The sequence below is a fragment of the Microtus pennsylvanicus genome, chromosome 7 (assembly GCF_037038515.1).
Source record: "Microtus pennsylvanicus isolate mMicPen1 chromosome 7, mMicPen1.hap1, whole genome shotgun sequence".
NCBI lineage: Eukaryota > Metazoa > Chordata > Mammalia > Rodentia > Cricetidae > Microtus > Microtus pennsylvanicus.
In genome coordinates this window covers 108,620,320-108,692,408 of record NC_134585.1, presented here as the reverse complement: position 1 = coordinate 108,692,408, position 72,089 = coordinate 108,620,320, and the positions used below count along the sequence as shown (strand labels likewise).

At 38.8% G+C, this 72,089-nt stretch overlaps 2 protein-coding genes and 3 pseudogenes across 2 annotated transcripts; 3 read left to right on the top strand and 2 right to left on the bottom strand.

The window, feature by feature from the left end:
• Window positions 1–18,827: 18,827 nt before the first annotated feature.
• On the bottom strand, window positions 18,828–20,674 carry LOC142855082 (elongation factor 1-alpha 1-like; annotated as a pseudogene).
• Window positions 20,675–20,923: 249 nt separating this feature from the next.
• On the top strand, window positions 20,924–25,446 carry LOC142854051 (acidic mammalian chitinase-like). Its single transcript, XM_075979176.1, has 7 exons — window positions 20,924–20,944; window positions 21,037–21,161; window positions 22,779–22,902; window positions 23,182–23,367; window positions 24,132–24,251; window positions 24,338–24,476; window positions 25,165–25,446. The coding sequence occupies exons 1-7, from the start codon at window positions 20,924–20,926 to the stop codon at window positions 25,422–25,424; spliced, it is 975 nt and encodes a 324-aa protein (XP_075835291.1). The 3' UTR covers window positions 25,425–25,446.
• Window positions 21,342–22,760, bottom strand: LOC142855080 (26S proteasome regulatory subunit 7 pseudogene; annotated as a pseudogene).
• A 4,855-nt stretch (window positions 25,447–30,301) lies between the features above and the next one.
• On the top strand, window positions 30,302–47,487 carry LOC142855079 (acidic mammalian chitinase-like). The gene is made up of 11 exons (XM_075981689.1): window positions 30,302–30,326; window positions 31,498–31,527; window positions 32,413–32,614; window positions 39,222–39,278; window positions 39,966–40,131; window positions 43,982–44,106; window positions 44,286–44,409; window positions 44,694–44,879; window positions 46,132–46,251; window positions 46,339–46,477; window positions 47,171–47,487. The coding sequence occupies exons 1-11, from the start codon at window positions 30,302–30,304 to the stop codon at window positions 47,413–47,415; spliced, it is 1,419 nt and encodes a 472-aa protein (XP_075837804.1). The 3' UTR covers window positions 47,416–47,487.
• A 6,282-nt stretch (window positions 47,488–53,769) lies between these two features.
• On the top strand, window positions 53,770–59,843 carry LOC142854050 (kinesin-like protein KIF20B pseudogene; annotated as a pseudogene).
• Window positions 59,844–72,089: the final 12,246 nt, after the last annotated feature.

The window sequence follows — 72,089 nt, the reverse complement described above, 5'->3', positions numbered from 1 at the left end:
ACACTTTTACTGTAGTCCAAAATCTCTGCTTCTTTCTACCTCCTCTTCTGTGATATTTCCCTGTTTGATTTATGGCCTGGTCCACATGATCAAACTCATAAAGGCATTATTGTCAGGACCAAGACCCTTGGACAGACAGGTTTTTTTTGATTTTGTGTTGATACAAATGGTTTTCAAAATAAGATACAATGCTATGAATTGTAGGTCCTTTGTTGTAGAGATAAGCTCTGAACTCATTCTATCTCACTCAAAGTTTGTATTGCTGACCAACATTTCTTTAATCCTTTCTTCCCCTGCTTAAACATTATAACTTCAGAATCAGTTGTTTCTTCATTTTATTATATTTATTTTGTCATGTGTAGCTATCTTTTAGAAGCCTATTCTTTTCTAATAATAGTCAGAAAGGGAGTGAATACAGAGTGGAGAATAAAGGTGGAGGAGTGGGAGTTGTTGAGGGCAGATAAGAAATAATCAGGGTGTATTGTATGAGAATGAAATATATTTTCAATAAAAGCAAAAAGATAAAATTCTGCCATCTACTTCTATGAGTTCAAATATTTTAGATTCTACTCATAAGTGAGATCTTGTATTATTTGTTAATCTATGCCTTGTTAATTTCAGTTAACATATCTTCAAATTAAAAATTTTGTTACTAATGGCAGATTTTATTCTTTTAAAGACTGAATAACATAATTAATTACATAATTTTAAAAGTTTCATTCTTTTCTAGACATTTGCAGTGATTATGTTCCTTAATTAATGAAGAATAATGTTACAATTAATATTGAAGTGCTATTATTGACAAAATGGCTTATCTACTCTGTTTTTGATAAAATCTACTCTCAATACTGATTTAGTTTGCATTTATCTTATGAGTAATGAGTCAACTATTTTTTAATATATCTTTAGGACATTTATATTATTTTTGAAAACATCTACTCAGGGTCTTCTTCCTTTTACAATTAGGTTGTTTCCTTGGTATTGAGATGAGTTCTTGATATATTTGGGTTAGCATCCTTAGCAAGATAAATGGTTTGTAGATATTTTCTCCAATTTATTAAGCTGAAAATCAGTTTACTTCAAGATCTAGTCCATCACTCATGGGTATATACTCAATGAACTCTGCATCTTACTTTGAGATATTTGCTTATCCATGGCCACGGCTGTACTATTCATAATAGCCAGAAATGGGAAGCAGCCTAGTTGTCCATCAACTGATGAGCACATAATAAAAATATGACACATTTATATTTTATAGTATTATTCAACTGTCAAGAACAATGAAATTTTCAGCTAAATGGATGGAGTTAGAAACCATCATCCTGAGCAAGGTAACCCAGACCCAAAGGATAATCATCACATATTTTCTCTTATATGTGGATCTTTGACTTTAAGCTTTGCATATGTGTGTTTCGTCTGAATAGCCACAGAGGTTGCATAATTAAAAAGGGATCAGGCAGGAGGATACACTCTTCCAAAGAAAGGAAATGGAATATAGTTTTAGTTTTTTTTTTTTTTTTTTTTTTTTTTTTGGTTTTTCGAGACAGGGTTTCTCTGTGGTTTTGGAGCCTGTCCTGGAACTAGCTCTTGTAGACCAGGCTGGTCTCGAACTCACAGAGATCCACCTGCCTCTGCCTCCCGAGTGCTGGGATTAAAGGCGTGCACCACCACCGCCCGGCTGGAATATAGTTTTATAAAGAGATAAAAGGAAAATAGAATAGGAAGATTAACTCTGGGATGGAGTGGTGGGCCCAATAAAGGAGAGAATAAGTGGAGTGACAACCTACACGAAAGGCTTTTTGACAAATCATATGGAAACCTACTACTATAGAAATTATATATATTAATATATATTTAAAGATATTTTTCTTTTATTGAAAATAGATTCTTATTTTACAATATATCAGGATTACAGTTTCCCCTTCCTTTTCTCCTCCCATTTTCCCTACTTCCCTTCCCTGAAAAACCTACTCCCTTTTTGTCCTTATCAGAAAAGGAAAGGCTTCTAAGAGATTATAACTAAACATGACAAGAATAAGATATAATAAGGTAAAGGAAAGACTACCATATTGAAGTTGGACATAGAAAACCAACAGTACGAAAAGAGTATGAAACACAGTTTCAAGAATCACAGTTCCACTTGCTTTCACAGTGAGGAGCACCACAATATATTAAACTAATAGTCATATATGAAGAGGATGTATTTTAGGCCACTGTAGGCATGTGATTGTTGTTTCAGTCTCTATGAGCTTATATGTACTTGTTTAGTTGATTCAGAAGTCCTTGGTCACCTGGTGTCCTCTATCTCCTTTACATATTATAGTACTACTCAGCGGTAAAAAAACAATAACATCTTGAATTTTGCATGCAAATGGATGGAAATAGAAAACACTATCCTGAGTGAGGTAACTCACACCCAAAAAGATTAACATGGAATGTACTCACTCATAAGTGGTTTCTAGTCATAAATAAAGGACATTGAGCCTATAATTTGTGATCCTAGAGAAGCTAAATAAGAAGGTGAACCCAAAGAAAAACATATAGTTATCTTCCTAGATATTGGAAGTAGACAAGATTGCCGGGCAAAAGTAGGATCTTGGGGGTGGGGTTGGATGGGGGTAAGGGGAGATGGGGAGAGAAAAGTTAGAAGGGGAGAATGGAGGGAACTTGGGTAAATGGGATGGTTGGGATGTAGGAAGGGTGAATATGGGAGCAGGGAAGTAGATCTCTTAATTAAGGGAGCCATTTTAGGGTTGTGAGAGTCTTGGCTTTAGAGGGGTTCCCAGGTGTCCGAGGAGATGTCCCCACTTTGTTTCTTCGGCAGGGGAGCAGAGGGCGCCTGAACAGGCCTTATCTTATAGCCACACTGATGAATATCTTGCATATCACCATAGAACCTTCATCTGGCAATGGATGGAGATAGAGACAGAGACCCACATTGGAGCACTGGACTGAGCTCCCAAGGTCCAAATGAGGAGCAGAAGGAGGGAGAACATGAGCAAGGAAGTCAGGACCACGAGGGGTGCACCCACTCACTGAGACAGTGGGGCTGATCTATTGGGAGCTCACCAAGGCCAGCTGGACTGGGACTTAAAAAGCATGGGTTAAAACTGGACTCTCTGAACATGGCGAACAATGAGTGCTGATGAGAAACCAAGGACAATGGCACTGGGTTTTGATCCTACTGCGTGTACTGGCTTTGTGGGAGCCTAGCCAGTTTGGATGCTCACCTTCCTAGACCTGGATGGAGGGGGGAGGACCTTGGACTTCCCACAGGGCAGGGAACCCTGACTGCTCTTTAGACTGGAGAGGGAGGGGGAGAGGAGTCGGGGGAGAGGGAGAGGAGTTGGCGAAGCGGGAGGAAAATGGGAGGCTGGGAGGAGGCGGAAATTTTTTTCAATTAAAAAAAATAAAATAGGGCTGGAGAGATGGCTCAGTGGTTAAGAGCATTGCCTGCTCTTCCAAAGGTCCTGAGTTCAATTCCCAGCAACCACATGGTGGCTCACAGCCATCTGTAGTGAAGTCTGGTGCCCTCTTCTGGCCTTCAGGCATACACACAGACAGAACATTGTATGCATAATAAATAAATAAATATTAAAAAATAAAATAAAATAAAAACCTTTTTGCTGGTCTTGGAGGTGGTGGCACATGCCTTTAATCCCAGGCATCAGGAGGCATATTCAGGCAGATCTCTGTGAGTTTAAGACCAACTTTGTCTACAGAATGAGTTACAGGATAGCCAAAGCTACACAGAAAAATTCTGTTTTAAAAAACAAAACAATACAAAACAAAAAGAATCTGCCTCTTATTTGGAAGGATTTTCTGAGCTCATAAGGGAGGACTTGATGGAGACCTCTCAGTTTCACTCTCTCAATGTATAATGTCTGACTGTGTGTCTCTGACTCTGTTCCCATCTGCTGCCAGGAGAAGTCTTTTTGATAATGATTAGATAAGGCACTGGTCTATGACTATAGCAGAATACTATTAGGATTCATTTTATTTGTACTTATTTCTTTATAGATCAGCAGTGTTTTGTTTTACTCTAGTTTTTTGGGCTATCCAGTCGCTTGTTCTTGGGCACCCTAGAAGTGTCAGGCATGAGTTCCTTTTGTGGAGTAGGCCTTAGGTCAAATCAGACATTGGTTGGCTTCTTGCAGAAGTTCTGTGCCACCATTGTAGTAGCGTATTTTGTAGCAGGACAGATTGTAGGTTGAAGATTTTGTGCCTGGGTTGGTGTCCATGTTTGTGTTTTAGTAGCCTGCAAAGTACTTTCCCACACCAAAGAGACTAGGACACAGGGTTGAAGGCCAAATGTGGCCACCAGCTCAACTTCTTCATGTTCAATGAGATGTGTTGATGTTTTCCTTGGCAATGGGTCCCCATTGTCAGTTTGTGGAGAGTGGCCCTTTGTTTTAGTTACATCCTGGGGGTATTTGGGGACTTCCATGGGATACCCTTGGCCAACAACTCAATTGAATGTAACCAGTCCTACAGCTGAATAACTTACCTGGCTAAAAGTGGTGAATAGTTGAGATATCATATCCCCCTAATTGATAATCCCCATGAGGGTCACCTTTGTAGATTTGAAGAAATTTCCATTTTATTAGGTTCCACTCAACAACCCAAACCTACCCTCCCCATTCTAAATGTGTAGTTGGGACTTGAGCTAGATTATTTCCTTATTTTCTGAGAAATTGCCATACTGTTTTGCAAAGTGGTTGTACAAGTTTGCACTCCCATCATCAATGAAGGAGAAGTCTTGAGACAATTAGAAATATCAGATATTTTCATTACAGTTTATAATAGCAATATTACAGCTAAGAAGTAGCTATGAAATAATTTTATGATTGGGCATCACCACAACAAGGGGAACTGTTTTAAAGGGTCACAGCATTAGGAAGGTTGAGAACCATTGCCTTAAAGTAATATTGTCAGACTCTTAGGGGAAAGGAAAAGAAAGCTAGAGTTTTCATGTCCTCTCACAATCCTTGCACTTAATCTTATGATTCAGATATTTCATAATCACCATTCCCATCTAAGTCTGTATAGTCAAGTCAGTTAATTTATATTAATTATTATAGTCTATACTAAAGTAATTACACTTAGCCTTATTCAACATTTTCTCTGACGAAACAGCAAGGAAGTAATTATGCTTTTAAGTTATATGTAGTACAAGTACTGCTAGTACAAGACAATAACACTAACGAGTTGTATAATTCTGATTTCTCTGAGTAAATCTAACCTTATTTATGGTGGTAATAAAGTTTCAGTAGTGGAAGAAAATACCTCAAATAACTCTACAGCAGATCGTACGACACCACCCCTCCTCTGAAAAGTTTTAGCAGACCCAATACTATAAACAGCAATGCTATTTTAAATGGATTAAATAGATCCATGAATTTAAAAATTTTTCTGTCTTGTTTTGCTTTAAAGGAATAGCAAATTAAAAACCCTCTTGGCTGTTGGAGGCTGGAACTTTGGATCTGTCCCGTAAGTGCTCTTTAGATAAACAACTGTTCATTAAAAGCAATGTAGTTCAAGCATGTTCCTTGTCTTTTTTTCCAAGTTTCATTAAAAGCAATGTAGTTCAAGCATGTTCCTTGTCTTTTTTTCCAAGTGCAAGTAAATTCTTTTAAGTATTTCCCACCAACTAATCCCTGTAACATCTGTAAATAAGTCATTTAAATTTACCCATAGATGATTTATCCCATCTCTTCACAAACCATCATTTCATATGAAAGCGTCATATGACTATTATTTCACATCTTATCTATTTTCAACTCATCGTGTTCTTTTTTTTTATTTTTAAGGCTCATTTTCTTATTCATGTGAATCGTGTGTGTGTGTGTGTGTGTGTGTGTGTGTGTGTGTTTGTGTATCTAAGTGCAGATGTTGTATAGACAAGCAGATTATGTCAGATCTGAAGTTATGGGTGATTGTAAGCTTCTTGATGTGGGTGCTGGGAAATGAACTCCAGTCTTCCACAAGAAAGCAAGAGTTCCTTTTCTTCTTCTTTTTTCTAACTAGGAAAAATATTATTTATTTATTTTTACTTTTTTTTATTAAAAATTTCCACCTCTTTCCCTCCTTCCATTTCCTTCCCTGTCCCCCCAGTTCCCTTCCCATTTCTCTCCAGTCCAAAGAGCAGTTAGAGTTCTCTGCCCTGTGTGAAGTCCAAGGTCCTCCCCGCCTCCATCCTGGTCCAGAAATGTGAGCATCCAAACAGACTAGGCTCCCATGAAGCCAGTGCATGAAGTAGAATCAAAACCCAGTGCCATTGTCCTTGGCTTCTTAGTTGGCCCCAATTGTCATCCATATTCAGAGAGTCCGGTCTCATCACATGCTCCATCAGACCCAGTCCAGTCGGCCTTGGTGAGCTCCCATTAGATCAACCCCACCGTCTCAGTGGGTGGGTGCACCCCTCGTGGTCCTGACTTCCTTGCTCATGTTCTCCCTCCTTCTGCTCCTCATTTGGACCTTGGGAGCTCAGTCCAGTGCTCCAATGTGGGTCTCTGTCTCTATCTCCATCCATTGCCAGATGAAGGTTCTATGGTGATATGCAAGATATTCATCAGTGTGGCTATAGGATACGGCCTGTTCAGGCGCCCTCTCCTCACCTGCCCAAGGAACAAACTGGGGACATCTCCTTGGACACCTGGGAACCCCTTTAGAGCCAAGACTCTCACCAATCCTAAAATGGCTCCCTTAATTAAGATATCTACTTCCCTGCTCCCATATCCACCCTTCCTCCATCCCAACCATCCCATTCCCCCAAGGTCTCCCCATCCTCCCCTTCTCCCTTCCCTATCCCCATCTCCCCTTACCTCCACCCCAACCCAACACCCAATCTCTCAATTTTTGCCTGGCAATCTTGTCTACTTCCAGTATCCAGGAGGATAGCTATATGTTTTTCTTTGGGTTCACCATCTTATTTAGCTTCTCTAGGATCACGAATTATAGGCTCAATGTCCTTTATTTATGGCTAGAATCCACTTATGATGGAGTACATACCATATTCATCTTTTTAGGTCTGGGTTACATCACTCAGGATAGTGTTTTTTTAATTCCATCCATTTGCATGCAAAATTCAAGATGTCATTGTTTTTTACTGCTGAGTAGTACTCTAATGCATATATATTCCACACTTTCTTTATCCATTCTTCCATTGAGGGGCATCTAGGTTGTTTCCAGGTTCTGGCTATTACAAATAATGCTGCTATAAACATAGTTGAACAAATGCTTTTGTAGTATGATCTGGCATCTCTTAGGTATATTCCCAAGAGTGGTATTGCTGGATCCTGGGGTAGGTTGATCCTGAATTTCCTGAGAAACCACCACACTGATTTCCAAAGTGGTATCACAAGGTTACATTCCCACCAGCAATGGATGAGTGTTCCCCTTACTCCACATCCTCTCCAGCAAAGGCTATCATTGGTGTTTTTGATTTTAGCCATTCTGAAAGATGGAAGATGGTATCTCAAATTGTTTTGATTTACATTTCCCTGATCGCTAAGGAGGTTGAGCATGACTTTAAGTGTCTTTTGGTCATTTGAACTTCTTCTGTTGAGAATTCTCTGTTCAGTTCAGCGCCCCATTTTTTAATTGGGTTAATTAGCATTTTAAAGTCTAGTTTCTTGAGTTCTTTATATATTTCGGAGATCAGACCTTTGTCCGATGTGGGGTTGGTGAAGATCTCCCAATCAGTAGGGTGACTTTTTGTCCTAATGACTGTGTCCTTTGCTTTACAGAAGCTTCTCAGTTTTAAAAGGTCCCATTTATTCAATGTTGCCCTTATTGTCTGTGCTACTGGGGTTATACGTAAAAAGTGGTCTCCTGTGCCCATGTGTTGTAGACTACTTCCCACTTTCTCTTCTATCAGGTTCAGTGTGTTCAGATTAATATTGAGGTCTTTAGTCCATGTAAACTGGAGTTTTGTGCATGGTGATAGATATGGATCTATTTTCATTCTTATCCATGTTAACATCCAGTTATGCCAGCACCATTTGTTGAAGATGGTTTCTTTCTTCCCTTGTATACTTTTAGCTCCCTTGTCGAAAATCAGGTGTTCATAGGTTTGTGGGTTAAAAGTCAGGGTCTTCTATTCAATTCAGTTGGTCGACTCTCTGTTTTTATGCCAATACCAAGCTGTTTTCAATACTGTGGCTCTGTAAAAGAGTTTGAAGTCAGGGATGGTAATGCCTCCCGAAGTTCCTTTATTGTATAAGAATGTTTTGGCTATCCTGGTTTGTTTGCTTTTCCATATAAAGTTGATTATTGTTCTCTCAAGTTATGTGAAGAATTTTGTTGGGATTTTAATGGGGATTGTGTTGAATTTATAGATTGCCTTTGATAGAATTGCCATTTTTACCATGTTGATCCTACCCATCCAAGAGCATGGGAAATCCTTCCATTCTCTGGTATCCTTTTCAATTTCTTTCTTCAATGCCTTAAAGTTCTTGTCAAACATATCTTTCACTTCCTTAGTTAGAGTTACCCCAAGATACTTTATGCTGTTTGTGGCTATCGTAAAAGATAAGGTTTCTCTGATTTCCCTCTCTGCTTCTCTATCCTTTGTGTATAGGAGGGATACTGATTTTTTTGAGTTGTTCTTGTATCCTGCCATATCACTGAAGGTATTTGTCAGCTGTAGGAGTTCTTTGGTAGAGTTTTTTGGGTCACTAATGTACACTGTCATATCATCTGCAAATAACAAAAGCTTGACTTCTTCCTCTCCGATTTGAATTCCCTTGATCTCCTTATGTTGTCTTATTGCTATTGCTCTAACTTCAAGAACTATGTTGAAGATATGGTGATAGTGGACAGCCTTGTCTTGTTCCTGATTTTTTGTGGAATGGCTCTGAGTTTCTCTCCATTTAATTTGATATTAGCTGTTGGCATGCTATATATTGCTTTTATTATATTTAGTTATGATCCTTGTATCCCTACCCTCTCCAAAACCTTTATCATAAAGGGGTGTTGAATTTTGTCAAATGCTTTTTCCACATCTAATGAAATGATATGGGTTTTTCTTTCAGTTTATTTATATGATGGATTACATTGATACAGTTTCGTATGTTGAACCAACTCTGCATCTCTAAGATGAAGCCTACTTGATCATAATGGATAATTTTTTAATGTGTTTTTGGATTCTGTTTGCATAATTTTATTGAGAATTATTGCATCGATGTTCATGAACGAGATTGGTCTGTAATTCTCTTTTTTGCCTGGGTCTTTGTGTGGTTTTGGAATCAGGGTGAAACCTAACAGAGAAATTAGAGAATTAATGGAGGTAATGAATCAAATGGACTTAACAGACATCTATAGAATATTCCACCCAAATAGGAAAGAATATACCTTCTTCTCTGCAGCTTACGGAACCTTCTCAAAAATTGACCACATACTCGGTAACAAAGCAAACTTCCACAGTTACAAAAAAATATTAGTAACCACCTGTGTCTTATCAGATCACCATGGATTAAAGTTAGAATTCAACAACAATGCTACCCCCAGAAGGCCTACAAACTCATGGAAACTGAACAGTCAACTTCTGAACCATACCTGGTTCAAGGAAGAAATAAAGAAAGAAATTAAAGTCTTCCTTGAATTCAATGAAAATAAAGAAACAACATACTCAAACTTATGGGACACTATGAAAGCAGTCCTAAGAGGAAAGTTCATAGCACTGAGTGCCCACTTAAAGAAAACAGAGAAAGCACATATTGGAGACTTAACAGCCCACCTGAAAGCTCTGGGAAAAAAAAAGCAGACTCACCTAGGAGGAGTAGAAGACTGGAAATAATCAAACTGAGGGCTGAAATCAACAAAATAGAAACACAGAAAACAATCCAAAGAATCAATGAAACAAAAAGCTGGTTCCTGGAGAAAATCAACAAGATTGATAAACCCCTATCCAAACTAATCAAACGGCAGAGAGAGAATATGCAAATTAATAAGATCAGAAATGAAAAGGGGAACATAACCACAGACACAGAGGAAATTCAGAGAATCATTAGATCTTACTACAAAAGCCTGTATAACACAAAACTGGAAAATGTAAAAGAAATGGACACTTTTTTAGATAAATACCATATACCAAAGTTAAACCAGGACCAGGTGAATAATCTAAATAGACCTGTTAGTCGTGAAGAATTAGAAGCTGTTATCAAAAACCTCCCTACCACAAAAAGCCCAGGACCAGATGGTTTCAATGCAGAATTCTACCAGAACTTCCAAGAAGACCTAATACCTATACTCCTTAATGTATTTCACAATATAGAAACAGAAGAGTCATTAACAAATTCCTTTTATGAAGCTACAGTTACTCTGATACCAAAACCACACAAAGACTCAACCAGGAAAGAGAATTACAGGCCAATCTCACTCATGAACATCGACGCAAAAATCCTCAACAAAATACTGGCAAACCGAATCCAAGAACACATTAGAAAAATTATCCATTATGATCAAGTAGGCTTCATCCCAGAGATGCAGGGCTGGTTCAACATACGAAAATCTATCAATGTAATCCATCATATAAATAAACTGAAAGAAAAAAACCATATGATCATTTCATTAGATGCTGAAAAAGCATTTGATAAAATTCAACATCCCTTTATGACAAAAGTATTGGAGAGAGTAGGGATACAAGGGTCATACCTAAATATAATAAAAGCTATATACAGCAAGCCGACAGCTAACATCAAATTAAATGGAGAGAAACTTAAAGCCTTCCCACTAAACTCAGGAACAAGACAAGTTTGTCCAGTCTCGCCATACCTCTTCAGTATAGTGCTTGAAGTTCTAGCAAAAGCAATAAGACAACACAAGGGGATCAAGGGGATTCGAATTGGAAAGGAAGAAGTTAAACTTTCCTTATTTGCAGATGATATGATAGTGTACATAAGCGACCCCCAAAACTCCACCAAAGAACTTTTACAGATGATAAACACCTTTAGTAATGTGGCAGGATACAAGATCAACTCGAAAAAATCAGTTGCCCTCTTATACACAAAGGATATGGAAGCAGAGAGGGAAATCAGAGAAGCTTCACCTTTCACAATAGCCACAAACAGCGTAAAATATCTTGGGGTAACTCTAACCAAGGAAGTGAAAGATCTATTTGACAAGAACTTTAAGGCATTGAAGAAAGAGACTGAGGAGTATACCAGAAAATGGAAGGACCTCCCTTGCTCTTGGATTGGGAGGATCAACATAGTAAAAATGGCAATTCTACCAAAGGCAATTTATAGATTCAATGCAATTCTCATCAAGGTCCCATCAAAATTCTTCACAGATCTTGAGAGGACTGTAGCTTCAGAAAAAGAGTTTGGCAATGACTCTTCTGATTATATAATGTGAAACACATTAAGGAGTATAGGTATCAGCTCTTCTTGGAAGTTCTGATAAAATTCTGCATTAAAACCATCTGGTCCTGGTCTTTTTTTTTTGGTTGGGAGGTTTTTATTACAGCTTCTATTTCCTCACAATTTATAGGGCTATTTAAATTGTTCACCTGGTCTTGATTTAATTTTGGTAAATGGTAATTATCTAAAAACAAGTCCATTTCTTTTACATTTTCCAACTTTGTGGCATATAAGCTTTTGTAGTAAGACCTAATTATTCTCTGAATTTCCTCAATGTCTGTTGTTATATCCCCCTTTTCATTTCTGATCTTGTTAATTTGCATGTTCTCTCTCTGCCTTTTGATTAGTTTGGATAGGGGTTTGTCAATCTTGTTGACTTTCACAAAGAACCAGCTCTTTGTTTCATTGATTCTTTGGATTGTTTTCTGTGTTTCTATTTTGTTGATTTCAGCCCTCAGTTTGATTATTTCCAGTCTTCTACTCCTCCTAGGTGAGTCTGCTTTGTTTTTTTTTTCTAGAGCTTTCAGGTGTGCTGTTAAGTCTCTAATGTGAGCTTTCTCCGTTTTCTTTATGTGGGCACTTATTGCTACGAACTTTCCTCTAGCACTGCTTTCATTGTGTCCCATAGGTTTGGGTATGTTGTGTCTTTATTTTTGTTGCATTCAAGGAAGACTTTTATTTCTTTCTTTATTTCTTCCCTGATCCAGGGGTGGTTCAGTAGTTGACTGTTCAGTTTCCATGAGTTTGTAGGCTTTCTGGGTGTAGAATTGTTGTTGAATTCTAACTTTATTCCATGGTGATCTGATAAGACACAGGTGGTTACTACAATTTTTCTGTACCTGTGGATGTTTGCTTTGTTACCAATTATGTGATCAATTTTTGAGAAGGTTCCATGAGATGCTGAGAAGTAGGTATATTCTTTTCTGTTTGGGTGGAATGTTGTATAGATGTCTGTTAAGTCCATTTGATTCATTACATCTGTTAATTCTCTTATTTCTCTGTTAAGTTTCTGTCTGTTTGACATGTCCATTGGTGAGAGAGGAGTGTTGAAATCTCCTACTATTAGAGTGTGGGTTTTGATGTATGCTTTGAGTTCTTGTAATGTTTCTTTTATATATGTGGATCCTTTTATATTTGGGGCATAGATATTCAGGATTGAGACTTCCTCCTGATGAATTATTCCTGTTCTCAATATATAGTGTCCTTTACATCTCTTCTGATTGATCTTAGTTTGAAACCAATTTTGTTGGATATTAGTATAGCCACACCTGATTGTTTCTTAGGTTCATTTGATTGGAAAATCTTTTCCCAACCCTTTACTTTGAGGTAGTGTTGTCTTTGAGGTTGAGGTGTGTTTCTTGTAAACAGCAGAATGTTTGGATCCTGTTTTCGTATCTATTCTTTTAACCTGTGCCTTTTTATAGATGAATTGAGTCCATTGATATTAAGTGATATTAATGACCTGTGGTTGTTAACTCTATTTTTTTTGTGGTAGCGTTTGTGTGGTTCCCTTCTTTGAGTTGTGCTGGGGAAGGGTTATCAGATGTCTGTGCTATTGTGGGTGGTGTTGGCTTCCTTGGGGCTGGAGAGATGCCTCAGCAATTCAGAGCATTGCCTGCTCTTCCAAAGGTCCTGAGTTCAAGTCCCAACAAACACATGGTAGCTCACAGCCATCTATAATGAGGTCTGGTGCCCTCTTCTCGCCTGTAGGCATACATGTACACAGTCTCACTCTGTTTCAATACTTGTCTTTCTCTTTCCTGTCCCATCCAGTCATTTTTTCACACTTATCTTCCTGCACGACCTGTTTAAATGATATTATGTTCATTTATTTCTTTGTGACTGGGATCTAACTCCTTTGGAGATAAAAATAACATGATCCACATAGAGCCAAGCAAAGTTGTCTTTGCTCTGCTTTTTTTCAGGATTATTTCTTATCTATCCTTTATAGTCCTGGTTAAGTGATGATGACATACATGTCCCTCTGAGACATTCAATCCAAGTGGTGGATTACGTAGTTGTTAAGGCCCAGTTCACATCTAAAGCTTGCTATCTGCTTTAAATTTGTGCTTTAGAAACTTTATTCTTCTTCAAAGACTTTTCAAAGGGATACTGAAACCCAATGTATAAAAGAAGCAGTGGCCCACTTCTCTTGACAGTGTTTAAGCTCGTGGTTCCAGTACTCAGGTGACACAGGCAGGAGGTTCTCCATGTCAAGGCCAGATTGTACTGTAGAGTGAGATGATGCCTAAAAGAAAGTGCTCTATTGAAGCCAAGCAGCAGCTTCTGGAGGCTTCCGTCATACATTCTCTAGGGAAACTTCTCTGAAGATGCTTCTAACATATTCCTGCTGCTCGACTCACTGCTTTGGAGGATGTCTTATCTTTTGAAGTCCTGAGCTCATGTTAGCTCTGGAAATGAGACACATCTGATGCACAGTCATTGAGTGCAGTGAATTTGGAGCAATTTCAGTCAGCCCTGTTTTGTAAATAGTAGACTTCATACTTACAAAAGTTATGACCCAGAATGGAGAAAAAGGTACAGGGTATATTTGTCAACTGGTAAAGTGTAGATCAAAGAATATTTACTGAAAAGATCACCTTTTTACACAAGTCACAACACATGGCAAGCGGGATGAACCATAAGGCTCTAGAGTTATATCTGAGAGGATTCAGGCAGCTGGTTCAGAATACATATGTATTTTTCTCTCACTCGGTCTGGCCCTTCTGCTGAATGCTCATCTGGGTAAGTCACTAATTCCATGTATTATTGTTGACAAAATGATTAGCTACTGAAAAACTCAACTGCCTGAATTTACATAAAGCAATTGTCTGATTAATATAATTAAAAATATACCCTGGTGAAGTCAGACTTTCTTTCTTATTATTAGTTATGAAAGCCTGGCCTTTAGCTTAGGCTTGTTACCAAATAACTCTATAACTTAAGTGAACCTGTTTATATTAATCTACATTCTACTATGTGGCTTCTGTATGCCTGACCCATTCCTCAGCTCACTGGTGTCACTCTTGCACATAGATTCTAACGCCCTGAGTTTCTCTCTTTGCCCAGAATTCCTGCCTTTCCTTTGCTGTCTAGTTTTAGGCCATTCAGCATTTTTATTAAAACTACCACAGTGACACATCTTCAGACAGTGTACAAATATCCAGCAACAAACAAGTGTTACTCTATTTGGGAAATGAAAGGAGAGATATAACATAATAGAGAGAGATGGGTTTGTTTTGTGTAAGAATAGACTTTTAGCTCACTCGTTATCCTCTATAGCTCGACCACCTAAGGGTTCTTTTTAAAAATATTTATTCATTTATTATGTATACAATATTCTTTCTGTGTTTATGCCTGTAGGCCAGAAGAGGGCACCAGACCTCATTACAGATGGCTGTGAGCCACCATGTGGTTGCTGGGAATTGAACTCAGGACCTTTGGAAGAGCAGGCCATGCTCTTAATCACTGAGCCACCTCTCCAGCTCCCATCTAGGGGTTCTTTATATTTATGGTTGTGAGCCTAGCCTTTAACAGCTGAGCCATCTCTCCAGCCCCTACGGGTTCTTAAATTCTCATTCTCTGAGCTTTATGGGACCACTGGACTCAAAGAACAATGAGTATGCCATCGTAGAAGAAGTCTAAGATTTTCCAAACTCTCAAAGAGAATATATACAATTACTTAACTCATCTGCAGGAGTGCTTAACTAGTCACCTCCAGCTGGATATCAGGCTTATGAGGTAGGTAGGTGGGGGCATAAGCAAAACCCAAACTTTCATCATAGTTAAATTATATCTATAATGGAGCATCATCCTTATTTTTGACCACCACAGGGTCTGCCTACAATCTGGTATTCTACTTCTCCAACTGGGCTCAGTATCAGCCAGGCCCGGGTCGTTTCACCCCTGATAACATCGACCCTTGCCTGTGTACTCACCTGATCTATGCTTTTGCTGGGATGCAGAACAATGAGATCGCCACCATAGAATGGAATGATGTAGAGTTCTACAAAGCTTTCAATGGCCTCAAAAAATGGTAAAAGAAAGGGGTAAATATCTAAATTAGTATCAAATAGACCAGCTGTTGCCAAGTCCCAGTTTCTTTGAAGATATTCCTTAAAACTGACTATAACAAGTCAATGTTTATCATTTATGTATCTCTCTATGTATCTATCTATCTACCACCTTTTAATTATTTCAAAATTAATTTTGAGAATTTGTATAATATATTAAAATCATATCAGTACCTTCTCAGTATTCCGCAGATGCTCTCTTTCTCTACCTATATAACTTTAGTGTCCTCATCTTTGTTTTAAACTTAGTCTAAGTTCATATATTTTTGAGTGTGTGGGAATCCATTGGAAATTTGTTTGCCCATAAGGTTTCCCACAACTCTCCCAGAACCTATCATTTGGCACCAGTGCTTCAGCTAGAGATGCGACCTTATGCCCACCTTCCCTTTCCGTGATGGTATTTAGTCTGGCTTGAGATCTTGGATGTCTTGTGCAGGCTGTTCCACCTGCAGTGAAGTGTATTCATATGTGCAACTTGTCTGTTGTTTCTGGAAAACACTTTTTACTGTAGTCCACCGTCTCTGCTTCTTTCTACCCCCTCTTCTGTGATATTTCCCTGTTTGATTTATGGCCTGGTCCACATGATCAAAGTCATAAAGGCATTATTGTCAGGACCAAGACCCTTGGACACACATGTTTTTTTGATTTCGTGTTGATACAAATGGTTTTCAAAATATGATACAATGCTATGAATTGTAGGTCCTTTGTTGTAGAGATAAGCTCTGAACTCATTCTATCTCACTCAAAGTTTGTATTGCTGACCAACATTTCTTTAATCCTTTCTTCCCCTGCTTAAACATCATAACTTCAGAATCAGTTGTTTCTTCATTTTATTATATTTATTTTGTCATGTTTAGCTATCTTTTAGAAGCCTATTCTTTTCTAATAATAGTCAGAAAGGGAGTGAATACAGAGTGGAGAATAAAGGTGGAGGAGTGGGAGTTGTTGAGGGCGGATAAGCAATCAGGGTGTATTGTATGAGAATGAAATCTATTTTCAATAAAATCAAAAAGATAAAATTCTGCCATCTACTTCTATGAGTTCAAATATTTTAGATTCTACTCATAAGTGAGATCTTGTATTATTTGTTAATCTATGCCTTGTTAATTTCAGTTAACATATCTTCAAATTAAAAATTTTGTTACTAATGGCAGATTTTATTCTTTTAAAGACTGAATAACCTAATTAATTACATAATTTTAAAGTTTCATTTTTTCTAGACATTTGCAGTTATTATGTTTCTTAAATAATCAAGTTAATGTTACAATTAATATTGAAGTGCTATTATTGACAAAATGGCTTATCTACTCTGTTTTTGATAAAATGTACTCTCAATACTGTTTTAGTTTTTTATATTATATATCTCTTTTTATATATATTTAGGACATTTATATTATTTTTTGAAAACATCCGTACTCAGGCTCTTCTCCCTTTTACAATTAGGTTGTTTCCTTGCTATTGAGATGAGTTCTTGATATATTTGGGACAGCATCCTTTGCAAGATATATGGTTTCCAGATATTTTCTCCAATTTTAAGCTGAAAATCAGTTTATTTCAAGATCCAGTCCATCACTCATGGGTATATACTCAATGAACTCTGCATCTTACTTTGAGATATTTGCTTATCCATGATCACTGCTGTTCTATTCATAATAGCCAGAAATGGGAAACAGCTTAGATGTCCATCAACTGATGAGCATATAATAAAAATATGACACATTTATATTTTATAGTATTATTCAACTGTCAAGAACAATGAAATTTTCAGCTAAATGGATGGAGTTAGAAACTATTATCCTGAGCAAGGTAACCCAAACCCAAAGGATAATCATCACGTATTTTCTCTTATATGTGGATCTTTGACTTTAAGCTTTGTATATGTGTGTTTTCTCTGAATAGCCACAGAGGTTGCATAATTAAAAAGGGATCAGGCAGGAGGATACACTCTTCCAAAGAAAGGAAATAGAATATAGTTTTATAAAGAGATAAAACGACAATAGAATAGGAAGATTAAGTCAGGGAGGAGATGGTGGGCCCAATAAAGGAGAGAATAAGGGGAGTGTCAACCTACACTAAAGGCTTTTTGACAAATCATATGGAAACTTACTACTATAGAAATTATATATATGTATATATAAAGATATTTTTTTATTGAAAATATATTCTTTTATTTTACAATATATCAAGATTATAGTGTCCTCTTTCCCTGCTCCTCCCATTTTCCCTACTTCCCTTCCCTGGAAAACCTACTCCCTTTCTGTCCTTATCAGAAAAGGAAAGGCTTCTAAAAGATAATAACTAAACATGACAAGAATAAGATATAATAATGTAAGGGAAAGGCTACCGAATTGAAGTTGGACATGGAAAACTAACAGTAGGAAAAGAGTATGAAGCACAGTCTCAACAATCACAGCTCACTTGCTTTCACAGTGAGGAGTACCACAATATACTAAACTAATAGTCATATATGAAGAGGATGTGTTTTAGAGCACTGTGGGCATGTGATTGTTGTTTCAGTCTCTATGAGCTTATATGTACTTGTTTAGTTGATTCAGAAGTCCTTGGTCACCTGGTGTCCTCTATCTCTTATTGATCTTAGAACCTTTCTGCCAGACTTGAAAGTTGTGGCACATGCCATTAATCCCAGACATCAGGAGGCAGATTCAGGCAGATTTCCATGAGTTTAAGCCCAGCTTGGTCTACAGAATGAGTTACAGGATAGCCAAAGCTACACAGAAAAATTCTGTTTTAAAAAACAAAACAAAGGCCGGGCGATGGTGGCGCACGCCTTTAATCCCAGCACTCGGGAGGCAGAGGCAGGTGGATCTCTGTGAGTTCGAGACCAGCCTGGTCTACAGAGCTAGTTCCAGGACAGGCTCCAAAGCCACAGAGAAACCCTGTCTCGAAAAACAAAAAACAAAACAAAAAAACCAACCAACCAACCAAACAAACAAAAACAAAACAAAACAAAACACAAAAGAATCTGCCTCTTATTTGGCAGGATTCCCTGAGCTCAGAGGGGAGGACTTGATGTAGACTTGTCAGTTACACTCTTTCAATGTATAATGTCTGACTATGGATCTCTGACTCTGTTCCCATCTGCTGCCAGAAGAAGTCTTTTTGATGATGATTAGATAAGGCTGTGGTCTATGACTATAGCAGAATACTATTGGGAGTCATTTTATTTGTATTTTTTTCTTTATTTATAGATCATTAGTGTTTTGTTTTACCCTAGTTCTTCGGGCTATCTATTCTCTGGTTCTTTTCCACCCTAGAAGTGTCAGGTATGAGTTCCCTTTTGTGAAGTGGGCCTTAGGTCAAATCAGACAATGGTTGACTTCTCACAGAATTCTGTGCCATAATTGTCCTAGCATATTTTTTTCCCATTAAACTTGTTTTAATGGGTCTCAAAATTCTGTGACAGATTTTTGGCCAAGTTGTTTCCATTAAAATTTACTGATTTTGAAAACTAATAACTTAAAACTGCCACACACACAAAAAAAAAATGGTCCACAAAACATTCTCCTTTCCTTCTTAAGGTTTTACGATGCATTGTTATCATTAACCGGTCTTTTACTATTAAACTTAAATGGCCAATTGAGACAAACAATTCTGAGGCAGTTCTTCCACCACTGATTAAGACTGGGGTGGCAGGTGTTAGGGGTAATATTCATTTAGCCTTCTGAGCTTTCTGGGCAGACTTGGTGATTTCGCCAGCTCCAGCAGCTTTCTTGTCCACAGCTTTGATGACACCCACAGCAACTGTCTGCCTCATGTCATGAACAGCAAAACGACCCAGTGGAGGATAGTCAGAGAAGCTCTCGACACACATGGGCTTGCCGGGAACCATATCAAAACTGGCTGCATCACCAGGTTCCAAGAATTTTGGGCCATCTTCCAGCTTCTTGCCAGAACGACGATCAATCTTTTCTTTAAGCTCAGCAAACTTGCATGCTATGTGAGCTGTGTGACAGTCTAGTACAGGAGCATAGCCAGCACTAATGGGGCCTGGGTGGTTCAGGATAATCACCTGAACAGTGAAGCCAGCAGCTTCCATTGGTGGGTCATTTTTAAAAAAATATTTATTCATTTATTATGTATACAATATTCTGTCTGCATGAATGCCTGAAGAGGGCACCAGTCCTCATTACAGATGGTTGTGAGCCACCATGTGGTTGCTGGGAATTGAACTCAGGACCTTCAGAACAGCAGGCAATGCTCTTAACCGCTAAGCCATCTCTCCAGCCCCCACTGGTGGGTCATTTTTGCTGTCACCAGCAATGTTGCCACGTCTAACATCTTTGATAGACATGTTCTTCACATTGAAGCCCATGTTGTCCCCAGGAAGAGCTTCACTCAAAGCTTCACGGTGCATTTCAACAGACTTTACTTCTGTTGTCACATTGACTGGAGCACCATGCCAGGTCTTAAAACATCGGTGTCCACTTGGCCCACAGGGACAGTCCCAATACCACCAATTTTATAGACATCCTGGAGGGGCAGTCGCAGAGGCTTGTCAGTTGGACGAGTTGGCGGCAGGATACAATTCAAAGCTTCCAACAGGGTGGAACTACCATCTTTGCAAGTGACTTTCCATCCCTTGAACCAAGGCATATTAGCACTTGGCTCCAGCGTGTTGTCACCATTCCAACCAGAAATCGGCACGAATGCTACTGTGTCAGGGTTGTAGTCAATTTTCTTAATGTAGGCGCTGACTTCCCTAACATTTTCCTCGTATCTCTTCTGGCTGTAGGGTGGCTCGGTGGAATCCATTTTGTTGACACCAACAATTAGCTGTTTCACACCCAGGGTGTAAGCCAGAAGTGCATGCTCACGGGTCTGCCCATTCTTGGAAGTACCAGCTTTGAATTCACCAACACCAGCAGCAATAATCAGGACAGCACAGTCAGCCTGTGATGTGCCTGCAATCATGTTTTTGATGAAGTCTCTGTGTCCTGGGACATCAATGATAGTAACATAGTACTTGCTGGTCTCAAACTTCCACAGGGAGATGTCAATAGTGATACCACGCTCACGCTCAGCTTTCAGTTTGTCCAAGACCCAGGCATACTTGAAGGAGCCTTTTCCCATCTCGGCAGCCTCCTTCTCAAACTTCTCGATGGTTCATTTGTCGATTCCACCACTCTTGTAGATCAGGTGGCCGGTTGTAGTGGACTTGCTGGAATCAACCTGTCCAATGACGATGATGTCGACGTGAGTCTTTTCCTTTCCCATTTTGGCTTTGAATTAGCAGTGGTTTTCACAACACCTGCATTCTGACGGCAAACCTGTTGTGAAAAAATGTCCCAGCATATTTTATAGCAGGACAGAATGTAGTTCGAAGATTTTGTGCCTGGGTTGGTGTCTGTGTTTCTGTTTCAGTAGCCTGCAAAGTACTTTCCCACACTCTCATGCGTATTGCATAGCTGTAACTTTTAAAATTAATATCATCTGTACTATTGACATTATTAAGATATTGATAGAGTAATGTCAGATAAAATAGTTGAAGTACTTTAGAGAAGAAAGACACTGTGAAAATATTCATTTATTATATATACATCTCTGAAACTAACTTCAAATATGCTTGCCTTGTTCTACAGGAGATTCGTGAAGCTTTTGAGAAGGAGGCTAATGAGAACAACAAGCCCAGGTTGGTGATAACTGCGGCTGTAGCTGCTGGCGTTTCCAACACTGAGGCTGGCTATGAGATCCGTGAACTTTCCCAGTGAGTGATGTACTTATTCCAAACGTCTGTAGGAACTGTTAAAGCACTGCGGTGGTCAGTCTAGAGATGTCTTGCACTCAAAAGACATTGCTTGTGTACTTGCTTTGGAAAAGGTGTTATTGTAGGCAAAGATGTGAGAAACAGTTATCAGAAATGATTTTAAATCTTATTACCTGTCAGGAATTTTGAAATTTTTTATTTTTGTGAGGTGGCAACACGTTACCCAATCACAGGAAGTTCTCAAGCCTGTGAGGCTCAGTTGTATGTCATGTAGCGGGGAGTGGCGCTGAACTTGGCGTAAGACTTGATGACCTTATTTACAGCTTCCAAGAAGTCTTTCTCTGTAGCAATTTTTTGCCGGGCTCGGATTGCAAACATACCAGCTTCTGTATACAAGCTCCTAATCTCTGTTCCAGTGCTGTTCGGGCACAGTCGGGCTAGCAGCTCAAACCTAATGTCTCGTTCAACACTCATTGAGCGAGCGTGAATCTTAAAGATGTGAGTCCGACCCTCTAAGTCAGGTAAGCTAAACTCAATTTTTTCTGTCCAATCTCCCCGGCCTCATCAGCGCTGGATCCAAAGTATCAGGTCGGTTGGTAGCCATTAGGACTTTGATGTTGCCTCGAGGAACAAAACCATCCAGCTGGTTGATCAGCTCCAACATTGTTCTCTGCACCTCATTGTCTCCCCCAGTGCCATCATCAAACCGAGCCCCTCCAATGGCGTCAATTTCATCAAAGAAAATAAGGCAGGCTTTTTTGTTTGTTCTGGCCATTTCATAAAGCTCACGAACCATCTGGCCCCCCTCCCCGACGTATTTCTGAAGAGCTCAGACCTGATAACTCGAATGAAGCAGGAGTCAGTCCTGTTGGCGACGGCCCTAGCACAGAGCGTCTTGCCCGTGCCCAGGGGATCAAACAGCAGCACACCTTTTGGAGGCTCAATCCCAAGGTTAACAAATCTCTCTGGGTGGAGCAGAGGGGTTTCAACCACTTCTCGCAGCTTCTCAATCTGCTCCTTACAGCCACCAACATCACTGTATGTGACGTCAGGCTTCTCCTCCACTTGCATCATGGTAACTGTTGGGTCAATCTTAGGAGGTAGTGGAATGTGAATTTGGTATTTATTTCTGTCCACACCAACTCTCATCCCTTCCTTAATGACAGTAGGTGCCACCCGATCACTGAGATCCACCATAAACTTGGCAAACTGCTTCACATTGATGATGTATTTGGGGTCCTCTGAATCAGCATTGATTATCTTCGTAAACCTGGCTACCTGCAGCGGCTACTCGTTCTGAAGTGTCTGTTTATCTGCGGCCAGAAACCAGAGGGCTGGTGGAGCCAGGCCAGTGTCGGACTCTTTAATACCAGTGAGCTTATTGATTTTTTTGAGAAGCTGTTGAATGTCATCTTCAACCTGCTTGATCTGCCTGGAGTATGTGCTCTGGCCGTAAATTTTCAGTAAGGCAATATCCCCCTCGTCCAGAGCTCGGATGGGCTTGTCGTCCTCATCTTCCTTGGTTTTCCGCTGGTCCATACCTAGGTAGTCAGGCATCTTGGGGGCCGCAAGAGCCTCAGCGTTTGGGGGATTACGCAGCACCTTATTACCTGTCAGGTACCTAGATCAAATCCATGTCATGACATATGACCTCCATGGCTCCTGGGATGGCTACACAAGAGAGAACAGTTCCCTCTACAAATATCCTACTGACACTGGCAGCAATGCTTACCTCAATGTGGTAAGACCCTACAAGAATACAGACCGGGGGTAAAGTAATATGGAAAGTAGACCTCCAATTTACGCAAGTTCAGCAACTGTCCAAATTAAACAAAGATATTCTTAAGTTATTGGCCATATCTCATGAACTATAACTTCATCAAAAGTTTTTGAAAAAAAATATCAAGGAATAAATCCATTGGTTATGAACATCATATAATTTGCCTGCTAAAACAGGGAGCTAATATAATTAAATATTGACCACTGACTGTTTGGGTCCTGTACCTAACCTACATTATAGGAGTATGCCATGAATTCCTGGAAGAACAATGGAGCCCCAGCTGAGAAGCTCATTGTTGGATTCCCAGAATATGGACACAATTTCCTCCTGAGCAACCCCTCCAATAATAGAATTGGTGCCCCTACCTCTGGTGCTGGCCCTGCTGGACCCTATACCAGGGAGGCTGGGTTCTGGGCCTACTACGAGGTCAGTAGATTGCTCTGTGAATTTCACACCCAACATTTTACATAGCCTTCAATTTAGGATCTCCTGGATCTGAATGTTTATTTTGCCTATTACCTACCTGTAGTGAGCAGTTCACTCCTGATGCTGTATGTTTGGAAAACATACTTCTATATTTAATCCAAATAATGCTTTTATAAGCAAACATCATGTTACTAAGAACATTACATATAAAGAAACAAAATGAACATATTTATCATTCTACGGTGGATTCCAAAATTGTAGTACTAAAATATGGATAAAAAGAACTTGATAAATAACTCACTCTTCAAATGTACCTCAGTGGTACAGCATTTACCTAGAATGCTAACAGTCCTGGATTTAATCTCTAGTTGCATAGGACAAAATGAAGTAGGATCATGTTGTACAATAGTTTTTGTGAAAGACTTTTCCAGGCTTGGTTGCTCATTCCTTTAATTTGAACATTCAGGAAGCTGAAAGAGGATAATTCTAAGTCCAAATTAAAGCATAGACAGTCTACCTTAAAAGATAAGACTAGGGGTGTGATGTAGCTCAGTGATAGAGTCTGTACTGAGCAAGTGCATATCCCGGGTCCTATCACCATCATTGCAATGATGAAAACAACTCAATACTTTTTTTTACTACAAATAAAACTGAATCATAAAATTGAGGTAGCCCCAACTGAAGATAAGAAAGGAAAGAAATCAATGTTTTCTCTCTTTCATGGAATTAATATGTGAAGGGTTTAAATCTCTTGATGTTTAAAGATTTGCACCTTCTTGAAAAATGGAGCCACTGAGCTCTGGGATGCTCCTCAGGAAGTTCCCTATGCCTATAAAGGCAATGAGTGGGTTGGCTATGACAATGTCAGGAGCTTCAATGTCAAAGTAAGGACAGCTCCTTGGATTTGCTGACATCACAGCACCAAGGCTCAGGAAATCAAATTAACCTTACACCTTCTATCTTTAAACAGACTCAGTGGCTTAAGCACAACAATTATGGAGGTGCCATGATCTGGGCCATTGATCTTGATGACTTCACTGGCCTTTTCTGTGGCCAGGGCAAATTCCCTCTGACTTCTACTCTTAACAAAGCCCTGGGTGTGTCCACAAGTAAGTGACAACCTGAGTGTGCAGATGGTGTGTTTCTAATGTCCCTTTATCAATATAAAGGCATGCTTGAATGCTCACTCCCACTGCATGGGGCCTACTCTTCCCATTCCATTCCCTTGTTCTTGCCCAGGCAACCTTTCCTAAATCTCAACTTCTAAGGGAATTTTGGGAAACTAGACCTAACGTTGGAGTATGCGGGAAAAATTTCCTAGGACTTCAAAGTTTGTAAGGGTCTGCAGAAATTGTGCTTATCTTTAGCATCCAAATCTCTTTGTGTGTTCATTAATGAGTGTGTGTGGACCTCATTCAATGTCCTGCTTAGCCTCCTGGAAGAATTAACAGGAAGCCACGCCAGTGCTCTTATTTATCCAACCCTCAGGGAATGTCTCCATTTCCCTAACTGTTTCTACAATTTTTTCTCAGAGGTATTTATATTCAGATCTTCAAAACATTTGCATGTGTTAATTATTGAATGCCTTGGATGACAAAGGAGACATATATAGAAAGTGGGACTTGATCCACACTTCTTATTTCCTGATACGTAATTGTTTTTGAGTCTCTTCAATTGTGAGATTGCCGCTAATTGCATCTTCTCCTGGGAATAATGTACCTAGTTTTCTTTACTTACACTTGAAGTACATGGCCACAGCATGACCACCCCTCTACTCTCTCTATTATTATATTTTAGGTTGCACAGCCCCTGATGTGCCTACTGAGCCTCCTGAGCCAGTGGCTTCTCCTCCAGGAAGCGGAAGCAGGAGTGGGAGTGGGAGCTCTGGAGGAAGCTCTGAAGGCAGCGGATTCTGTGCTGGCAAAGCTGATGGCCTGTACCCTGTGGCCGATGACAGAAATGCCTTCTGGCACTGCTCCCATGGAGTCACATACCTCCAGCACTGTCCGGCAGGCCTTGTCTTTGATACCAGCTGTAATTGCTGCAACTGGCCATGAACCTGACTCTGTCCCACTTTAACAAACTCTGTCCTTTCCACTATGCCTTGACAAAGACATTTGCTTCCATCTAAAGCTATGTAATAAAATCAGCTGCCAAAACTTGGGTTTCCTTGATTTTTATGATTTAGTGGAAAACTTTTCTCCATTTAAAATATCAGCTGTGTGTGTGTGAGAAAGAGGAGAGAGAGAGAGAGAGAGAGAGAGAGAGAGAGAGAGAGAGAGAACAGAGAGAGAGAGAGAGAGAGAGAGAGAGAGAAGAATTGAGGAGAGGAGTGTGATAACATGTTGCTGCCAAGAATACTACTTTTTTCCTCCCTCCCATGTTAATGTGCATGGTAGCTTAGACTCTGGAAGACATCTGAAGCTTGGTGATGGGCCATTACCCTAGTGACCATTTTTCCAAATCCAGAGGATTCACAGTGCTGCTTGCATTGCTGAAGAATGATTCAAGACTTTCTCCTATTACTTGTTGGGGATATGTTGCTGTTCTAGCATCCCTAGAGTTGGAAACAGTGGCTAGATACATGCCATGGACCTCTCTTTGATGTCTGCTTAGCAAAGAGACTTGCAGGTGCCTTTTCAAGAGTATCAAACTAACTCCTAATAATTTACTGTCTCTCTAAAGCTTCACCAGAGAAGCTTTGTTCAGCAGTAGATGGCAGTTAACACAAAGACTGGTCAATATGGAGAAAATAAGAAACTATGGAATTCTTATCCCTAAATGGGATATCTACATCACACCCTGAGACTCAGGGAGAGAAAAGAACCCCACACCTTTGTTGATAGGATTGAAACCTGGTATCACCACTAGGGAAATCAGCGTGGAGAACTCTCAAAATGTTGGAAGCAAATCTACCATTGACCTATACATAGCACTCCTTGTCATATGCCCAGAGGACTTGACATATATTTTTTTTAGCCATATACATTTTTGCTTTATTCCCAAAAGGCAGGAAATAGAAACAACCTATGTGCCATTGAACTGATTCATGGATAATGAAAATTTGGTACATATATATCATGTAATATTACTCAGCTGCTGAAGAAAAATGAAACTATGAACTTTGAAGATAAATGGATGGAACTAGAAAGGACCATATTGTGTGAGGCAACCCAGACCAAGAAAGACAAATATTGCATGTTCTCTTCTATTGGAGACTTCCACCTCCAAATCTTCAGATATGTATATATATATCTTAGGTAACACCAAAATTAAAAAGGTAAAAGGGGACCACTTCTGTGGTCACAGGGTTGGGGAGCAATAGAGAATGGTATAGTAGGGTACAAGTGACCTGATCAGAGAAATGGGGAGAAATGAGAACTCTAATTAGAAAAGGGGGAATGGAAATAAATACAGAATAATGAGGATAAAATAATGTTAAGGATGTCTGAAAAAGTAATAATGAATAATGCTATCAACTGTTTACCTAGAATTCTTATAATAGACATATCTGTGGACAAATATATGAATAAATTTATAGATATAAGTGTACATATATTTATAAATATTTCTCAACTTGTCTGACAATGCTTCTTCCAAAATCCCAAGAAATTCTAATAGAAACCCCAACACCAGGCATGATCAGTGCTCTTTTGAGTTGTTAGTCAGGGTTGTCTAAGAGACTCACAAAATACTATATGCTACTGCTATTGCCCCTGTTGCCCCCCAGAGGGGTAAAGTAAGTCCCTGTTGCTGAAAATATTGTACACATCAGACACTGGACACATAGGTTCCTGAACTGCAACTCACCTGAGTGTCTCCTTCCAGAGGACTAGCTTACATTGTACCAGAAGATGCCATACAAGCCTCCAAAAGCAACACCTATGAATCATAACCAACTGCAACACCTATGAATCATAATAATGACCAACATTGTACAATAACCATAAGGTGCGGTAGTAGCATGCATATCTTGGTAGTACTAATAGCTCTTTACTTGGCCTTAAGGACCACCCAACAAGAGGGAAACAATTTTTGGTACTAGTCTAGTATCAACTGTCTAGTGCTAGTGAATTCATAGATCCTGGAGGAGAAACTTCTACCACCACATTACTAATCAGTAAATTCCTAACTGCATTCTAAATATTTGTGTTTGTACTCACAGATAAGTGTAGTTCTCACCCTTTAACACAGAAAGTTTTCTTTGCAGCACTAGGAGCCCATTACGGAAGTCTACAACCGATTAAAATGTAGAGTTATGGAACCCAGACTCAACGGATATATCTATCAAAGGATTTCTGAACCCAAGTCTTAGGGATCATTTCAGAAGAGTTAGTGGAAAGATTTTAAGAGCCAGTGGATCAAGTGGCTTGCTATGAGACTGTGTCTTCTAGTAATGTCAGAATTTACACCTACAGTCTTACTAACATAATGGCTAAAACATGAGTTGAACTAGGACAACAACAATGGACATGTGAAAGTGGAAAGGCAAAAGACTATGGTACCTCTAAACAGCATAAAGCACTATAGGAAGTAAGGGATGCTAAAAGTAGGAGGAATAGTCTTCTCCAGGGAGGAGCACACAAATTATTTATCCAGTGCCAAATAGTACTGACAACATACATGTGATTGCGTTATGTAGACTGAGCAGCTTATACGCAGTAATTTATATGTTTTTCCATATACATATATGTCATGCAACAATTACTAAAAAGAATACATTTTAAAGACAGCAATGAAGGGTATATAGTAGGATTTGAAAGATAGAGGGGAGGGTGAAAATGATGTAATAATATTATTTCTCAAAATAAAAGAAAAACACTATTTTGAGATTCCATCTCACCACACTTACCATGGTTATCATATAGAAAACAATTGACAAGAAATGCTGAATATAATGTGGGCAAAGAGGAACCATTATACACTGTTGGTAAGGAACACAAATTGGATCATCCACAATGTAACTCAATATGTAGAATTTCAAAGAAAGGCAAAAACAGAACTATGATATAACTCAACCCCACCACCAGACACACACCCAGAAGATTCAGTCGTACTGCAGAGACACGCCCACTCTCATTATTTCTCTATTTCAAGAAGGTTGGAAATGAAATCAGCCTAGATGTCCACCAGCTGAAGAATGGGTAATAAAAATGTGGCACATATAATGGAGTATTTGTAGAGACATGCATATAATTGGAAAATATCGTAGTTAACCTAGGTCCAGAATCATGAATGCCACCTGTTTCTCTCATACACAGATTTCACCTTTTGATTTTTATATTTGTTCATTTAACATGACTGTTTTGAGAGGCCAGGGAACTCTAAAGGGCCTCTTGGGCTTGGGGAGAGTCCTTAGAAGTAGACAAGCACATATAGTAGAACACATGTATTACGGAGGTACAGAGAGAAATTCTGCAAATAGATGGTTTTAAACTAGAATGATGTGGGGCACAAGTCTGAGAATATAATGTATGTGGTATTTGTGGGGGCATACATAGGAGAGAAGCACAAAACAAGATTTAGGATGTATGAAAAACCACCTGGCAATATATTACTTTGCAAACTAATAAACATGATTTTTTAAGGAAAGAGTTTTAAATCAGGTGTGTGGATGATGCTTCCAGAAGCCATAGTTATATAAACAAAAATTCCAGGGCTAAGCATGGGATACCTGGGTATGGATGTTAATTAGGAAGGTCCTTGTAGTTCCCCAAACAATTTAAGTTTTTGCAATTGCTCTTGGATAGTTAGACCTTATTTCTGAAAGATTTAGATCCTTATACCTTATTGCTGAGAAACTAGATAATTTGACCCTATTGCTGAATGAACTGGATAGTTAGACTCTGTTGCTGAAGGACTAGATACTTAGACCCTATTGCTGAAGGAAGTAGGTAGTTAGACCATATTGCTGAAGAAACTATATAGTTAGACTTGGAGACGTCAAGTTGGAACTCATGTGAAAGTTTTCACCTTTTATGTTGTGGAAGGTGCTGTGTAGGCTTCTGGCGAAGAAGAGCCAATCATTGTACAAGGCGGTAGATAAGGTGCACTATAATACTGATGTGTCAGGCAAGATGCTCTTATTGGTAGAGCAGCGAAGTGACTGCCATGGAAGTAACCAAAAACTTTGTGGTCGGATACGAGGGCTTTTAGCCAGAGGGAATTTATATCTAGTGCTTTAAATATATCGACTTAAGAGCTTGGAGAACGTATTTCTATTGTTCTGTAAAATGCAAATGGTGTCAAACTGCCTTCTATATATTTATAAGTATATATTAGTGTTATTTTAGGAATAGTGGTTACATCTGTGCTAAAGAAGAAGCTGACTAGAAATGATCAATCAGAATTAATTTCCAATCCCTAAAGTCTTGAACCAATTTTCTTTATAATTATTGCTTGAAGTCAATCCTAAGAACAGATATGGGCAGAATATTTAGGAAGCATCTCCAAAAGGGGTAAAGTTTTTCAGGTACTTACTGTACATTTTACATGTGGAATCTCCATGAAAGCGAGATTTAAAAAACAGCAATAATTTCCAAAGATTTTCAGTGTTTACTTTGCAATAAGATCCTTCTTTAGTGCCAGGTACAAAATATCCACAAAATGAAACTTAACTTCAGTATATGAAGAGGTGTTTGTCCACACAGGGAAGTGCCAAAAAAGGTATTAAGTCTAAAGGTCACATTTAATGGATGTCCTACATGCCCTTCCTAAAATACATGGTGCTATTCATTTGACAAGAGGAAGGAAAGGTGATGACATTGATGACAGAAGTAAGCAACCAAATCTGATGAAGAGATCTGTGAATTTAATGATTAGTAATGTACACATCTTGGATAAACACTGTCCATTTAGAAACCCCTGTGATAAGTGGGCACTCAGATGGTATAAAAATCCATTCGTGGCCTGCTTGAGCAGTACTGAAGGCACCATGGCCAAGCTCATTCTTGTTGCTGGTGAGTCTGTAGCCTTGCCTTGTGTCTGTCTTTCTCAGGATCTTGCAACCATGAAAGAATCATTACACTACAACTCTATTCTTTTCCTTCCTTTCTTCTCACTGCAAGTGTTCTTCTTTGATACAATCAGTCTTTCTCTTGTTCTCAAAGCTCATGCTACTGGCATGGCCACAAAAGCAAGTGTCACTAACTTTCAATAATTGTCTTTCTCTTTCCTGTCCCATCCAGTCATTTTTTTCCACACTTATCTTCCTGCATGACCTGTTTAAATGATATTATGTTATTTTATTTCTTTGTGACTTGGAACTAACTCCTTTGGAGGTAAAAATAGCATGATCCACATAGAGCCAAGCAAAGTTGTCTTTGCTCTGCTTTTTTCAGGATTATTTCTTATCTATCCTTTATAGTCCTGGTTAAGTGATGATGACATACGTGTTCCTCTGAGACATTCAATCCAAGTGGTGGATTACGTAGTTGTTAAGGCCCAGTTCACATCTACAGCTTGCTATCTGCTTTAAATTTGTGATTTAGAAACTTTATTTTTATTCAAAGACTTTTCAAAGGGATACTGAAGCTCAATGTATAAAAGAAGCAGTGGCCCACTTCTCTTGACAGTGTTCAAGCTCGTGGTTCCAGTACTCAGGTGACACAGGCAGGAGTTTCTCCATGTCAAGGCCAGATTGGGCTGTAGAGTGAGATGATGCCTAAAAGAAAGTGCTCTATTGAAGCCAAGCAGCAGCTTCTGGAGGCTTCCGTCATACATTCTCTAGAAAAACTTCTCTGAAGACGCTTCTAACTTATTCCTGCTGCTCGAGTCACTTCTGTGGAGGATGTCTTATCTGTTGAAGTCCTGAGCTCATATCAGCTCTGGAAATGAGACACATCTGATGCACAGTCACTGAGTGCAGTGAATTTGGAGCAATTTCAGTCAGCCCTGCTTTGTAGATAGTAGATTTCATACTTACAAAAGTTATGACCCAGAATGGAGAAAAGGGTGATGGGTACTTTTGATCAACTGGTAAAGTGTAAGTCAAAGAATGTTTACTGAAAAGTTCGCCCTTTTACACAAGTCACAACACATGGCAAGCGGGATGAACCATAAGGCTCTAGAGTTATATCTGAGAGGATTCAGGCAGCTGGTTCAGAATACATATGTATTTCCTCTCCCTAGGTCTGGCCCTTCTGCTGAATGCTCATCTGGGTAAGTCACTAATTCCATGTTTTATTGTTGACAAAATGATTAGCTACCCTAAAACTCAAATACCTGAATTTACATAAAGCGATTTTCTGATTAATATAATTAAAAATACACCTGTTGAAGTCAGACTTCTTTCTTTGTGGGACCACCAGCTCCCCAATATTGAAACTGAGACTTATTATTAATTATGGGAGCTTGGCCTTTTGCTTAGGCTTATTACCAACTAATTCTATAACTTAAATTAACCTGTTTTTATTAATCTACATTCTATATGTGGCTTTTACCTGTCTCTCCTTCTGTATGCCTGACCCATTCCTCAACTCACTGGCATTGCTCTTGCAGGTATATTCTAATGACCTGCGTTTCTCCTTTTGTCCAGAAGTCCTGCCTTTCCTTTCCAGTCTAGTTTTTGGCCATTCGGATTTTTTATTAAAACAATCACAGTGACACATCTTCAGACAGTGTACAAATATCCAACAACACCCAGGTGTTACTCTGTTTGGGAAATATAACAAGACATAAGACATAATAGAAAGAGAGAGATGGGTTTGTTTTGTGTAAGAATAGACTTTTATCTCAGTCATTACTACTAGCCTCTATAGCCTGACAACTTAAGAGTTATTAAATTCTCATTCACTGAGCTTCATGGGACCACTGGACGCGAAGGACTATGAGTATTCCATCTTAGAAGAAGTCTAAGATTTTCCAAACTCTCAAAAAGAATATAAACAATTTCCTAACTCATCTGTAGGAGTGCTCAACTAGTCACCTCCAGCTGGAGATCAGGCTTATGAGGTGGGTGGGTGGGGGCATAAGCAAAACCCAAACTTTCATCATAGTTAAATTATATCTATAATGGAGCATCATCCTTATTTTTGACCACCACAGGGTCTGCCTACAATCTGGTATGCTACTTCTCTAACTGGGCCCAGTATCGGCCAGGCCCGGGTCGTTTCACACCTGATGACATTGACCCTTGCCTGTGTACTCACCTGATCTATGCTTTTGCTGGGATGCAGAACAATGAGATCACCACCATAGAATGGAATGATGTAGAGTTCTACAAAGCTTTCAATGACCTCAAAAACAGGTAAAAGAAAGGGGTAAATATCTAAATTAGAATCATTTGGACCAGTTGTTGCCAAATCCCAGGTTCTTTGAAGATATTCCTCAAAACTGACTATAACAAGTCAATGTTTATCTTCTCTCTCTCTCTCTCTCTCTCTCTCTCTCTCTCTCTCTCTCTCTCTTTCTATTATATCTGTCATCTTTTACTTTTAAAAATTAATTTTAAGAATTTGTATAATGTATTCAAATCATATTACTACCTTCTCAATATTCCTCAGATGCTCTCTCTTTCTCTACCTATACAATTTTATTGTCCTCATCTTTGTTTTAAACTCACGTATTCTAATTTGTGCTGTCCATATATTCCTAAGTGTGTGGGAATTAACTGGAATATTGTTTGTCTACAAGGAGTCAACCACTCTCCCAGAACCTATCATTTGGCACCAGTGCTTCACTAGAGATGTGACCTTATGCCCATCCTCTTTTTCCATGATGGTATTTAGTCTGGCTTGAGATCTTGGATGTCTTGTGCAGGCTGTTCCACCTGCAGTGAAGTGTATTCATATGTGCAACTTGTCTGTTGTTTCTGGAAAACACCTTTACTGTAGTCCACCGTCTCTGCTTCTTTCTACCTCCTCTTCTGTGATATTTCCCTGTTTGATTTATGGCCTGGTCCACATGATCAAAGTCATAAAGGCATTATTGTCAGGACCAAGACCCTTGGACACACAGGTTCTTTTGATTTTGTGTTGATACAAATGGTTTTCAAAATATGATACAATGCTATGAATTGTAGGTCCTTTGTTGTAGAGATAAGCTCTGAACTCATTCTATCTCACTCAAAGTTTGTATTGCTGACCAACATTTCTTTAATCCTTTCTTCCCCTGCTTAAACATTATAACTTCAGAATCAGTTTTTTTCTTCATTTTATTATATTTTATTTTGTCATGTTTAGCTATCTTGTAGAAGCCTATTCTTTTCTTTTTTTTCCACTTTTTTTCATTAAAAATTTCTGCCTCCTCCCCGCCTCTCTTTTCTCTCCCCCTCCCTCCACTCCCCACACTCCACTCCCCTACCTCTCCCTCTCCAGTCCAAAGAGCAGTCAGGTTTCCCTGCCCTGTGGGCAGTCCAAGGTCCTCCCCCCTCCATCTAGGTCTAGGAAGGTGAGCATCCAAACAGGCTAGGCTCCCATAAAGCCAGTATATGCAGTAGGATCAAAACCCAGTGCCATTGTTGTTGGCTTCTCAGCAGCTCTCATTGTCCACCAAATTCAGAGAGTCCAGTTTTATCCCATGCTTTTTCAGTCCCAGTCCAGCTGGCCTTGGTGAGCTCCCAATAGATCAGCCCCACTGTCTCAGTGGGTGTGTGCCCCCCTCGTGGTCTTGACTTCCTTGCTCATGTTCTCCCTCAGTCTGTTCCTCATTTGGACCTTCTAATAATAGAAAGGGAGTGAATACAGAGAGAAGATTAAAGGTAAAGGAGTGGGAGTTGTTGAGGGTGATAAACAATAACCAGGGTATATTGTATGAGGATGGAATCTATTTTCAATAAAATCAAAAAGATAAATTTCTGCCATCTACTTCTATCAGTTCAAATATTTTAGATACTCCTTATAACTGGGATCTTGTATTTGTTAAGCTGTGCCTTGTTAGTTTCAGTTAACACATCTTCAAAGTTAAAAATTTTGTTACAAATGGCTGATTTATTCTTTTTTTTAATCCTTTTTTTTATTGAGAAAATGAGAGAGAAAAAACAAGTTTCCACCTCCTCCCAGCCTCCCATTTCCCTCCCCCTCCTCCCACCCTTCTCACCCTCCTCCCCCTTCTCCCCTTCCCCCCACTCCTTTCCCCCTCCCTCTCCAGTCCAAAGATCAGTCAGGGTTCCCTGCCCTGTGGTAAGTCCTAGGTCCTCCCCACTCCGTCCATATCAAGGAAGGTGAACATCCAAACTGGCTAGGCTCCCACAAAGCCAGCACATTACGTAGGATCAAAACTCCTTGCCATTGTCCTTGGCGTCTCTTCAGCTCTCATTGTTCGCCATGTTCAGAGAGTCCAGTTTTATCCCATGCTTTTTCAGTCACAGTCCAGCTGGCCTTGGTGAGCTCCCAATAGATCAGCTCAGTGGGTGGGTGCAGCCCTCGTGGTCCCGACTTCTTTGCTCATCTTCTCCCTCCTTCTGCTCCTCATTGGGACCTTGGGAGCTCAGTCCCGTGCTCCAGTGTGGGTCTCTGTCTCTATCTCCATCCATCACCAGATGAAGGTTCTTCTTACTTAGCTTCTTTAGGATCACCGTGTCCCTTATTTATGGCTAGAAACCAATTATGAGTGAGTACATCCCATATTCATCTTTTTGGGCCTGGGTTACCTCACTCAGGATAGTGTTTTCTATTTCCATCCATTTGCATGCAAATTTCGAGAAGTCATTGTTTTTTACCGCAGCATAGTACTCTAATGTGTAGAAATTCCACACTTTCTTCATCCATTCTTCCGTTGAAGGGCATCTAGGTTGATTTATTCTTTTAAATACTGAATAACATCATAAATTGCATATCATAGTACATAATTTTTAAAATTTCATTCTTTTTTTAGACATTTACAGTGATTATGTACCTTAAATAACTAAGAATTATGCTACATTGAATATTGAAGTGCTATTATTGACAATATAGCTTATCTACTCTGGTTTTGATAAAATCTACTCTCAATAGTGTTTTAGTTTGGATTTCTCTTATGAGTAATGGGCCAACTATTTTTATATATCTTTAGAACATTTATATTATTTTTTGAAAACAGCTACTCAGGGTCTTCTTCCTTTTATAATTAGGTTGTTTCCTTGCTATTGAGATGAGTTCTTGATATATTTGGGATAGCATCCTTTGCAAGATAAATGGTTTGCAGATATTTTCTCCAATTTATTAAGCTGAAAATCAGTTTACTTCAAGATCCAGTCAATCACTCATGGGTATATACTCAATGAATTGTAGGTCGAAGATTTTGTGCCTGGGTTGGTGTCTATGTTTGTGTTTCAGTAGCCTGCAAAGTACTTTCCCACACCAAAGAGACTAGGACACAAGGTTGAAGGCTACATGTGGGCACCAGCTCAACTTCTCCATGTTCGATGAGATGTGTGGGTGTTTTCCTTGGCAATGGGTCTCCACTGTTAGTTTGTTGAGAGTGGCCTTTTATTTTAGCAACATCTTGGTGGGTATTTTGGGATTTCAATGGGATATCCTTGGGCAACAATTCAATTGAATGTAACCAGTCCTACCACTGAATACCTTACCTGCCTAAAGGTGTTGAACAGTTGAGATATCATATGCCCCATTATTAGGAATACTCATGAGGGTTACTCTTATAGATTTAAGAAAATTTCCATTTTATTAGGTTCCTACTCAACAACCCAAAATTTCCCTCCCTCTTCTAACTGTGTAATTGGGACTTTTTAATCTCCTACCAGTCAGGTCCCAAAGCATGGAGACTTTCTTAATTTTGCAAGCTGTCAATAGCTTAGGCTGGTTTCTAACTAGCTCCTAGAACTTAAATTATCCCATTTCTATTAATTTGCATGTTCCCACATGGCCCTTGGCTTGTTAACTCATCTACATGACTTTCTTACTCTGTGTCTGGTTGGCAACTCTTCCCTTCTTTATCCAAAAATTGTCTCTGCCCTGAAAATTCTGCCTGCCTGTTGGCCATTTAGCTTTTTATTAAACTGAGCACAGTGACATATCTATACACATATCTCACAAGGGACTTCTCAATTATGAAAGCTTGGCCAGAAGCGTAGGCTTGCTTCTAACTAGCTCTTAGAACTTAAGCTAACCATTTCTATAAACTTATGTGCTGCCGCATAGCTCATGCCTTGTTACCTTATCTCCCTCATCACCTACTTCCTCTGTTTCTGGCTGGAAACTCCACCCTTCTTCTTCCCAACGTTCTCTCTGCCCTGAAAACCCTGCCTAGCTATTGGTCACTTTGTTTTATATTAAACTATTTACAGTGACATATCTTTACACAGAGTAATCAAATATTTTGCAACACAGCTGTCTCTTCCCACAAGCTTCCTCTCTATCCCACATCTCTCTTACATGATTTCCCCACTTCCATCTTCAACCTTAACTTGCCCACAAAACCTGTCCTATTCTCCGTCCCGGGGAGATGCCTTCATCTACCGTAGAATTCTCTTCTTTACATAACCTCTCTGTGTCTATGGGCTGTAGCATGGTTATCATTTACTTAATTGCTAATATCTTCTTATAAGTATATAAATCCCTTATTTGTCTTTGTGGGTCTGCGTAATCAGTGCAATTTTTCTAGCTCCATCCATATGATGCACATGTTGTGTCCTTTTCCTAATTCCTTTATTCCATTGTAGTGGAGTAGCTTTAATTTTATGTAATTCTAGTGCTCATTTTGCAGTTCCTACCCGTGCAGCAGTCACAATGTAGCAGTTCCAGTCATAAGAACTCATCCCCCCACAGAGAGAAGTGCTTAGTGAATCTACCATGGACCTCTCCTCATGTTCCCTATATTTCTTCTAGTAGTTTTATAGTTTTGAGTCTTATATTTAGTTCGTTTTTTTTAAATTTGGTAAGAGGGATGATTCAAATTAATTTTTCTGCTTGTAGGCAAGACTATATCTATTAAACTCTGATACCTGAGGGTGATGCTTCTGGTCCAGGAGCCTCAATTCAAGTACCAAGGATGTAGATAACTTTTCTACATATTATTCTAATATTGCCTGCTGCAATCAGTATTAATAGATATTACATTAAAATATTAAATTATTTTAAATAAAATAAAATCAAGCTAAATTAATAAAAATTTTAAAATGTGTTTGTTTGATGATTTGTTCTTTTCTGTCTTTGTGTAATGACCTAGGAAACTCCAAATCATTTTTACACTCTGCAAGAGGAAACAAGGAACAGAGGATTTTAAAATTAGACATGTTTGAGTTCAAGAATAGAAGAATTTGCTGTATTTTGATAGCATTCTTTTTGTTTTCTTTTAAAGTTTTTATTTTATTTTTATGTGTGCATGTGTGTGTGCGTGTGTGTGTGCGTGTGCGTGTGTGTGTGTGTGTGTGCTTGTAATCCAGTCCAGGTGAATTCAGGAGTATATATACAACATTAGATTCCTTGGATTTGGAATTACAGGTCGTTAGTTGTGTTGTGAGTGCTGGAAAACTGGAGTTTGATTACTGCAATACCAACATGTGCTCATACTGTCTGAGCATCTTCTCCAGCCACTGGTTATTTGCATTAAAATTACGTGGGTGTCTTGATTAAAATGTCTGTCTTCACCCTAAAGCAGAGGTTCTCAACCTTGAGGGTTGAATGCCCCTCTCACAGGGGTTTTCTTTTTATTGTTTTTCTTGAACTATACATTTTTCTTCACTCTTTCATTCCTTCCCTTCCCTTCTATCTTCTCGCATCACCCCACACTGCCAAGTTACTCAGGAGATCTTGTCTTTTTACCCTTCCTATGTAGATCCATGTATGTCTCTCTTGGGGGTCCCCTTTGTTGTCTTCGTTCTCTGGGGTTGTGGGCTGTAGGTTGGTTTTTCTTAGATTTCTGTACATAATATATTTGTCTTTCTGGGCCTGGTTTACCTCACTCAGTATGACTTTTTTCTAGATCCACCCATTTGCCTGCAAATTTCAAGATGTCATTATTTTTTACTGGTGTGTAGTACTCTATTGTGTAAATGTACCATACCTTCTTTATCCATTCTTCAGTTGAGGGGTACATAGGTTGTCTTCAGGTTCTGGCTATTATGAATAACGTTGCTTTGAACACAGTTGAGCACCTGTCCTTGTGGTATGGTTGAGCATCCTTTGGGTATATACCCAACAACAGTACTGCTGGGTCTTGAGCTAGATTATTTCCTGAGAAATTGCCATACTGTTTCCCAAAGTGGTTGAACAAATTTTCACAAACCATCAATGGAAGAGCAGTCTTGAGATAATTAGAAATACCAAATATTTTCATTACAGTTTATAATGACAATATTACAGCTAAGAAGTAGAAATGAAATAACTTTATGTTTGGGCATCACCACAACATGGGAAACTGTTTTAAAGGGTCACAGCATTAGGAAGGTTGAGAAACATTGCCCTAAAGTAATATTGTCAGAATCTTAGGAGAAAGGAAAATAAAGCTAGAGTTTTCATGTCCTCTCACAATCCTTGCACTTAATTCTTATGATTCAGACATTTCATAATCACCATTCCCATTTATGTCTGTATAGTCAAGTCAATTAATTTATATTAATTTTTACATAGTGTAATAAAGTAATTATATTTTAGTATTATTCAACACTTTATCTGATGAAACAGCAAAAAGGTAATTATGCTTTTAAGTTATATATAGTACAAATACTGTTAGTACAAGACAATAAGACTGAAAAGTTGTTTAATTCTGATTTCTCTGAGTGGCTCTGACCTCATTTATGGTGGTAATAAAGTTTCAGTAGTGGAAGAAAATACCTCAAATAACTCTACAGCAGATAGTATGACACTAACCCTACTCTGAATAGTTTTAGAAGACCCAATACTATAAACAGCAAAGTAATTTAAATGGCAGGAACCATGAATTAAAAAATTTCTCTGTCTTGCTTTGCTTTAAAGGAATAGCCAATTGAAAACCCTCTTGGCCATTGGAGGCTGGAACTTTGGATCTGTCCCGTAAGTGTTCTTTAGATAAACAATTGTTCATTAAAAGCAATGTAGTTCAAGCACAGTCCTTGTCTTTTTAGATTTCAAAACTCCAGATGCAAATTAAGGGCCTCCATTAAATTAAGGTCTAACTTAATAAATTACCATGCAAGTTCATTAATTATTATCAGAAAATTTTAGGATGATTGTTGTGGCTTTCCTAGGGTTAAATTTGGATGGATGCTTTGGGATGCCATCCTCTGAGTTTTAGTTGCTTGCTTCGGAAAAAGCCTCTTCATAAAGTATATTGAAGACACAAGGTCTGATGAAGGTTGTGTGTATCTTTTGTCTGTCTTCCTTAAAAAGAAAAAGGAGACCACATATGTGAAGAAGACTTACTTGAATACACATGAACTGGGGGCTTTTATGAAGACACAACATTGTCTGTGAACTAAGTTGGTTAAGTATTGAAAACAATAGGGCCATTTTAAAAATCAATCTGGGTTAGGAGTGGGGATGGACATAAGATAATGTGGTTGCTGAGATACTGTGACTGGCAAGAGTAACGATTGCAAAGAGAGAACCCTAGAATGTACTTTAATTCTCAGTCAGGTCCTGGGCAAGGACTGTGAGTAAGAAATTGAACTGCAAACTGTTTTCATTCTTGTGTGTAAAAAATGTCAAGGTCTTATTCTGCCTTATTTTGGTTTCTCTCAGCTTCACTGCCATGGTCTCCACTTCCCAGAACCGCAAGACCTTCATCAATTCAGCAATCAAATTCCTGCGCCAGTATGGGTTTGATGGGCTGGATCTGAACTGGGAATACCCAGGCTCTCGTGGGAACCCTCCTGAGGACAAGCATCTATTTACTGTCCTGGTGAAGGTGAGGAAAGTTGGAGGAGGTGGTATCCTTATAGCTGAAAATCTATTTTTCCCAAGGATAACTGGGTGCTTGCAAACCAAACATGTCTTAATATTTATGGAATATTAGCAAAGTAAAATTTGTATGATACCATGTACTCCTTGAATAAGCTATATATTGGACATTATATGTTTTTTCCAAACCACAATTCATTTCATCTTGACATTTACTCTATGATATATGTTCACTAAGCATTATGGTCTTTGTTTTACAGATAAATAACTAAGGCACTGAAAATATGTAAGGAAATCGAACATCACACAGATAGTGTCACAAATACCTGTGTTGTCTGTTACTGAGTCATTGCTCAAAACTGCCTACTGTTATTGAGGAATCTATGCTATGTGCAAGTTATTTGGTAAAAGCAAAGCCAAGGATATCTTGACTTTAAAGAACACATAGCTGAGGAATGAAGCATAAGCAATAGCTCTAGTATATTTTGATAAATACTGATGTAATAACTGCCTACAGACTCCAAAACCAAATGAGGAGTTACCTGATTAACCTCTTGGGAACAGTCACAAGGAGCTTTCTAGGTAAAGTGTTGCTGGACCTCACTGAGCGAACTTGGTGTTATCCAATTCAGTGAGGGTGGAAATCACACAAGAGAAGAGAGATTTGTGTGTACAAGTGGGGAATGAGTTTCAAGCCTGTGAAAACAAATAGGTGGCAAGAATCAGATCATGTGGAGACTTTTATATTAAGTAGAGAATTCTGAACTCACCTAAGGATAATATAGATCTTTGAAAGATTTCATAGCCAATAAATATGACAAGGCTTGTAATTTTGGAATGGTTATTTTCGGGTTAACTATGAATCATGAATTGTGAGTGGAGAGGCAGGATAAAGCAGGAGTTCAAAGAAGTAAGTGAAGCAAAAGGTGACCAAGGTCCCCCTAGTGGCCTTAAGACTGGTGGAAGAGCCGGTTGTGGTGGCGCACGCCGGTAGGATTTGCTGAAGGAGGCAGAGGCAGGAGGATCACGAGTTTGAGGCCAGCCTGGGCTACACATTTGGGGAGGGAAATGGGAGGCAGTGGCGGGGAAGAGACAGAAATCTTTAATAAATAAAATAAAACTCAAAAAAAAAGACTGGTGGAAGAAGAGAATATACAGAGATCTTAAAAAAAACCCAAATATCAGTAAGAATTGGATTTGAAGTAGAAAGGATCCGTAGGTTTTTTTTTTTTTGATTTTTTGAGACAGGGTTTCTCTGTAGCATTTTGGTTCCTGTCCTGGAACTAACTCTTGTAGACCAGGCTGGCCTCGAACTCACAGAGATCCGCCTGCCTCTGCCTCCCGAGTGCTGGGATTAAAGGCGTGCGCCACCACCGCCTGGCAGATCCCTAGTTTTTTGAATTTGAAGACTAATTTTATTGTAGTGGAACTGGTATAGATAAGAAAAATAATAAGATTGTTTACTTTAGCTTTAAATACGAATATGTCACACCTGGAGTAACCATAAGGAATTGAATAAATACCAATCTAGAGGAAAGAGCAATCAATGAACACTACTGAACTCATCAGTAAGTGTATATAATTGTCAAAGAAAAATGAATGGAATGAAAAAAAGCAACCGTTATGATGTTTGTCAAATTCTGGAATAACATGGTAGTGATAAATTGACCCTTTACACCATAGCAATAAGAAACCCCCCCTTTTTTTTGAGCACATTGGAAGAGGAAGCAGTGATTAGAGGTCCACAAACAGTATAGCAAAGTCAGCTGAATATTGGATTCATTTCTGTTTTGGAGAAGTATTTGATGTTCAAGAGTGAATATCTTAGCATGCACCTTCTGGGTGTGTAGTTTCCACCATGAAAATGAGTGATGTCCTGACTACGTACCTACTAAACACATTTTTTCCTGTCATACAATCTCTTCCAGGAAAATCAAGCCTGTAAAATTGAGGAACACAAAAGTTAAGGTAGTCTTGGTTGATCACAGTTTCATCGTAGGCAGTCTAAGGTGAGGTAGTATTGTGGTTTTGTTTGGCACTTTTAGTTAGCAGTTTGGCTGGAGACAAATCGTTTTTGTTTTGAAATTTCTGGACCAAGCTTGTGAAATTATCCTGTTCATTTCCTGACCTTTCAGTGACCTCACCACAACATGGGTTTCATATAACAATGTAAATTATTTTCTACATCAATTCATGCATCTGGTGCTGCAGAACAATCCTTTTCTACACTATTGCTCTCATTTGCCAATCAAAAGCTGGTTGGCTGATAGCTAGCTGGGCAGGAAGATTTTGAGTGTGAGAGCCGGACTAGGAGCATTTTGGGAAGAGGAAGGACAGACACAGAGAGTTACCAGAGATAAGCAAAATGAGAATGTTGACCTAAGAAAAGGTACCAAGCCACATGGCTAAACAGAGATAAGAGTTATTTATTAATGAAAGAGTAAGAGTTAGTTAGTAACAAGCCTGAGCTGTTGTCTGAGCATTTTTGAATAATATTAATTCTCTGGTTTGGCTATTTGGTATTAATCAGTTGGGATAGGATAACATCTGTTTAAAATCAGATCATCAACTGGCTTTATTATAACTTCAATTTTGGACTAGCAAGATGCCTTAGCAGGTAATGATTTTTGGCAAAACATGAAAAACTGAGTTCGAATTTCTACAGCCCACATTAGGCCAAATGCAGTAACACACACCTGCAATCCAAGGCCTCCTATAGATATGGAGGCAGAGACATGAGTATCATCCAACACAGTAGCAAAGAATAAAATGAACTGCCTTAAGGAAGGTAGAAGGTGAGACTGGTACCTAAATCGCATACATATATGTGGGGTGTCATTCCTCAGACACCGTCCACCTTGTGACAGTTTCTCAGTCACTAAAAATAATGAGTGGTACAGGCCAGTTGGCCAGTGAACCCTAAGATCTTTCTGTCTCAGTTTCATCAACACCACGATTAACAAAAATGTGCCACTTTGCTTTGCTTAAACATTTTATGTGCGTTCTGTGGGAACTGAACTCTTGAACCCAGGTCCTTCTGCCTACCTGGTAAGTACTTCATCCACTAAGATATTTCTATAGGCTGACTTTAGTTTTTGTTGAATAGCTCCAAAGATCAGAAATAACACATCTTTTTCTTAGTTGAAACATTACTACTATAAATGATAACATCTAATTATTGGCTGCAATTCTGCTCAGTGAAGGAACAGAGAATAAAACCACTGACATTACAGTGTCTGGGTTAACCTATTGAAGACAGACATAACAATCTGCTTATATTCTTCTTCTAGTAAAATATTTCATTTTTTAAAACCATAACCTACACAACATTGTTCAGAGGTATCCCTGGAATGTTCTCTGGTGACACAAATAATGCCATCATCAGAATTCAACTCAGTGTTCCAAATACATGAGAGTCATACACAGTGCAGGTGAACTAACATCTGTCACTGAGGTGGACCTGCCACCCAGACATTGTCCCTTCCTCACTTGCTAATTTAGTACTTTATTGAATGATATGTTGGTGTTGAAGGTGTATGGAAGCTGACAAGTAGATAAAGGGCGCCAATGAGAGTGTAGCTTCAGCATGGTGTCATATGGGACCTAGGAACTGGTTATGACACAGACATTAACTTTCTCTGGTACTCTATTGAAAATTTTCAACTGTCATGCATATTGCATAGCTGTAACTTTTAAAAATAATATCATCTGTACTATTGACATTATTAAGATATTGATAGACTAATGTCAGCCAAAATAGTTGAAGTACTTTAGAGAAGAAAGACACTGTGAAAATATTCATTTATTATATATACATCTCTGAAACTAACTTCAAATATGCTTGCCTTGTTCTACAGGAGATTCATGAAGCTTTTGAGAAGGAGGCTAATGAGAACAACAAGCCCAGGTTGTTGATAACTGCGGCTGTAGCTGCTGGCGTTTCCAACACTGAGGCTGGCTATGAGATCCGTGAACTTTCCCAGTGAGTGATGTACTTATTCCAAACGTCTGTGGGAACTGTTAAAGCACTGCGGTGGTCAGTCTAGAGATGTCTTGCACTCAAAAGACATTGCTGTGTACTTGCTTTGGAAAAGGTGTTATTGTAGGCAAAGATGTGAGAAACAGTTATCAGAAATGATTTTAAATCTTACTACCTATCAGGTACCTAGATCAAATCCATGTCATGACATATGACCTCCATGGCTCCTGGGATGGCTACACAGGAGAGAACAGTTCCCTCTACAAAGACCCTACTGACACTGGCAGTAATGCTTACTTCAATGTGGTAAGACCCAACAGGAATACAGATTGGAAGTAAAGTAAACCATATGGAAATAAGGCCCCCAATTTACATAAGTTCAGCAACTGTTCAATTTAGATAAAGATCCTCTTAAGTTACAGGCCATATCTCATGAACTATAACTTCATCAAAAGTTTTTGAAAAGAAAATATCAAGGAATAAATCCATTGGTTATGAACATCATATAATTTGCCTGCTAAAACAGGGAGCTAATATAATTAAATACTGACCACTGACTGTTTGGGTCCTTTACCTAACCTACATTACAGGAGTATGCCATGAATTCCTGGAAGAACAATGGAGTCCCAGCTGAGAAGCTCATCGTTGGATTCCCAGAATATGGACACAATTTCCTCCTGAGCAACCCCTCCAATAATGGAATTGGTGCCCCTACCTCTGGTGCTGGCCCTGCTGGACCCTATACCAGGGAGGCTGGGTTCTGGGCCTACTACGAGGTCAGTAGATTGGCTGTCTAGTGCTCTGTGAATTTCACACCCAATATTTTACATAGCCTTCAATTTAATATCTCCTGGATCTGAATGTTTATTTTGCCCATTACCTACCTGTAGTAAGCAGTTCACTCCTGGTGCTGTATGTTTGGAAAACATACTTCTTTATTTAATCCAAATAATGTTCCTATAAGCAAAAATTTGTGCTACTCAGAACAGTTACATTACATATAAAGAAACAAAATGAACATATTTATCATCCTACTGTGGATTCCAAAATTGTAGTACTAAAATATGGATAAAAAGAATTTGATAAATAACTCACTCTGGGAATGTAGCTCAGTGGCACAGCATTTACCTAGAATGCTAACAGCCCTGGATTTAATCCCTAGTTGCATAGGACAAAATGAAGTAGGATCATGTAAAATACTTTTCATGAAAAAAATTTTCCAGGCTTGGTTGCTCATTCTTTTAATTTGAACATTCAGGAAGCTGAAGCAGGATAATTCTAAGGCCAAAACAAAGCATAGACAGAGTCCATCTGAAAGATTGAAGATTAGGGGTGTGATGTAGCTCAGTGATAGTCTGTACTGAGCAAGTACATGTCCTGGGTCCATCGCCACCACTGCTATGATGAAAACAACTCATTTTTTTTAACCACAAACAAAACTGAATCATAAAATTGAGGTAATCTCAACTGAAAGTAAGAAAAGAAAGAAATCAATGTTTTCTCTCTTTCGTCGAATTAATATGTGAAGTGTTTTTTTTTTTTTGAGAGAGCTGGGGTATAGTGTTTATTTTTTTTTCTTACAGTTATTTTTTTTATTGATAAAAGAAGAATAAAGAAAAAAACAAATTTCCACCTCCTCCCAGCCTCCCCTTTCCCTCCCCCTCCTCCCACTCTTCTCCCCCTCCTCCCACTCTTCTCCCCCTCCTCCCACCCTGGAGCTGATCTACTGGGAGCTCATCAAGGCCAGCTGGACTATTACCAAAAAAAGCATGGGATAAAACTGAACTCTCTGATCATGACGAACAATGAGGGCTGATGAGACGCCAAGGACAATGGCATGCAGTTTTGATCCTACGCAATCTGCTGGCTTGGTGGGAGCCTAGCCAGTTTGGATGTTCACCTTCCTAGATATGGACGGAGGGGGGAGGACCTAGGACTTACCACAGGGCAGGGAACCCTGACTGCTCTTTGGACTGGAGAGGGAGGGGGAGAGGAGTGTGAAGTGTTTAAATCCCTTGATGTTTAAAGATTTGCAGCTTTCTGAGAAATGGAGCCACTGAGGTCTGGGATGCCTCTCGGGAAGTTCCCTATGCATATAAAGACAACGAGTGGGTTGGCTATGACAATATCAGGAGCTTCAATGTCAAGGTAAGGTCAGCTCCTTGGATTTGCTGACATCACAGCAACCAAGGCTCAGGAAATCAAATTAACCTTACACCTTCTATCTTTAAACAGACTCAGTGGCTTAAGCAGAACAATTTTGGAGGTGCCATGATCTGGGCCATTGATCTTGATGACTTCACTGGCCTTTTCTGTGGCCAGGGCAAATTCCCTCTGACTTCTACTCTTAACAAAGCCCTGGGTGTGCCCACAAGTAAGTGACAACCTGAGTATGCAGATAGTGTGTTTCTAATGTCCCTTTATCAATATAAAGGCATGCTTGAATGCTCACTCCCACTGCATGGGGCCTACTCTTCCCATTCCATTCCCTTGTTCTTGCCCAGGTGAACCTTCCTAAGTCTCAACTTCTAAGGGAATTTTGGGAAACCAGACCTAACGTTGGAGTGTGTGGGAAAAATTTCCTAGGACTTCAAAGTTTGTAAGAGTCTGCAGAAATTGTGCTTATCTTTAGCATCCAAATCTCTCTGTGTGTCCATTAATGAGTGTGTGTGGAACTCATTCAATGTCCTGCTTAGCCTCCTGGAAGAATTAACAGGAAGCCACGCCAGTGCTCTTATTTATCCACCCCTCAGGGAATGTCTCCATTTCCCTAACTGTTTCTACAATTTTTTCTCAGAGGTATTTATATTCAGATCTTCAAACCTTTTTCATGTGTTAATTACTGAATGCCTTGGATGACAAAGGAGACATATATAGAAAGTAGGACTTGATCCACACTTTTTCTTATTTCCTGATACGTAATTGTGTTTGAATTTTTTTGCAGTTGTGAAATTGCAGCTAATTGCATCTTCTCCTAGGCATGATTTACCTTGTTTTCTTTACTTACACTTGAAGTTCATGGCCACAGCAGGACCACCCCTTTACTCTCTCTATTTGTATATTTTAGGCTGCACAACCCCTGATGTGCCTCCTGAGCCAGTGACTTCGCCTCCAGGAAGCAGAAGTAGGAGGCATAGTGGGTGTGGGTGCTCTGGAGGCTGTGGATTCTGTGCTGGCAAACCTGATGGCCTGTACCCTGTGGCCTATGACAGACATGCCTTCTGGCACTGCTCCAATGGAATCTCATACCTGAAGTACTGTCCAGACTGCCTTGTCTTTGATACCAGTTGTAATTGCTGCAACTGGCCATGAACCTGACTCGGTCCCGCTTTTCCAAACTTCTGTACTTTCCACTATGCCTTGCCATCTAAAGCTATGTAATAAAATCAGCTGCCAAAACATGGGTTTCCTTAATTTTTATGATTTAGTGGGAAACTGTTCTCTATTTAAATACCAGCTGTGTGTGTGGGAGAGGAGAGGAGAAGAGAGGAGAGGGGAAAGAGAGAGAAGGAGAGGGAGGGAGGGAGGGAGAGAGAGAGAGAGGGAGAGAGAGAGAGAGAAGGGAGAGAGAGAGAGAGAGAGAGAGAGAGAGAGAGAGAGAGAGAGAGAGAGAGAGAGAGAGAGAGAGAGAGAGGTGACAACATTATGGAGCCAAGAATCCTGCATTTTTCTATTTTCCCATGTTCATGTGTGTGATAGACTCTGGAAGACATCTGAAGTTTGGTGATGGGCCAATAGCCTAGAGACCATTTCTCTAACTGTAGAGGTTACACAGTGCTGCTTGCATTGCTGAGGAATGATTCAAGACTTTCTCCCATTCCTGTTGGGGATATGTTGCTGTTCTAGCATCCCTGGAGTTGAAAGCAGTGGCTAGATACATGCCATAAACTACTTTTTGGATGCCTGCCTAGCAAAGAGACTTGTAGGTGCCTTTATCAAGAGTGTCAAACTAACCCCTAATGATTTAGTGTCTTTAAAGCTTCACCAGAGAAGCTTTGTTCAGAGGTAGATGGCGATTAACACAAAGACTGGTCACTATGTAGAAAAGAAGAAAGTGTGGAATGCTTATCCTTAAATGAGATATCTACATCACACCCATCCTCCTGAGAGTCAGGGATAATCAGAGAAAAGGTTCTCAAAAGATTGTAAGAGTCATAGTTAGTGGATTAAAAATAAGGAACAGCCGGGCGGTGGTGGCGCACGCCTTTAATCCCAGCACTCGGGAGGCAGAGGCAGGTGGATCTCTGTGAGTTCGAGACCAGCCTGGTCTACAGAGCTAGTTCCAGGACAGGCTCCAAAGCCACAGAGAAACCCTGTCTCGAAAAAAAAAAAAATAAGGAACAATGATTTTTGGATACCACAAGGCATATGCACATATGATGTCACAAAAGTTGTGACATTATGCACAAGAACAGCAATCCAGTAAGGACCCTCCATAATTTATACATCAGTTTTTGCCTCCAGGTTCCTGCCCTGTTTGAAATTTTGTCTGACTTCCTTCAGTGATGGACTGTGATATGGAAATACAAGCTAAAGAAACCCCTTCCTCTCAAGTTTACTTAGGTTACAGTGTTTCATTGTAGCAACAGAAACTCTAAGTTAATCTAGGACCAGGATAGTGGGGTATTGCTGAGACAAACCTGATTATGTCATTTTGGGAAGGATTGTGGAAGGACTTTGGATCTTCAGGCTACAAAAGCCATTGAGTGTTAAGAGCTCAGTGAGCTATTGTGTGGGAGCTTGGGTGATAAGAATGTTGAGAGCAGAGCAACGATAGAGGTATGGGTTGTAAAGTTTCAGAGAGATGTTTAAAGAGTATCAGGGCTATTTGTTATTTTGAATTAAGATTCTGTAGTTCTGATCATTTGGGGCTGAAAAATCAAGAGACCAGCAGTACTGAAACGAAACCTTTGCATTATCCTCACATTTTAGCCTTCCTTTTCCTTGTTCTGAAGGTTTGTCTTGATAACACTGTGAACTCGGTGTGAAAGACTACATTAGTGTTATGGAAGCAGGGTCAGGAAGCGATGGCATGGGCTATTTGTTCTCCAGCACATAGTCAATGTGTGTTTGACTTCCAAGGCTGGAAGGGCAAGCGCTGTTTGAAGTTTGTGTTCCCAAGGAGCCTGACTCAGCCTGGATTCTGCTAGCAGCTTGTGCTGCCATTGAGTTCTTTGACTGAGTAATTAGCAGCGATTAGGAAGAGACCAGAGTCATTGAAGTAAAATCTTCCAAAAAGTGTTTCTTTGGAGTCAGCTCACAAAAACTGTCTTTCAGAGGTGCTCAAGGTTATACCTCTTGCTGGTAGCCAAACTTTGTTGTATAAGAGTTACCCAGGCAGTACTGGTTTTGATGGCAGGACGTGAAGAAGTCACGGTGAGCATCTGAGGCTTGGCATCATGGAAGGCCAAGAAAAGCCATTGGTGAACGTATAGCTAGAGTAGCATCTGAAAGCCCAGGATTGAAGGGGCTATACAGAGAAATTGAGGCTTGGTACCATGAACAGAGCCAAGAAGAGGGTATTGGTGAAAGTGTAGCCCAGTTGCAGCAGAGATCCTGATACTTTGAATACATGGGATGTCCACCAAGAACAGCATCAAAGGTGGATTGGAGCCACCTGAAGCATGGAAGCCAAGCTGGGTGTCCTGAGGGGAGCAAAGTCAGTGAAGAGAGCGAGACCCTTCAGAGGAGCCCAGAAGATCATGAGTGAATCCCGGATGTTGGACATGGAGCTATTTATATTGTTGGAGTTTGATTTTGCTTTGATCAGATTGTGATTGTGTCCTAGTTCTTTCTTCTTGAAGTAAGAAAGTTTTTTTTAACATTATTTTAATTTTTTCAGGAGCTCATAGTTGATAGCTTTTAAATTGTTAAAGGAGATTTTGGATTTTTTAAAAAGAAACTAGATGTTTTAAATGGAGTAAATTTTTTATTAGGTAAATTTATTCATTTATTTTCCTCCCCAAAGGAAGCCTCCCATGCATCCTCTCCTCCCATTTCTACCCCCTCTAGCCACTTCTCCGTTTTCAGGTCAAAGGGGTCAGGCCTCCAATAGATATCAACCAAACATGACATATCAAGTTGCAGTAGTACTAAGTACCTCCCTTTGTATGAAGGCTGGGCAAGGCAATCCAGTATGAAGAACAGGTTCTCAAAACTCAGCCAAAATTTTAGGGACAACCCCTGCTCCTACTGTTAGGAATACCACCAGTAAACAAAACTCAAAACTCAAGTCCAAGTAGATAAAAGACCTTAGCATAAATCCAGTTATACTTAATATGATCAATGAGAATGTGGGACATAGCATTGAACTTATTGTCACAGGAGACAACTTTCTGAACAGAACTCCAGTAGCACAGAAACTAAGATCAACAATTAATAACCTTCCTTTATCCCAATCATCCTGTTGCCCCAATTTCCCCCCATCCTCCCCTTCTCACTTTTCTCTCCCCATCTCCCCTTACCCCCCCCCCACCCTTAAGATCCCGATTTTTTGCCTGGCAATCTTGTCTACTTCCCCTACCCAGGAGGATAGCTATATATTTTTCTTTGGGTTCACCTTCTTATTTAGCTTCTTTAGGATATCAAATTATAGACTCACTGACCTTTATTTATGGCTAGAAACCAATTATGAGTGAGTACATCCTATGTTCATCTTTTTGGGTCTGGGTTACCTCACTCAGGATAGTATTTTCTATTTCCATCCATTTGCATGCAAAATTTGAGAAGTCATTGTTTTTTTACCGCTGAGTAGTACTCTAATGTGTATATATTCCACACTTTCTTCATCCATTCTTCCATTGAAGGACATCTAGTTTGTTTCCAGGTTCTGGCTATTACAAATAATGCTGCTATGAACATAGTTGAACAAAGGCCCTTGTCATATGATCGGGCATCTCTTGGGTATATTCCCAAGAGTGGTATTGCTGGGTCCAGGGGTAGGTTGATCCCGAATTTCCTGAGAAACCGAAACACTGCTTTCCAAAGTGGTTGCACAAGTTTGCATTCCCACCAGCAATGGATGAGGGAACCCTTTCCTCCACAACCTCTCCAGCAGAGGCTATCATTGTTGGATAGGGGAGCAGGGAAGCACATATCTTAATTAAGGGAGCCATCTTAGGGTTGGGAAGAGACTTGGACCTAGAGGGGCTTCCAGGTGCCCAAGGCGAGGTCCCCAGTTAGTTCCTGGGGCAGCTGAAGATAGGGAACCTGAAATGATCCTATCCTATAGCCATACTGATGAATATTTTGCCTATCACCATAGAACCTTCATCTGGCGATGGATGGAGATAGAGACAGAGACCCACACTAGAGCACTGGACTGAGCTCCCAAAGTCCCAATGAGGAGCAGAAGGAGGGAGAAGATGAGCAAGGAAGTCAGGACCAAGAGGGGTGCACCCACCCACGGAGACAGTGGGGCTGATCTATTGGGAGCTTACCAAGGCCAGCTGGACTGTGACTGAAAAAGCGGGGGATAAAACCGGACTTTCTGAATATGGCAGACAATGAGGGCTGCTGAGAAGCCAAGGACAATGGCACTGGGTTTTGATCCTACTTCATGTTCTGGCTTTGTGGGAGCCTAGCCAGTTTGGATGTTCACCCTCCTAGGCCAGGATGGAGAGGGGAGGACTTTGGACTTTCCACAGGGCAGGGAACCCTGACTGCTCTTCAGACTTGAGAGGGAGGGGGAGAGGAGTGGGGGGGGGGGAGTGGGAGGCTTGGAGGAGGCGGAAATTTTTTTCCCAATTAAAAAAACAATTAATAAATGTGACTTCGTGGAACTGAAAAGATTCTGTAAGGCAAAGGATACTGTCAATAGGACAAAATGTCAGTTTACATAATGGGAAAATACCTTTAGCAACCCCACATCAGACAGAGGGCCGATTTTCAATATATAATAAACTCAAGAAACTAGATATCAAAACTTCAAATAATCCAATTTAAAGATGGGATACATTTAAACACAGAACTCTCAACATAAGAACCTCAAATGATCCAAATCTTAAATCTCATGTAAAAACACTTTAAAAAATATTCAACATTTTTAGCCATCAAGGAAATGAAATGCAAATCAAAATGACTCTGAGATTCCATCTTATACTTGTCAGAATGACTAAGATAAAAATGCATGTAGAAATGATAAATTCAACCAATTAACTAACTTCAAGATGTTCAGCCCCCAGTGCAGAAATAAAACGAGATAAAAAGTCTAGGCAACCTGTGTTCTCCAAAATTACTGACTTTATACAATGATACAGAAGAACTTTGGAATAAAGAATTCAAAGCAATAATGATAAATATAGTCAAACAATCCAAAGAATTACATATTTCAAGAGAACAAAGCCAGAGAGCTAAATAAGATAAAACATCAATGCAAACTATAAAAGTAGATACCCATTAAAGAGATAGAACATTTGTAGGAAGTCAAAGTGAAATGAGCATATTTCAACTAGTAAAAGCTCAGAGTAATGAAAGGTATTGATAGATACAGAGCAGAAAGGTCAACTCACTTGCTATGGCATGTTAGTTGGAATAAAACCTGATTAATGTGGGTGTGTATATATATCTATATTATATACATATACATTCATATATATCCTAACCAGACTGAATAAAGATCAAGTGAATAATTTAAATAGACCTATAACATCTAATGGTATAGAGCCATTATAAATAGATCATAAATAGAGTTCTACCCGACTTCAAAGAATAGCTAATAGACATGCCTCTCAAATTATTCCATAAATTATATTTTTTATGATGCTAGTAGTCCCATGATACCAAAACCAGATAAAGATGCAATAAAACAGAAAATTATAGAACAATATTGCTTGTGAACACAGATATGAATATCCTCAATAAAATAAATGTAAACAAATTCAAGAGCAGTTCATAAAGATTATCCACCATAATCAATTTGGTGTCATCTCAGACATGTAGGGATGGGTTAACATATATACTTCAATAAACATAATTCACAACATAAATCGAGTGAGAGACACAAAACCAATTTTTATTTCATTAGATGCAGAAAAAACCTTTGGCAAAATCCAGCATCTCATCATGATACATTTCCTGGAGACTCCAGGAATACAAGAAATATATCACAGCATAATAGTGGTAATTTATGATAATCCCACAGATAAAATCTTTTTAAATGGGGAGAAACTTGATAGAAACTTTTAAAGACAGAAGGCCTATGAAGATGCATTCCAAGTTCTAAATGAACAAAACTTCCAATACAGCAAAAAATTTATTTATTAAAATATGAGATATCATTGCTTTTTACCGCTGAGCAGTACTCATATGTGTGAGTGTGCTACATTTTCTTTATCCATTTCTTCAGTTGAGGGGCATCTAGGTTGTTTCTATGTTCTGGCTATTACAAATAGTGATGCCACGAACACAGTTGACTATTTCCTCCCATAGTTTGACTTCTTTCTTTCCATTTTGAATTCCCTTGCTCTCCTTCTTTTGTCTTATTGCTCTCGCAAGAACTTCATGAATAGATATGGAGAGTGGATAATCTTGTCTTGTTCCTAATTTTAGTGGGGCACTTTGAACTTCTCTCCATTTAATTTGATGTTGGCTGTCAGCTTGATGTATACTGTTTTTATTATGTTTAGGTATGTTCCTTGTATCCCTGAACTCTTCAAGGCTTTTATCATGAAGGTATGTTGGATTTTGTTGAATGCTTTTCAGCATCTAATGTGATATTATATTTTTTTCTTTCAGTTTATTTATATGGTGGATTACATTGATAAGATTTCTTGACAAAATTGGGAGCATTGTGGTGGGGGGAGTAGTGAGGGTAGAAGGGGAAAATGAGTGGAAAAGGGGAGGGGGAGGAGAACTTGAGGGAATGGAATAGTGGAGTTGGAGGAAGGACAGAGATGAGAGCAAGGAAAGAGACATTTTGATTGTGGGAGCCATTATGGGGCTAGCAGTTTTGATTCTACTGCATGGACAGGCTTTGTGGGAGCCTAGTCTGTTTGGATGCTCACCTTCCTGGACCTTGGTGAAGGGGGGAGGACTTTGGACTTTCCATAGGGCAGGGAAGCCTGATTGCTCTTTGGATTAGAGAGGGAGGGGGAGAGGGAGTGGGGGGGAGTGGAGGGAAGTGGGAGGAGGTGAGGAGATGGAAATTTTTAATAATAAATAAATAAATAAATAAAAACAAATGTTAGCTACGTGAGAAAAACCCTTCCATTGCTGACAGAAATATGAAAAGAAGTTAGAGTCAGTTATTGAGATAAAAACCAGAATGATGAAGGAAGTGACAGAGAAGCCACCAGTAATGTTTTCTCTCCCAGTCTTCATTCTAAAAGTGCTGATATTCTCACTCAACCCTTACCTACAACTTCCTGTCTCCTATGTGTCCTCAGTCCTTAAGACAGCTATGATTAATTTTGGTTAGCTAGTGGCTAGCTCTGCCTGTTGACTTAAAGCAAACTTCATTGCCAGAATATCATCAAAATTTCATGCAACAACAACAACACACACAGAACAAAGAGACGTACAGGAAATGTAGGACACCATGAACAAAAACCAGTCTTCAAATTATAGGCATAAAGGATGGTGAAGAATTCCAGGTCAATAAACAGTAAATTCAGGAAAATCACAGAAGAAAAATTTGCCAGGCTAAGTAAAGACATGAGTACACAGATATATAGAACATGGACAAGATCAGAAATGAAAAAACCCCAAACTTATCATAATTAAAATAGTAAACATATAGCAAAAAAGTGTGTTGAAAACGGCAAAGGAAAAAAGGCACCAGTCATATATAAAGGAAAATCCACCAGAATAAGAACTGATTTTTCAACTGAATATTTGAAACCTAGAAGAGCATGGACTAATACATTCCAGTTCCTAAAAGATGATGACAAGCCTAGACTATGATACTCAGTAAAATTGTCTGTCATAATTGAAAGATAAAGAAAAACCTACCATGCTATAAACTGCCTAAAATTAATATCTATAACCTTTGACTTACAGTCTGTTCTGCCTATGGGAGGTGCTGGGGTTGGTGGCTATCCCAATTGCCTTCAGAGAAGCTTCATTTTGCAACCAATGGAAAGAGATGTAGCTCCACATTCAGACACTAGGTGGAGCTTGGGGAATCCTGCAGATGTGGGGAGAAAGGATTGTAGGAGCAAGAGGGATCAAGGATACCACAGGAAAACTCACAGAATTAACTAACACAGGCGCATTGGAACTCGTAGAGACTGAACCAACAAACACTAAGCCATATTTTTCAGTGAAGAGAGGCTTGAGCATAGCGGAGAGATTATGGATATATAGAACATGGACAAGATCAGAAATGAAATTATTAAGATACACCACTGAGAGCACAAATTAACAACATTAAGGCCAACAATTGTCAAGTGGTACTTTGCAGTAGGGAATCCTTCAGTCAATAGCCTTAAAGATACCAACTTACTTGGATGTGGTCTCTTATACGATAAGTGAAGCCATAAAGCTCGTCCTCTCTTTCTCCCAGCTGCTGGATTCAGTTTCTATTCCCCATTTTTGCAGAGGACTGGGATCTGTGATCTAACCTAAATAAATAACTCTTTATTACACTCAATTCTGAGTTAGCATGCATTTACTTTATAGCATCCAACTTCATCTGGCACACATATAAATCCTAACTCCACACCTACTGGGATAGGTCCAAAATTTCCAAAAGGTCCACGACCCAGGCCTGCCTGGCTTGATTTTACCTACTAAACAGTTTTTATTTATTTACTTATTTATTTATTTTTTGTCAAACCTCCCCACACAGAGCTACCACATGGTGATTTGGCAATTTCTTGGGCTTGTGAACACTTTCCCCTTCCCCACCGCTGTCCTTGATGTCTTGTATAACTTCTAGTTTGTGTTCCCTGCTTGCAAGCTCTTGGATACTTGATATTCTGGCCACCAGAAAACTCTCTCCATGCACAGAATTAATTTAATTGCTTTAAATTTGTCATGTAAAGCATATTTGTCAGTATTAAACCAGGCACCAATACATGGAACGAAAGCGGTACAGTACTGTTCACTCTGCTGCTGGTCTATCCACGGCACATCTGCAACCACGGCACCTGCTGGCCAATAAAGATTATTAAACCTACAATAATTTATTGAAATCTAATGGAGTTTAGTAAATCAATAAATTTGACAGTCATACAATGGATGATAATATCACCTTTCAGGAATTTAATAACCTTTTAATTTATACTATGAATGGTATCCTGCAAGGCTTATATGGTTTTTCTAATACATCCATTTATTGGCTATTGGGAGTTAGCTTTGATTTTCATATTATACCCTTAAGAAAATGGTTTGATAACAGAGGCAAGAATGAGGCACTTTTAGAAATTTTATATTAATAATGTAATAATGAACAGCTAGCTAGCTGGCAGGATTAAAAGCATCAAAAATCAAAAGGTAGCTGAAAAATTAATATTATTGAAAAGGATAACATTAATTTGACAGACAAAATTTAATCCACGTCAAAGAGTACTGAGCAATTGTCTAAAAGAATTTATTCTGTTGAATTTGACAATCAAAATCTGTTAAAAAGTTATGATAAGTTAACAGATAGTGTGTCTCTCCAGGAAGGCAATCTGCATGCTATCCAAATAATGTCCAAGGATGAGATGTCATCTTTAAAGGAAAAGCTTCATACCTTGGAATCATAAGTGCAGAATGAGGACCAGAGGCTAGGTGCATCATCAACGAGATCATTAGAAATATATACAGCCCAAGAGATTTAGGCTCTACAAAAGACAGTAGTCAAATCATTTGAAACAACTGAGGAAATGATCAGAGCGGATGAGCAGGGGGTGAAGGTACAAGGACAGGATTTGACATTGCCAGTACATGTCAGAGTCCGAGATGACTTGCCAAGGGTTTTAGTTCTTACCCTAAAGATGGACACTAAAGAGAAATTTCACACACTAGCTCAGAGTTGAGTATAACAAAGGATTGTTTATTTAGGGGTAGACTCACAGATCACAGTCCTCTACTCGAATGGGGAAATCAGCAACCGTATCTAGCAGCCAGAAGAAAGGGAGGGTGTGCGGTTTACATAGGCACTTATAGTATAAAATGCCATGCCCAAGTGGGCAGGTAACTTAAATGTACGGTTGCTGAGTTGCCCACAAAGAGAGCTGTGAACCAAGAGCAGGAGAAAAGGATCCTGAAATTGCCACAGAAGATGGAAACTGCTACATGAAGCGTCACAGACGCAATTGATGCAAACAAAAATAGATGAACTGTGGTTGCTTGTCTCACCTTCTCATATTTCAGAAATAAATTACTTTATCTCCAGGATCTGTCAAATGGTCCTGAAGGGGATACTTTTCTGAACATATCACTACAGCTTCCAGGTAATGACTTGTCAAGCAAAGGGGTTAAAGACTATTATATTCAAGAGCTCAGTAGGGAAAGTTCCTTCCACTCTAGTACTGAAGCCATCTGGGAAGTATGTAAAGAGACTGTGAAGGCCTCCTCCAAAAAGTCTTACCAGATTCAGAAATTGGAAGAGCAAAATGAAAAATTACAGGTGGAAGTAAAAGGCTACAGGGATGAGAACAATGAGCTGCAAGCAAAGGAGAGTGAGGATAAGCATAACAGTCACCAATTGGAAGAGAAAGAAAGTCTTATACAGCAGCCCAGAGAAGAACTGCCAGAAAAATGTGTTAGTCTTTGCGTTCAAGGACAGTTGTAGTCAAAAGAGAGCAAGCTCTTTCAGAGCTTACTCAGGATGCTGTGTGCTATAAGGTAAAAATAAAGGAACTTGAGATGATGGTAGAGAGCCCAAAAGAGGTGTGTAGGCGCTTAGCCAAATTAGAGTAAGGCATTTTAAAGAAGGAATCTGTCATCTTAAAGCTGGAAGCAAGTCTGAAGGAATTGGAAGCAAATCACTAGGATCACATCAAAAACACCAAAGATTTAAATGAAAAGGAAATCAAGTTGAAGGAAGAAATCACACAGTTGACAAATAATTTGCACAATATGAAACAGTCACTTCAGTTAAAGGAAGACAAAAGAGAAATTAACAGACAAAAAAACCCAGAAAAATTGGAAGAAGAGCTTGTTGCAAACCATGTTCTTACTCAGAATCTCCAAGCAAATCTTCAGAGGAAGAAAAGAGACTATGCTGAGCTGAAAGAGAAACTCACCGATGCCAAAAAGCAGCTTGAGAAGGTACAGAAGGATGTACCTGTAATGCATGATGCAGATAAATTATTGAGGATTAAAATTAATGAACTGGAGAAAAAGAAAAACCAGTATTCTCCGGAAATAGAGATAAAACAGCAGACCATCCAGCAGCTCAAGGACCAGTTAAACAATCACAAAATGGAAGAAACTGTACAACAGTTGGAGAGAGTGTGCAAAGATCCCAGCGTTAAAGAGAAGGTGACTGAAGTCATGAGACCGACACTAGAAGAGCAAGAACAAACTCAGGTGGAACAAGACCAGTGCTTGAAGCCAAGTTAGAGGAAGCTGCTTGGCAAGCCAAAGAATTGGATAAGTGGAAAGACAAATTCCAAGATCTAGAAGCTAGAGGTAACGAAAGGTCAACTAAGACCCTGTGGAGGACCCAGGTGCACTTAGGAAGAAGCTCAGTAAACTTCAGGATGAGCTGCAGAAATTCAAAGAGAAATATAAACCTGATAGAAAGAAGTGGTTAGAAGAAAAGGTGATCCTTACCACTCAAGCAAAAGAAACTGAAAACCTACGAAACAGAGAAATGAAAAAAAAATATGCCGAAGATGGGAGTGCTGTTTAAAGCTACAGAATGAAGCGGAAACCCTAACAGCACAACTGTAGAGAAAACGGGTGACCTTCAAGTGGAGAGAGGAGCGGACCGCCCATCACAGCTGTGGAGGTGCAGATGAAGGCGGTGCTCTCCACAGCAAGCACAAGGACAAGGAAGTCCAGCCACTGACAAGGGCTGCAGCAGAGAGCGCAGGGCCAGAAAACCAAACCGTGAATCTCAAGCCTGAGCATTCATTAGATCTTGGTGTAGTTGAAACTGAACCTCAATCAACAAGCTTTGAAATATCTAGGAAGGCAGCAGAGGATGGATCTGTAGTTCTCGACTTTTGTGAAGTTTCAACTGAAAATGTGCAAAGCACTCGATTTCCAAAATCTGAATTGGAGTTTCAGTTTACACTTTTGCAGCCAAACAGAATGGCAGTGAAGCCCCCTGGTTGTGCTATACTGGTCACAGTAAACATTCCCAAGGCACGGAAGAGGAAATGTAATGAAATAGACGAGGACTTGGTGAAATGTGAAAATAAGAATTCTAGACCCAGAAATAACATGCAGTTCCCTGCTTCAGAGCGTAGATATTCTTCTATGAAAAAGGATCAAAAGGCTTTCTTATGCCCATCATCTAAGAAAACATATTCTTTATGGAGTCAGGCAGATCTACAGTTAGTGCTGACATAACCTCTAAGAAAGAGAGGGAACACTACAGCATTTGGAGACTTCTTGCCTTCTCCAACAATTCTTCTATCCAAAGCAAAACAGGTAATTGAAACAACGAGTTCTCCAAAGAACCAAGTAAAGAAAACTTGTCTCAGCTAAAAAAAAACGCAAACAAATTATACATAAATAAAATTTCATCTCCCATATCTCACATCAATATATCTGGACAAGTGATTTTAATGGAACAGAAAGTAAAAGAAAGTGATCATCAGATTCTCAAATGACGGCTTCAAACAAGAACAGCCAAATAAATTGCTTTGGGAGACTGTTTCAATGTCAATTTTATATTCACAATTATTGTAAATTTTAAGTTTTAAAAGTTAATTGTATATATTATGTGTTAAATGCCTCTGTATAGATTGGCATTTTATATATAATTTTAATACAATAAATTTATCAACAGTAAAAACGAACAAATATCAAGTATAAAAATTAAAATTACAACCATCAACAACAATATCAAGCAAGAAATGTGATAAATGTCTCAATAATTATCCTATCCTAAGGAGTCTAAGTCTTGTATTATAGATAACTTGGCCAATCATGATAAGAAAATAACTATGACTATCTAGTCTTCAACCCCATCAAAGACCCGAAAAGAGAAATAATATTACTTGAGTAAGCAGGTAGTACAATCAAACAACTTCCAAAACGAGCAATAAACAACAGAGACAACTGGTTACCTGGGTAATCACCCAAAGTCTGATTTTCAATGTTGAAGCAGACAACTTTAGCTAAGTCTTAGAGTAACTGACAGACGATTTTCAGAGGCAGGAAAGTTTTCAAAACCATCTTACCCTGTATTGGCAGGATTTGACAGTCTTTTTTCTTGTATCCTGATTGTCCTGTCTGGACATCATGCATTTTGTCAGTGGTCCATGCATGTGCAGTTCCTTGCCCAAAGGTCAGTTTTGCTAAGAAGAAAACAAGCTACAAGTGGTGCTCAACATTCTCTCAGAAATAGATTGGTTCTGCCAGGAGCGATCATGTCTCACATCAATAGAACCCTAAGTTATTAAAATGCCACATTCTACAGTTCTTTAAAGTGGCTGAAGATTACCTATCTATGCAGAATACAATCTGTATGTATCTAAAGAACTATCTAACTATAAGTATGACAAATGTGGATGGCTATTGACCTATAATTCGTAATATTTATATAGCTTAAAGACTAAGACTTCATATAAGAATATGAAACAATCTTTAAACAACTGTGCAACAAATGAGATCAATGACCTCAAAATGTATCAATATATAAAATGTCTTAAGCAGAGGTAGAAACATGCATACATGCATACAACATGACAAAGTAACTTTGCCAAAGGTATACAAATATTGTAGACAAAATAGGAACATATTCAATATAATTTAAGTTTGTATTAATATACAGGAGTCTTTACCAATATGAATCACCTATAAATAATACCTTACAAGTATTCATTCTGGTACTCACTATTATTATTAGTGTGAGTAAGCTCACACTAATCTATTATTCCATCCAATTTCTCTTTTTTTTCAAATATATCCCTTAGCCTACAAAAATTTCCCCCAACCCCCATACCTATACCAATTATAATCAACCCCTAATTGATGTCTACCTTACTTAAATCTTCTGATTTGTACCATGCATTTCCTGATTTTTTTTTGCATCAGTATAGAATGTACAGTTTTCAGTCTATACAATTGTGTCCCATAAAATGCGGGGAAGGATCCAAATAGTTCTCTTTATAAGGTTAATTCTATTGCTTTTGGAGTAAGTGCTGTTAATATCTCCTAAAAAATTAGCACAAGCTCTTTGCCAAGGTTCATTGTCTTCCCATATTTTTTAATTTCATCAGTAATGAAAGGCACTATAATCTATGCTGGGTCTATACCTGCTAGTTGATTAAGTCTCAAATGTTCTTTTTTGATTAATTCAACAACATCCAAGTGTTACTCTATTTTGGGAAATGAAACAAGAGATACAACATAATAGAAAGAGAGAGATGCATTGGTTTTGTGGAGTAGCAAACATTCAGCTCAGTCATTACTACTATCCTCTATAGCCTGACCATCTAAGGGTTCTTAAATTCTCATTCACTGAGCTTCATGGGACCACTGGGCTTGAAGAATTATGAGTATTCTATCTTAGAAGAAGTCTAAGATTCTCCAAACTCTCAAAAAGAATATATACAATTTCTTAACTTAACTGTCAGAGTGCACAACTAGCCACCTCCAGCTGGAGATTAGGCTTATGAGGTGGGTGATTGGGGGCATAAACAAAGCCCAAACTTTTATCATAGTCCAGTAATGTCTATACTGGACCATCATACTTATTTTTGACCACTACAGGGTCTGCCTACTATCTGGTATGCTACTTCTCCAACTGGGGCCAATATCAGCCAGGCCTGGAGTATTTTATGCCTAATAACATTGGACCCTTGCCTGTCTGCTCACCTGATCTATACTTTTGCTGGGATGCAGAACAATGAGATCACCACCATAGGATGATAAGCTTCTACACAGCTTTCAATGACCTAAAAAACAGGTAAAAGAAACAGATAAATATCTAAAATAGTATCATCCGGAACAGTTGTTGCCAAGTAACAGTTCCTTTGAAGATATTACTCAAAAGTGACTTTAACAAGTCAATGTTTATCTATCTATCTATCTATCTATCTATCTATCTATCTATCTATCTATCTATCTATCTATCTATCATCTATCTTCATCATCATCATCATCATCTATCATCTATCTATCATCTTTTACTCATTAAAATTAATTTTGAGAATTTGTATAATACATTCAAATCATATCACTTCCTTCTCAAACCTCCCAAGATTCTCTCTTTCTCTACCTATGCAACTTTAGTGTCCTCAGTTTTGTTTTAAACATAGTCTAATTTGTGCTGTCTATATATTCTTGAGTGTGTGGGAACCTACTGGAATGTGGTTTGCCTACAAGTCACACCACTCTCCCAGAGCCTATCATTTGGCACCAGTGCTTCAGCTGAAAATGTGACCTCACACCCACCTTTCTTTCCATGCATGTATTTTGTCTGGCTTGAGATTTTGGTTGTCCTGTGCACGCTGTTCCAACAGCAGTGAATTCATACGTGCAACTTCCCTGTTATATCTGGAAAACACTTTTTTTTTTACTGTAGTCCACCGTCTCTGTTTCTTTCTACCCCCTCTTCTGTGATATTTCCCTGTTTGATTTATGGCATGCCCCACGTGATGAAACTCACAAAGGCATCATTGTCAGGATGAAGAACCTGTGGATAGACAGGATCTTTTGATTTCCTGTTGATGCAAATGGTTTTCAACATATAATACAGTGCTGTGAATTGTAGGCCCTACGTTGTAGAGATAAGCTCTGAACTCATTCTTTCTATCTCACTAAACGTTTGCGTGGTTAACCAACATCTCTTTAATCCTTTCTTACCCTGCTTAAACATTATAACTTCAATATGATAGTTTTTGCTTCATTAATATATTTTATTTTGTCATGTTCAGCTATCTTTTAGAAGTCTGTTCTTTTGTAATAATAGACAGAAAGAGATTGAATAGAGAGGGAAAAGTAAAGGTGGAGGAATGGGAGTTGTTGAGGGGGGAGAAACAATAATCAGGGTGTATTTTATGAGAAAGGAATCTATTTCCAATAAAAGCAAAAGATAAAATTCTGCCATTACTTCTGAGTTCAAATATTTTAAATTTTGCTTATAAGTGAGATCTTGTATTAGTTGTTAGTCTGTGCCTTGTTATTTTCAGTTAACATATCTTTAAAGTTAAAAATTTTGCTGAAAATGGCAGCCTTTATTCTTTTAAAGATTGAATAACATAATTCATTGCATATCATAGCACATAACTTTTAAAGTTTCATTCTTTTCTAGACTTTTGCAGTGATTATGTACCTCAAACAACTAAGAGTAATGCTACAATGAATATTGAAGTGCTTTCATAGACAATATGGCTTATCTGTTCTGTTTTTGATAAAATCCACTCAGTAACGTTTTGGTTTGCATTTCTCTTATGAATAATGGATCAACTATTTTTATATATCTTTAGGACATTTATATTATTTTTAAAAAATGTCTACTTGGGGTCTTCTACCTTTACAATTAGGTTCTTTTCTTGCTATTGAGATGAGTTCTTGATATATTTGGGATAGCATCCTTAGTAAGATAAATGGTTTGCAGATATTTTCTCCCATTTATTAAGCTGAAAATCAATGTACTTCAAGATCCAGTCCATCACTCATGGGTATATATACTCAATGAACTCTACCTCTTACTCTAGAAATACTTGATTATCATACATGGTCACTGCTGTAGTATTTATAAGAGCCAGAAATGGGAAACAGCCCAGATTACCATCAACTGATGAGTAGATAATGAAAACATGACACATTTATACAATATAGTATTATTCAGCTCTCAAGAAAAATGAAATTTGCAGCTAAATGGATGGAGTTAGAAGCCATCATCCTGAACAAGGTAACCCAGACTTAAAGGATAATCATTATATATTTTCTCTTACATGTGGATGTTTGACTTTAAGCTTAAATGTGCATGCTTCCTGTGAATAGCCACAGAGATTAGGTAATTAAAGGGATTAGGCAGGAGGGTACATTCTTTCAAAGGAATAAATACAATATAGTTATAAATAGATAAAAGGAAAATAGAATAGGAGGTTTAAATGGGGGAGGGGATGGTGGGCAGAATAAAGGAAAGAATAAGGGGAGTGCCAATCTATACTAAAGGCTTTTTGAAAACCTACCACTATACAAGATTTATATATATATATATGTATAAAGATATTTTCCTTTTATTGAAGCTAGATCTTTTATCATATACTATATCAGAATTATACTTTCCCCTTCCTTTTCTCCTCCCATTCTTTCCTACTTCCCTTCCCAGGAAGATCTACTCTCTTTCTGTCTTTCGTTAGAAAAGAAAAGTCTTCTAAGAGATATTAATTAAACATGACAAGAATAAGATATAATAAGGTAAAGGAAAGACTACCATTTTGAAGTTGAACATGGAAAACTAACAGTAGGAAAAGATTGCCAAGCACAGGTATCTAGAGATAATGTCCACTCTGGGAATGGCAAAAGTAGAAGGTCTCAATCTTCTGAATTATGTAGAAGTTGTGGCAATGGCCAGATTTGCACCAATGAATGTACATATACAAAAGACAGATAAGGCAACCTGATACCTTTGGGAACCTCCTTTGGGGGCTCTCACAGGCTCCCTAGTCAAAGGTGGTCCAGTCATCCCTAGTCACTCTGGTGGACATGTCTCACCAGAAAAATTAAAATATCCACTGGCATCTGTAAAATACCATACTGTTCTGAATGATGGGATAAACATGGAAGATGAATCAAAAATTCCAATAGGAAACAAGAAACGTATATTTTGCCAAACTTATAGAATTTGGAAAATTAAAATATGTACACCACACCATTGACACTTATTCAGGTTTTCAATGGGCAATTGTCATTAGCTACGAAAAAGTTGATTCAATAATCACACATTTACTAGAAATTCTGGCCATCATGGCTATATTTGCACCAATGAAAATGGACAATGGTTCAGCATATGACTCTAAGAAAATGTAACATTTTTTCTTATTATAATATAAAACATATTATAGGCATACTAAACAATTCTACAAGTCAGGCAGTTATAGAAAGAACAAACCATACTATAAAGGAAATGTTAAACAAACAGAAAGGGATGGTAAATACCCCCATAAATAGATTATATAATGGTTTTCCTTAATGCTAATGAGAAAGGAACAGCAGCAGTAGAGAGACAATGGATAATAGAAAAAACTTTTGAATTAATTTAGCCAGTGTATTTCAAGGATGTGTTGACTTCACAATGGAAACCAGGAGATGTGCTACAGTGGGCAAGGGGTTTTCTTCTCCTGTTTCTACAGGAGAAGAAAAGCTATGGGTATCATTACAATTAATAATGATTTGGTTTTGAAAAAGAGAAACATCTAGAGAAAGGGAAATTAAATCTCATCCACAGAGGTGACAACTAGACACATGGTAAGGAAACCTTATAATGTTTGGGGCAGGGTTCTGTTACTGTCTTTGCAGAAAATATTCATCTTTAAAAAGTTGAGAGACATTGGACATCTAGATGCCTAAAGAAGAAAAGATAGCTACCCTTTTTTTTAAAAAAAGGATAGCTATCCTTAAAGAATCACCAAGCAAAGCAAAATCTGACTTGTTATGTGATGTTGTTGGCATGGTAAAATTTGATTACCTGAACATGTATATATCTCTATTTAAAAATCAAAGCTGGGTTTAGAGTTGGATGATAGCTATTCTTCTCTAAACCCAAGTATGTTGTTAAAAGAAAAAATTCAGAGTTTCTGTCTCATGTCAGGAGTCATTTCATATGGGACAGAAAGAAAAATGTACTTATGAAAAATTTTCTTTTCTCCATACCCATTTTTGTTTTTATCATATCTTCTTTTAACATATGTCTATATAAATGATACTCAAGTTTTCTACAATGAATAATAAATTTTTTGGTAGTAATCATTGAAGTTTCCAGGAAGAAGATGGAGCCCCATAACACAACTCCACCTGGTTGATATGACATCATGATGCTGATAGTGCTACTTTAAGATCAGTTTTGTGTACCAGTTACTCAAGATGGTTTCAACTTGGTCAGCTTAAATGATGAACCTTCTTACAACATTCTGGCCAGAACTTCATATAGGAACCTCAGGAAAACCCTATTGACTACTCAGAGACTATTTGCAAATAAATAGACAGTAATCTTGAAACTTTTTTTTACTGATTTTTATTGAGCTCTACATTTTTCTTTGCTCCTCTCCCTGCCTTGCCCCTCTCCACTTCAACCCTCCCCCAAGGTTCCCATGCTCACAATTTACTTATGAGATCTTGTCTTTTTCTACTTTCCATGTAGAATAGATTTATGTAAGTCTGTCTTAGCATCCTCATTGTTGTCTAAGTTCTCTGAGATTGTGGTTTGAAGGCTGGTTTTCTTTGCTTTATATTTAAAAAACCACCTATGAGTGAGTACATGTGATAATTGTCTTTCTGGGTCTGGCTTACCTCACTCAAAATAATATTTTCTAGCTTCATCCATTTTCCTGAAAAATTCAAGATGTTATTATTATTTTTTTCTGTGTAGTACTCCATTGTGTAAATGTACCATATTTTCCTTATCCATTCTTTGGTCTAGGGGAATTTAGGTTGTTTCCAGTTTCTGGGTATGGCAAATAATGCTGCTATGAACATAGTTGAGCTCATGTCCTTGTGGCATGATTGAGCTTCCTTTGGATATATACAAAAAATGTAGTATTACTGGGTCTTGAGGAAGGTTGTTACATAATTTTCTGAGAAATCGCCACACTGACATTCAAAGGGGTTGTACCAGCTTGCACTCTCACCAGCAATGCAGAAGTGTTCTTTTTACCCCACAACCTCTCCAGCATAAGTTGTCATCAGTGTTTTTGATCTTGGCCATTTTTACAGGTGTAAGATGGAATCTCAGAGTTGTTTTAATTTGTATTTCTCTGATGACTAAGGAAATGGCTTTCAGCCATTTTAGATTCATCTTTTGAGAGTTCTTTGTTTAGGTCTGTACTCCATTTTTAATTAGATTATGTGTTCATTTAGATGATGTGTTCAATTTCTGGAGTTCTTTGTATATTTTGGAGATCAGACCTCTGTCTGATGTAAGGTTAGTGAAGATCTTTTCTCATTCTGTAAGCTGTCATTTTGTCTTGTTTATCATGTCCTTTGCCTTACAGAAGCTTTTCAGTTTCAGGAGGTCCAATTTATTAATTGCTTCTTTCAGTGTCTATGCTGCTGGGGTTATATTTAGGAAGTGGTCTCCTGTGTCAATGCGTTCAAGTGTACTTCCCACTTTCTCTTCTATAAGATTCAGTGTGGCTGGCTTTATGTTGAGGTCTTTGATCCATTTGGACTTGAGTTTTGTGCATGGTGATAGATCTGAGTCTATTTTCATTTTTTTACATGTTGATACCCAGTTATGCCAGCACCATTTGTTAAATATGCTTTCTCTTTTTCCATTTGATATTTTTTGCTTCTTTGTCAAAATTCAGGTATTTGAAGGAGTGTATATTAATATACATACATTTTGTTTGGTTCCATTGGTCCTCCTGTCTATTTTTATACCAATACCATGCTGTTTTCAGTACTGTAGCCCTGTAGTAGAGTTTGAAGTCAGGGATTGTAATGCCTCCAGAAGTTCTTTTATTTTACAGGATTGTTTTGGTTATCCTGGTTTTTTTTTTTTTTTTTTTTTTTTTTTTGCTTTTCCATATGAAGTTGAGTACTGTTCTTTTGAGTTCTGTGAAGAATTTTGCTGGGATTTTTATGGGCAATGCATTGAATCTATAGATTGCTTTTTGGTAAGATTTCCATTTTTACTATGTTAATTCTGCCTACCCAAAAGCATAGGAGATCTTTCTACATTCTGGTGTCTTCTTCAATTTCTTTCTTTAAAGATTTAAAGTTTTTGTCATATAAGTCTTATACTTGTTTGGTTGTAATTACTCCAAGATATTTTATGGTATTTGTGGCTATTGTTAAGGGTGTTGTTTCTCTGATTTCTTTCCCAGCTCTTTTATCATCATGTACAGGAGGGCTACTAATTTTTTGAGTTAATCTTGTATCCGGCTACATTGCTGAAAGTGTTTAGGAGTTGTAGAAGTTTCTTGGTAGAATTTTTGGGATCGCTTATGTAAACTATCATGTCATCAGCAAATAGTGAGAGTTTGACTTCTTCTTGTCTGATTTGTATCCCCTTTATCTCCTTTTGGTGTATTATTGCTCTAGCTAAGACCTCAAGAACTCTATTGAATAGATATGAAGATAGTGGAAAACTTTGTCTTGTTCCTGATTTCAGTGGAATCGCTGGGAGTTTTTTCTCAATTTAGTTTGATGTTGGCTGTTGGATTACTGTATATTGCCTTTATTATGTTTAGGTATGTTCCTTTTAGTAATGTTTTCCTGTGGTTTGTGTATCAAGGTAATTGTAGCCTCATAAAATGGCCACATTCCTTCTGTTTCTATTGTGTGGAATAATTTGAGGAGTATTGGTATTAGTTTTTCTTTGAAAGTCTTGTAGAATTCTGAGCTGAAACCATCTGGTCCTGGGCTTTTTTTGGTTAGGAAACATTTGATGACTGTTTCTATTTCTTCAGCAGTTATATATCTGTTTAATTTTTTTATCTGGTTTTGACTTAATTTTGATGAGTGATATTTATATAGAAAGTTATCCAATTTTTTTTAAGTTTTCCAATTTTGTGGAGTATAGGTTTCTGAAATATAACCTGATGATTCTTTGTATTTCTTTCACGTCTGTTGTTATGTCCCCCTTTTCTTTTCTGATTTTGTTAATTTAGATATCCCCTCTTTGTCTTTTGGTTAGTTTGGATAAAGGTTTGTCTATTTTGTTGATTTTCTTGAAGAATCAACCCTTTGTCTTATTGATTCTTTGTATTGTTTTCTTTATTTCTATCTTGTTGATTTTAGGTCTCAATTTGATTATTTCCTGCTGTGTCGTTCTCTTAGGTGAGTTTGTTTCTTTTTGTTCTAAAGTTTTCAAATGTTCTGTTAACTCACTAGTGTGTGATTTTTACAGCTTATTTATGTAGGTATTTATTGCTATGAACTTTCCTCAACACTGCTTTCATTGTGTCCCATCAATTTGGGTATATAATCTTGAAACTTAACTATCATTTTAGTTTTACAGGACCCCATAGAAAGAACAACACCCTCATGACAGCAGGAAGTAATCCTAGAAGATGACAAAGCAGGGAGGTGCTATGGGAACTCCTTCAGCCAACAGTTAAGATACCAGCCCACTTGGCTGTGGTCTCTTATATTATAAATGCAGCCCTAATGCTTGCATGATCTCTCTCCCACTTGCTGGATTCTGTTCTTGTTTTCCACTCATGCAGAGGACTGTGATCTCTGAATCTATCCCTAAGTAAATAACCCTTTATAATACTCAATTTTGAATTAGTGTGAGGTTACTTTGTAGCATCCATTTTAGTACTTCACAAAACTGAAATGTTTCTTTACAGGTAAAGAAACAACCAATCTACTGAAGAGGAAAACCATAGAATAGTAGAGAATCTTTGCTATCTACACATTTGACAGAGGGTTAATATTTACAATATATAAAGTAATACTACAAGATGATATCCCCTATTCCATCAAAGTTTGTCCTCAGGTCAGTGACATTATTTACCAGTATTTTAATTTAATTTATTTTTTTTAGTTGTTGCAAAAAAAAATTCCCATTTCCCTCCCCCTCCTTGCACACATCACCCCTTTCCCCATCCCCTCCCTCTCTCCCCTTCCCCCCACTCCCTTCCCCCTCCCTCTCGAGTGTAGTAATAAGAGCGGCGGGGCTGCATCCCCAGCACCCCAGCAGCCTGGCTAGCTAATGCCCTGAAATAACAACACACAAACTGTATTCATTTAAACACTGCTTCGCCCTTTAGCTCTAGCCCTTACTGGCTAATTCTGATATCCCAATCAACCCATTTCTAATAATCTGTGAGTACCGGTCTTACCGGGAAGATTCTAGCCTAAGTCCATCCTGGGTCGGAGCTTCATCTTCCCAGGAGCGGGGAGTATGGCGTCTCTCTGAGGCGTCTGCTCCCGAGAGGGTAGCTGTGGAGTCTGAGCTCACTTCCTCTTCCTCCCAGCATTCTGTTCTGTTTACTCCTCCCACCTATCTTCTAACCAATGAGGACCAAGCAGTTTCTTTTTATTTAACCAATGACCTTCCTCCATCACTCGAGAATGAAGAGCAGTCCAGATTCCCTGCCCTGGGGGAAGTCCAAGGTCCTCCCGCTTCTATCCAGGACCAGGAAGGTGAGCATCCAAACAGGCTAGGCTCCCACAAAGCCAGTTCATGTATTAGGATGGAAACCTAGTGCCATTGTCCTTGGCTTCTCATCAGCTTTCATTGTCCACCATGTTCAGAAAATCCGGTTTGATCCCATGCTTATTCAGTCCCAGTCCCGCTGGCCTTGGTGAGCTTCCAATAGATCAGTTCCACTGTCACAGTGGGTGGGTGCACCTCTCGTGGTCCTGACTTCCTTGCTCATGTTCTCCCTCCTTCTGCTCCTCATTTGGATCTTAAGAGCTCAGTCCGGTGCTCCAATTTGGGTCTCTGTCTCTATCTCGATCCATCGCCAGATGAAGGTTCTAAAGTGATATGCAAGATATTCATCAGTATGCCTATAGGATAGGGTCATTTTCAGGTTCCCTCTCCTCAGTTGCTCAAGGTACTAGCTGGGGACATCTCCAAGGACACCTGCGAGCCCCTCTAGAGTCCAGTCTCTTGCCAACCCTAAGGTGGCTCCCTTAATTAGGATATATATTTCTCTGCTCCCGTGTCCACCCTTCCTTTATCCCAAACATCCCATTCCCCCAAGCTACCCCCATTCTCCACTTCTTACGTTTCTCACCCCATTTCCCCTTAGCCCCATGCCACCTCATCCCCAAGTTCCCAGGTTTTGCCCTGGAATCTTGTCTACTTCCTATATGCAGGCGGATGATTATATATTTTTCTTTGGGTTCACCTTCTTATTTAGCTTCTCTAGGATCACAAATTATATGCTCAATGTACTTTATTTATGGCTAGAAACCAATTATGAGTGAGCACATCCCATGTTCATCTTTTTGGGACTGGGATACCTCACTCAGGATAGTGTTTTCTATTTCCATCCATTTGCATGCAAAATTCAAGAAGTCATTGTTTTTTACTGCTGAGTAGTACTCTAATATGTATATATCCCACACTTTCTTCATCCATTCTTCCATTGAAGGGCATCTAGGTTGTTTCCAGGTTCTGGCTATTACAAATAATGCTGCTATGAACATAGTCGAACAAATGCTTTTGTCATAAGATAGGGCATTACTTGAGTGGTATTACTGGATCTTGGGGTAGGTTGATCCCGAATTTCCTGAGAAATCGCCACACTGATTTACAAAGTGGTTGCACCAGTTTGCATTCCCAACAGCAATGGATGAGTGTGCCCCTTACTCCACAACCTCTCCAGCAAAGGCTATCACTGGTGTTTTTGATTTTAGCCATTCTGACAGGTGTAAGATGGTATCTCAAAGTTGTTTTAATTTGCATTTCCCTGATCACCAAGGAGAATGAGCATGACCTTAAGTGTCTTTTGGCCATTTGAATTTCTTCTGTTGATAATTCTCTGTTCAGTTCATTGCCCCATTTTTTAATTGGGTTAATTAGCATTTTAAAGTCTAGTTTTTGAGTTCTCTATATATTTTGGAGATCAGACCTCTGTCTGTTGCAGGGTTGGTGAAGATCTTCTCCCAGTCAGTGGGTTGCCTTTTGTCTTAGTGACAGTGTCCTTTGCTTTACAGAAGCTTCTCAGTTTCAGGAGGTCCCATTTATTCAATGTTGCCCTTAATGTCTGTGCTGCTGGGGATATGTGTAGGAAGTGGTCTCCTGT

Coding starts and splice junctions, on each gene's coding strand:
- LOC142854051 (XM_075979176.1), top strand. CDS start 20,924: ATGTCAGATAAAATAGTTGAA. Junction 20,945..21,036: donor TGTCAGATAAAATAGTTGAA/GTACTTTAGAGA, acceptor CTTGTTCTACAG/GAGATTCGTGAAGCTTTTGA. Junction 24,477..25,164: donor AGCCCTGGGTGTGTCCACAA/GTAAGTGACAAC, acceptor ATTATATTTTAG/GTTGCACAGCCCCTGATGTG.
- LOC142855079 (XM_075981689.1), top strand. CDS start 30,302: ATGGCCAAGCTCATTCTTGTTGCTG. Junction 31,528..32,412: donor TCTGCTGAATGCTCATCTGG/GTAAGTCACTAA, acceptor TGACCACCACAG/GGTCTGCCTACAATCTGGTA. Junction 32,615..39,221: donor TTCAATGACCTCAAAAACAG/GTAAAAGAAAGG, acceptor TTTGCTTTAAAG/GAATAGCCAATTGAAAACCC.